Source organism: Syngnathus acus, chromosome 17, assembly GCF_901709675.1.
Source record: "Syngnathus acus chromosome 17, fSynAcu1.2, whole genome shotgun sequence".
Taxonomy (NCBI): domain Eukaryota; kingdom Metazoa; phylum Chordata; class Actinopteri; order Syngnathiformes; family Syngnathidae; genus Syngnathus; species Syngnathus acus.
This window is the reverse complement of record NC_051102.1, coordinates 9426295-9494741: the sequence shown is the minus strand read 5'-3', so window position 1 is coordinate 9494741 and position 68447 is coordinate 9426295. Positions and strand designations below refer to the sequence as shown.

At 43.2% G+C, this 68447-nt stretch overlaps 8 protein-coding genes across 10 annotated transcripts; 7 read left to right on the top strand and 1 right to left on the bottom strand.

Moving 5' to 3' along the window:
• Positions 1–20137: 20137 nt before the first annotated feature.
• Positions 20138–23249, top strand: rgs18 (regulator of G protein signaling 18). The gene is made up of 5 exons (XM_037276667.1): positions 20138–20384; positions 20545–20628; positions 20731–20792; positions 20991–21157; positions 22385–23249. Exons 1-5 carry the CDS (start codon positions 20269–20271, stop codon positions 22640–22642), a joined length of 687 nt encoding a protein of 228 aa, XP_037132562.1. The 5' UTR covers positions 20138–20268; the 3' UTR covers positions 22643–23249.
• A 3472-nt stretch (positions 23250–26721) lies between these two features.
• Positions 26722–27906, top strand: LOC119137019 (regulator of G-protein signaling 21-like). Its single transcript, XM_037275967.1, has 4 exons — positions 26722–26902; positions 27017–27101; positions 27166–27332; positions 27420–27906. The coding sequence occupies exons 1-4, from the start codon at positions 26873–26875 to the stop codon at positions 27594–27596; spliced, it is 459 nt and encodes a 152-aa protein (XP_037131862.1). The 5' UTR covers positions 26722–26872; the 3' UTR covers positions 27597–27906.
• A 328-nt stretch (positions 27907–28234) lies between these two features.
• On the top strand, positions 28235–29680 carry LOC119137437 (regulator of G-protein signaling 13-like). The gene is made up of 5 exons (XM_037276737.1): positions 28235–28480; positions 28565–28624; positions 28693–28754; positions 28825–28991; positions 29072–29680. The coding sequence occupies exons 1-5, from the start codon at positions 28380–28382 to the stop codon at positions 29237–29239; spliced, it is 558 nt and encodes a 185-aa protein (XP_037132632.1). The 5' UTR covers positions 28235–28379; the 3' UTR covers positions 29240–29680.
• An 862-nt stretch (positions 29681–30542) lies between these two features.
• Positions 30543–34660, top strand: ro60 (Ro60, Y RNA binding protein). 2 transcript variants are annotated; one of them, XM_037276638.1, is made up of 9 exons: positions 30543–30639; positions 31462–32064; positions 32135–32355; positions 32442–32588; positions 32663–32794; positions 32862–32978; positions 33053–33169; positions 33257–33403; positions 33477–34660. In XM_037276638.1, the coding sequence occupies exons 2-9, from the start codon at positions 31482–31484 to the stop codon at positions 33627–33629; spliced, it is 1617 nt and encodes a 538-aa protein (XP_037132533.1). In that variant the 5' UTR covers positions 30543–30639; positions 31462–31481; the 3' UTR covers positions 33630–34660. The 2 variants fall into 2 exon arrangements, with proteins under 2 accessions (XP_037132533.1, XP_037132532.1); XM_037276637.1 differs by having other exon boundaries at positions 32657–32794.
• A 255-nt stretch (positions 34661–34915) lies between these two features.
• cdc73 (cell division cycle 73, Paf1/RNA polymerase II complex component, homolog (S. cerevisiae)) lies at positions 34916–40924 on the top strand. Its single transcript, XM_037276277.1, has 17 exons — positions 34916–35072; positions 35849–35954; positions 36068–36137; positions 36260–36322; positions 36514–36566; positions 36652–36740; positions 36812–37025; positions 37110–37208; positions 37287–37365; positions 37445–37509; positions 39298–39355; positions 39493–39528; positions 39634–39721; positions 39802–39963; positions 40045–40145; positions 40220–40361; positions 40445–40924. Exons 1-17 carry the CDS (start codon positions 34942–34944, stop codon positions 40479–40481), a joined length of 1593 nt encoding a protein of 530 aa, XP_037132172.1. The 5' UTR covers positions 34916–34941; the 3' UTR covers positions 40482–40924.
• On the bottom strand, positions 37785–39004 carry LOC119137180 (beta-1,3-galactosyltransferase 2-like). The gene has a single exon (XM_037276281.1). It carries the CDS (start codon positions 38982–38984, stop codon positions 37863–37865), a length of 1122 nt encoding a protein of 373 aa, XP_037132176.1. The 5' UTR covers positions 38985–39004; the 3' UTR covers positions 37785–37862.
• A 1066-nt stretch (positions 40925–41990) lies between the features above and the next one.
• On the top strand, positions 41991–45302 carry LOC119137179 (complement factor H-like). 2 transcript variants are annotated; one of them, XM_037276280.1, is made up of 11 exons: positions 41991–42149; positions 42262–42456; positions 42971–43153; positions 43232–43420; positions 43488–43553; positions 43635–43727; positions 44233–44289; positions 44507–44668; positions 44796–44957; positions 45033–45058; positions 45181–45302. In XM_037276280.1, exons 1-11 carry the CDS (start codon positions 42092–42094, stop codon positions 45193–45195), a joined length of 1206 nt encoding a protein of 401 aa, XP_037132175.1. In that variant the 5' UTR covers positions 41991–42091; the 3' UTR covers positions 45196–45302. The 2 variants fall into 2 exon arrangements, with proteins under 2 accessions (XP_037132175.1, XP_037132174.1); XM_037276279.1 differs by having other exon boundaries at positions 43485–43553.
• Positions 45303–47894: 2592 nt separating this feature from the next.
• Positions 47895–51962, top strand: LOC119137434 (transmembrane protein 275). The gene is made up of 2 exons (XM_037276733.1): positions 47895–48262; positions 50039–51962. The coding sequence occupies exon 2, from the start codon at positions 50167–50169 to the stop codon at positions 50809–50811; it is 645 nt and encodes a 214-aa protein (XP_037132628.1). The 5' UTR covers positions 47895–48262; positions 50039–50166; the 3' UTR covers positions 50812–51962.
• The last annotated feature ends 16485 nt before the right edge of the window (positions 51963–68447 follow it).

Below are 68447 nucleotides of genomic sequence, written 5' to 3'. Positions count from 1 at the left end.
TTCATGGGAAATTCGCCATCAGAAAACACGCATAGATATAAAATCAATTTTCTTTTGCTAATAAGTGAGCTCAGATGGGGGATTTTCCCAAGTCTCCGATTGCAGCCTCACTGTTTTTGGTTTACCGTATTTTCCGGACTATAAGGCGCACCTAAAAACCTAAAATTTTCTCAAAAGCCGCCTTATAGTCCAGTGCGCCTAATATATGGACCAAATTCCTACATTTAAACTGGCCCGAAGCATTGTGTCATGAAATCAATCATAAGTGGCCCGCTGAAGACTATGAATCATGAATCAAAAAGACTATGGATCATTATTTTGTGATTATAAAGTAATTTGTTGCGTCTGAAGTTGAAAAAAAAAGAAAAAATGGAGAATGATTTGATTTGGATTAAAAATCTGACATGATGCATTAATGGTGCCCCTTATAGTCCGGTGCGCCTTATATAAGGACAAAGTTTCAAAATGGGCCATTCATTGAATGTGCGCCTTATAGTCCGGTGCGCCTTATAGTCCGGAAAATACGGTACTTATAATGTCAACTTCTCACACCCCTTTACATACATGATAGTTAAGAATATTAAACTATTACTTCGAAATAATTTGTAGCATTCATGAAGTTTTGATCATGTTTAATTAGAGCCTAAAACAAATTAGTTCACATTTTTATGTCTGAGAAGAATTAAAACAAATTGGAAGGTGAATAAATAGATTGTTGTCAAAATGTTCACGTATTTGCCACGTTGTCAAAATGAGCAGCACCTGCAATTCCAACTAGAAAAGCAAAAAAAAAAATCTCACCATAACAAAAGCTTCTAAATCTGCCAAATCCAAGCACACGTCCTGAGAATGAGGGGAGAACACATTCCAAACATAATTTAATTTGAAATGAGAAAAAAAAAAACACCCCAACAAATAAGGCAATGTGCTCCTGAGAGAATTGCGCCTCATTTTACACGGGAGATGAAAGATTTTGAAGATTTAATCAAGCAATGTGGGCATAGTCTGAAAATAAATCCTGTAAGAGATGACTGGATGTTCTATGTAAATTCTATGAGAATCTAAAAAAAAATACATCACTTAATAGAATGTGTAATTGCTAACATTTTGCATTTTTAAATCTTCTTTTCATGTTAGCGTCTGGATATTTTTATTTTTCCGTGACATGATTTATTTACGAATGGGTCCAGGACCAAAGAGCTTTCAGATCAATCTAAGCCTCTCTGATCAGATTTTTGTGCATATAACAAATTAAGTATAGGTACTTTTGTAGCATGTGAAAAAGCTGCAGACATTTTTCAGACTATCTCTATTCACCCCCTCCCTTTTTTTTTTGCTCTACGGCCGGGGAAGTGTAGGTGGAAGAGAGTCTAAGTGCATTCAGGAGGGGTGAATAACTATCATCGATCCCTCTCATCTCAATCCGTGGAGGTTGCGGCAAGGGGCCATCTGAGAGTGCACATATGTGAGTGTACATGGCTCACGGAGTGTTGGCCCCGCAGGGAGCGCCTTCATTTGCTGTGCTACAAAATAGACCTGTAATGGAAAGAAATCATCGGAAGGACGAGGAGGATTTTTTTCTCTCCATTGTGACACACACAACATGAAGAAAATCTATACTTCACATCCTCTTCACACCTAATGAGAGTTTTATTTTCAGATCTAAAATGAAAAGTCTTGTGACAAGTCTTTAAGCTCCCGATCCATTCCGGCGGAACCGTTTAGTGATTTCTCATTAGGACAAAGCCAAACATCAAGTTGCCAGCGTGAAACTCATCTGCATTCCGAATGTGCAATCCAAATGGGAGGATGACATGAATGAAGGAAGGCAGATGCAAGGCGTACGTCCCCGTGCTTGGCTAAGCTCAATTAAAGAAATGTTTTGTGTCTACAAACAATTGCACCCCCCCTGGACACGAAGCATACGGACTCTGGCAAGCTTCTTCTCTGCACAATAGAAAGGAAAGCATCAAATGATGCAAGCGGCTCCTTCGGTAAACAAAGACACAAAAGCTCAGACTGTCGTCGAGGTAAATACCGCCTTCAAATTTCCATTTATTGCTGCGCTGTGTATCATTAAAACATATAGCTCATTCGTTTGGGGCGAAATTTAATTGGGCTGCCAACAGTTTTATAAATATTTGATATTTTTTATTTTCTCCCGCCTGAATTTCACAAAAAGAGGATCTTTTTGTCTGCAGCTTCTCCTGACAGGAACAAATTTGCGTGCAAAAACATCGACAAAGATCTTCCGACGGATCGATGGCTTCCTGTAATGTTTGAAGAAGCAACCCAACTCGGCCATTGTGTCCCCTTGCATGCGCCGAGTAATTTCCTGTATTTATTTATCGAGTCTTTGATTTGACACTTGGCGGGATTCAAAGTGCAATTTGTCCATTAGGGAGCAATGGGGGAGGAATGCAATAATAACGCCACATGGAATTAGGTTCAAGCGCTTTCCATTAAACCAGACGGCAAATGTCGCCACGCACTGTTGCTTTTAAGATAGCATGCTAGCTCCTGTATGTTGTTGCCAAATACCGTATTTTCCAGACTATAAGGCGCACCTTCAATGAATGGCCCATTTTAAAACTTTGTCCATATATAAGGCGCACCGGATTATAAGGCGCACCTTCAATGAATGGCTCATTTTAAAACTTTGTCCATATATAAGATATATACATTTGGCCCGCGGGCCGGACTTTGGACACGCCTGCTGTAGTGGCTCAATATTGGTCCATATATAAGGCGCACCTGATTATAAGGCGCACTGTCGGCTTTTGAGAAAATTGGAGGTTTTTCGGTGCGCCTTATAGTGCGGAAAATACGGTATTTACCATGGCTTCTATTTGGGCTGACGTCACTGAAAAGTCACAAGAAATATTTGGTATATTTAGGGCAGACAAGCAGCTTTTAGCTCCGCACAGCCAAAGTACGAATTGCTTCAATGTTCTTTACATTGTGCAACGATAGGATATGGATGAATCGTGTAATTGGGGAGGATATTGAGTGACAATATTCTTCATCCAAAAGGAAAAAATAAAAAAATGGGACGCAGGTTGCAATCGAGGCCAACTAGCGTCGTTTGTGAAGCCTTCAAAAGTGGCCGACGTGGTGAATACAATCTCTCGCTGGGTCATTTTGCACCTTCTGTAAAGCGAAACATTTCTAAAGGTTTAATTAATGGCTGAGTTTTCTCGTTATGCCTGCACACTGGGATTAATCAATGTTTTTCGCAACGGGTAATGAAATTGCTTTGAGAAAATAACTCCCCGGGGTCAAGGTTCAATCCAAAGAGTTAACATTCCTTTTCCGTTGGAATTTGTTGTGTTTGTGTTCTTTGCAATGTGAAGACATATTTTGGCTAACTATTGGCAAATATTCATGATGGCTCAAATAGAGTATGGCTTTGCTCCAATTGTAATTATTTTGCCTTTCTGAGTTGGCTGATTACTGAAATAATTCCAAAATAAATAATTTGGGCAGTTTGGAAAATGAAACACGTCGCTTTCACACTAGGCGTAAGATGAGAAAATCATTATGGCTCCAATGCAGGAGTGGATAAAATCGATTCTCTTTGCATGATTTTAGATTAAAAACGATTAGATATTTCTCATACACGAGAGTCGAGCCTGGGTGTTCAAATGAAATCAGCCAAATGGTTATGAAATGCATCCGAAAATGTTTAAGCTCCCACTGCAGATGCTCTCCAGTCTTTTTGTGCTCGAACCCGAATGGTTATTGTCCGAGCCGCGGGGTTATATCCCACTTGTGTCCAATTATGGCTCACCAATGTGTTTGCGTGTCAGGAGGTCTAAGACCAACCGTGATCATTTTAATGGCGTTTTTTACTCCACTCATTAGAATCCCTCAAGGACAACTTCAATTTAAATTCTTTGTTGTGTACTTTGTTGAACAGCGCACGGCGAACCGGATTACATGCGAATGAGGTCAATTGGTTCAAGGGTGCCTCGGCAGAAAGCAACAAGCAGAAGGACAGTTGCCATTTATTCGCTCAAGGCCTTACATACGCGGATTGCCGCGTATGTAAAATGCAAGAGCCGTTTTCTCTCGGTACGTAGCAAACTGGATCAGACCATTGCGAATTGAAAAACATTTCGGAAAAGATCGGCTGAACCTAACATCTCCACCCAATTGCCATCTAGTTTTCGTTACTTGCGACGACACCCCAAGTTGTATTTAAATGCACGGGTGATCATTTTTCTTTTTCGGACTCACGCAAACCGCAAAGTCAATCAGGAAACATTAACACGTAGACCCCGGCAATTTTACTAGCATCTGCTACTTCATTTCATGGCAGCAGCAGCAGCAGCAGCAGCAGCAGCAAGCCTCATACATAAAAACATGTCCTCATCAGGTATGCCAAGCTGCCGGATTGTGTGTTAACGTTCTCGACCCTGAGGTGAATTCTACCTTTGCTGTTTGCGCTGCTGGGGCCACGTGCAGTGTATAGAGCTAATTTAGTTAGCGCGCCGAGTATTAGTTTCAGGGCTGCTCCCATTCGTCATGGCGGGGGGAGCCGAAACTGAGCTTAAAACGCTCTCATATGTTAAATCGGGTCCAGTGGCGCTCAAGTTTGCTTTCTTTGACCCACTTTCCCCCAGTCGTTACGCAATGGCTTTTGAATTATGACAGCAAAGTAATGAATGCAGCAATCACTCACAAACTGACACTCGTGTAACGGTGGCTGCGCGTTCCTCTGGAACTGCTCACACGGTTGCCGATTGTCAGGGTAAAATGAGGTGAGGGTTCACCCTTGTGTATGTGTGTTTGTGTTTAAGAGATGCTGAAGAGCATTGATGGATGGATAGGGGGAAAAAAAAAAAAAAAGAAAGGTTCGACGTGGAGTATCCACGCCAACATTGGCACGTTTTGATGCCCGTATTGTGACAGCGAAATCAGGCCATGAATGACAGATGACACAGTTGAAGGGCAAAACTGTCCCAAAAGTCGTTGTGCTAATTTATCAGCTTGACAATGACATTCATCATGGATACCTGAAATTTGTGTCCCTACAGTAAAAGACGCATTCATCGTCTCATGTCAGATGATTTTTTTGAAAAAGTGACTAATACATGCTCGTATTTTGCATGATGATAATATTCAGGTTGCGTAACCCCTTATGTACACTACCGTTCAAAAGTTTGGGGTCACAAAATTGTTTGGGTGACCCCAAACTTTTGAACGGTAGTGTAAATATTATTATAATAAAATATTATGAATTAAATATTATAAATTATATCTTATATTTGTATAAGATTATATATAATCTATGAATATAAGTATACATATACACTACCGTTCAAAAGTTTGGGGCCACAAAATTGTTTGGGTGACCCCAAACTTTTGAACGGTAGTGTAAATATTATTATAATAAAATATTATGAATTAAATATTATAAATTATATCTTATATTTGTATAAGATTATATATAATCTATGAATATAAGTATACATATATATTATAAGATTTTTTACACAGAAGATTATATATATAATCTATAAATAATTATCTAAATAAATATATACACTACCGTTCAAAAGTTTGGGGTCACCCAAACAATTTTGTGACCCCAAACTTTTGAACGGTAGTGTATATTATAAGATTTTTTACACAGAAGATTATATATATAATCTATAAATAATTATCTAAATAAATATATACACTACCGTTCAAAAGTTTGGGGTCACCCAAACAATTTTGTGACCCCAAACTTTTGAACGGTAGTGTATATCAAAGTAGGGATGAAGGCTGAATCTCAGTGCCATTATCAACTTCCACAAAAATAATTGACCTGATCATAGGAAAAATCATGTTGGAGCCATGGGGCGAAGGTGCTGTCATGGAAGTACGCCTGATTAAATTTGATCCCAAACATTGCAAAGTTGTCAAATGTTTCCACAATTAGGTCAATGCAAAACTCAAAGAATCGTAAAACCAGGACACCGTTGAGCCTTTCGCGGTTTTACGTGAATTTTGCATTTCCCGATTTTCTCTCTTTCAGTGATCCTGATTGAAAGAAGTACTACGCGTACGTTTCTCCCACACATGTCTTTCCATTTACAGCACAGCTGACATGGTCACAGTTGGTTGAAGGCAGAGCGCCATCATCCAGGCAAACATTTTTAATGAGACCAACTCAGCCTGCCGATGCATATATGCTGCGTTTTCTGTGGATTTTTGTGAAGAAAAAAAAAAAAAAGCTTATCGAGCCTACGCTTGACCACGTGCAGCGGCCTCAAACGCTGAAATTCAAAGGTAGTTTTAAAATCCATTCACGAGGGGAGAAGCATCCTCGTGAGACGCGCAAAGTGATAATTTGACGTGTGTGACATTTGCAAATAAATCTGGGGGGGTGGTGAGAAAACACATTTCCCTCGTTGGCAGATGAAAGCCAAGAGAAGGAGGCTGATTTTCTCCCAACACGCGTGAGAGTGAATTTCAGTCATTTTGCCACATTTCGCTCAACTTGACTGATTTGCGTCCAAACGAGAAGGATCGTCACCAACCTGCTTCTCCTCGTTCCACTTTTTTGTCTTACAAATGTTGCCGTCCGTTAAAATGACGTGAAGGCCTGAAAGTTCCGAACGGGGACATTAATGAATTCTCGCACGTGAAGCTTCGCCACATTGGGCGTAATAACGACAGCGGCGGGAACGCTTTGAAACGCCTCATCGGCCATGCATCAAATTCATGAGCTGAAAAATGACTGCGGTTATTACCAGCCTTGTAATATTTCATTTTACACGTCCGACTTAAGCATTCCCCAAACATCAGATTGGGTTCATTGCTTATTTGTTCTTTATTTGGACAAGCTCCGGCAATCTGTCAGCGCCGACAGAGAGCGTCCTCTCATCTTCCTTGCAGCGAGAAGTTCACACAAAGCTGCGGTCATGCGGGCCGGCCCCCGTACGGGTGGGTCGGCTGCCATCTGGAGATACTGTCACATCCAGACTGATGTCTGGGATTAGAGATAGATCAGTAGCCACAAAACCACATTTAGATTGACTATTTTCTTCTACATCATCCCAATGGAGTAAAAAGGCAATCTGCTGCTGGTTGCACAGCATTGCCTAGCTTGCTCTCGTCACCTTTTCTTTTTTTTTTTTTTTAAGCTATAGCCTGACAGAAAGTCTCCTGCAAAATGTATTTTTGGATCTGGAATGAGAAATGAGTGTACCATTGTGGTTTTGGAATTAGCTCATTCCACGATGTCAAATTAAAAAGATTGCACAAGAGCATCTTGTTCTTGTTCCTGTCATAAATGCGCCAGTCATTAAGAGTGAATTGCAAACGTCAAACTAAATTGATTGTGCTGCAATTTGCATTCCGTCTGAAAAGCTCGTTTGAACGTTCTTTTATTTTGGGTACGGTGGATATTTTTAACCATCTCGGTCGGCTTGTGCTGTCTGAGTGTCAACGTGTCCCGCTGCCACGGTGATTTTGCACCAATTCATCTCCGAGTGCGCCGACAGCAGCGCTAATGGTCATAAAAGAAGAGAAATGTGTCTTTATGGAGAGGAGGATGCAAATAAGGGAAGATGATTGGCATTCTATCATTTCTCTCGGCTTCATTTAATAGCCAGGCTGCCGCCGGAATGGACACGGCGGGAGGATCGGGTGTCTCGTGTAAAATTAGCGGCATATCATCGTTAAGCATGACAAAGCATTGTTGCCTTTTTTTCAAATTCCGCGTAAAAGCTACAATATGGACGTCTTGAAAAGAAGCGCGTGCAAATCTTTTTAATGGCACGTTAGGCAGGATTGCCTTGTTAAATTCTCAAGAATAAATTCGGCCGATTTATTCACCGTTGTTTGGGAGAAATTTGGCGAGACTTGAAGTGCTTTATAATCCAGTAAAAAAAACAAAAACAAACGGGCTAGCCCGCATTTATCTCAGTTAGTCGTTGATTGATTTTCCATCTTCTTATCTTTTTGACGGCGCTCGGTTTTTTTCGTGTTAGTTACTCGGTAGACGAGTTGCGAAACCCAATCCAGACCTCAAAGATGATGGTGATTCTTTTGTTTTGCACGTGAAACCTGTCTGCTCAATTGAATCATGCTTGAGTTGAGGTGTGATTTGAGAAGAATTTACAGTTCCACTATCAATACGCTTTATTGATCTGATTTTTTTAGCAATTTCAGTTTTTTATTTTATGATTATTATTATTAACGTCACAGTCAAGAATGCAACAGAACGAGACGGGCGCAACAGATTAGCTATATCGGTTGCCGTCATTTCCGTTTGATCAAAAAATTCGAGGTCAACCATCAGTTGCACATCTAAATGTCAACCTTACGACTACAAAAAAAATTACAACGCTACGCCGAGGCAGATGACGATAAAAATCACGCTCGTGCACACAGACTTTGGCTTTTTCGCCGGTTTTATGTTGTGGCTTTTATAGAAACGAAGCGGTTATATGAGGAAGGGATTTGAAGTCCTCTTAACAGTTGTTAGTTTTTATGAGTCAACAGGACTTAGCTTTAGGTGGCCATCTGCACTGTGAAAACGAGCCATTTGCTTAAAGGAGACATCATCCGGGTAAGAATAAATATTTGATGCATTTGTCTGCTTGTGAATATTAGGCCCTTTGAGTCAAAACAGCACAAATGTGTTTACCCCACAGAGGAAAGGGTCTATCAGAAGAGAGGGAGCCAAGCCTTCTGTTTATCATTTCCCCAGGCATAATCTCCCTGTCACTATGCCATTTGATTATAGCTTATCTATTCTGCACAACATAGCGGAAATCATATTGGATTGTGGCGGGCTTTATTGTTTGCGCGAGTCCACCTGCTACACAAACCAACAAGCGGATGATTTGGCACAGACATATGATCCCCTTTCCCCGCACGATTGAGAGAACATCTGAGCCCTCGTTTCTCTGCTGCCTTCCAGCAAGAAACATTTGCCACCATTGTTTTCACTCGCGGAAGAAAACACGCTCGCATCTGATTTCAACATTTGATCCTTTTGAAGAAAGTTCGTAGTAGGGAGGAGGACCGTCGCGAAATAGAATAACCGAGTCGGAATCGTGCGACTGGATTACAAATGGATATTGAGAGGGAATTCTTGTAAAGCAAAGTCTTGTTTGAATCAGTTGACATGACTTTTGTAAAGTTTTACACTGAAGGGAAAACAGTTGAATGATTCGCATACAATGACTCCATTAAGAGTCACGTGTGTGGAGGCACGTTGCTATGCTACGCTACGCTACGCTATGCTACGGGGAATGGTGCGGCTCAAGCAAGACAGGCCGGCCGCATTACTTTGACAGATAGTCGGGAGTTTACACTCCAGGCCATATGTGACTTCCCAGGGCTGGCAACTTGTTACCGTAAATAATCACGATACGGTTTGGAAAAATCGGAAATAGCCGGGAACAAAACACTGTAACCCTTACAGCATCTGTTTCAGTATCAATTAAAGTATAAAGAGAAGGAGCTATGATGTGTATTTATTGTTTTTGCCTATTGTTTTTGTAGAAATTCTCATTATTATAGTATTTTGTTTTTATTATTATTAGTGTTCCCTGCACGGGCCCTAAAAAAAAAAAAAACATTATTTGCTATGCACAATATCCAATCAGCGGCGCTGCTGTAATGACCGTGTAGACTTCATTCTCATTTGAATTGAAGATCCCAGTGGGACACTTTTTGTTGGTCCCAGCTACAAACAAAACAAAAGCAATCTAGGCCGGGGTTCTCTTTCCCAAGCCTTGTCTTAACTAAAGGCAGAATAACCGGTGCGATTGAGCCCGACAAGCGCTGGTGATCATGCAGAATGAGTTTCCGCTTAAATCAACAAAACATTTAACTGCGATTTAATCACGAGGTAAAAAAAGAAAAAAAAAATTGACAGCCTTAATTACGTTTTGGGCCTTGCCGTTGTAATTGTTGTGTCATGAAATCACTCAGTGTTTTGTCCTGAGGTTTGCGCGAGACTCGTCCACATGTTTACATTTGACAGCGGTCCAGTCCGCTCGAGACGATGATGTGCCGCCGCGGGCCGGCCATTTAACAAGATGACTTGTACTTTTGAACTCACCCGGAGCTGCCATCGCTCGCGACGGGCAAAGCGGCGACGCCTTATCCGATAATGGCGGTCGTGTAGCACTAGCGGCGCTTTTAATGGATTTATAATCTATGCTTTTATGTTATTGATGGCTGAGTGCACGGCATGGTCATATCCTGAACTATAAAGTCATTTTAGAGCAGAATGGGGAGGGGCATACAATTTGCGCCCGCCCGACGTACATTTTGATTCCGAAAAGAGGCCTGAGAGCTATTTGTGCCTCCACTCTCACCTCTCCATCTTGTTCCCGGTCCTAATTGGGTCATTGGAGGTCCATTAGAGGTTATTAAATTCCTCTCACCTTAAGAACAAGGTGACATGTTTTTGAAGCCAGGGATTCATATCGGGGCAAGAAGAAATGTAATCCAATAAAAAAAAGAACCCTAAACTCTAACCCCAATAAAACTCCCCCATCTCCCCCCCCTCCTCTCGCTTCTAAGACAAGGGAGGCTGTGTATTGAGGAATGGAGTTGTCTTTTGGGTTTTCTTTTTTAAAAGGATTTTTTTTTTTAATGAGCACAGATAAAAGGCAAAGGCAAATAAAGAGAAGAGGAGCTTTTTTTGGCTTCCTGGGGTTGCGGCACGGTGTACGGAGGCAGTCTAGAGAGACCTGCACGTGTTTTTTTATCCAGCTGAGACGATGTTAGTTGTTGTGTAGCAAATTTAAATCAAGCTTTGGTTGTAGTTCTTTACTTTTGCAATTACGGGATTGACAAAGGTTTAGTATTGTAAGATTTAGATTTGCCCGAGTGTGTTCTTTGCGAAGAGTGACGTAAATGTAGAATTTGAAAAAATAAATGATAAGAGACAGTTTGTATTGATGAAAAACAAAATCAGACCACCATTGTTGTATGGAAATACTTGACCTAAAAATCTTCACTTACGAGACGTCGGCTGTTTCGCTCGAGCGCTTTTGTGCTCGAGAAAATCCAAGGCGACAAAATAAAACTTTTTCCTCCTTCAAAGTGGAATTCTTTTGTCCACATTGGCAGATAAAAAAAAAAAAGAAAGCTGCGCGTCTTAGTTAGCATCCTTGTGTTACGATCAGCCGTCCGGGTTGCGTTCCCATTCCGCCAACAACTGAAATTTTGGAATCAACAAAGAAACTTTATGAGGTGAACTTCAGCCTGACTGCTGTCCTAGAATTTTTGCATAATGTCTGACTGCTCCACTCCCGATCGAAAGGCTCTTTCACATCCCCATCTGTTGTTGATCTCGCTCACTAAGTCAACTTTGAGGTGACTTTTAGGTGATCTGAAACTTCCCCCATTTTTTGTTGCTATCAGATTCTCAAAATGGTGTGCAAGCTTTTGAAACAATTGTTGGCCACACTTTGGAAGTAAAGTGAACAAATATATTTAAAAAGTCTATAATATATCGTGACGAGAAAGCTTACTTTTACCAATTATGACGGAAAAGTTCAAGGTAGGTTCACCAAATCCATTTTTGCACTCTTTTGGGAGACCTGATGTATTTTTTGTTGCATCGTCTTTGCGATTCAAAAACCTTCTTTGGTGTTTCACCCGAAGAACAGTGAGCTCTGATGTTTTTCATCTTTCGTTTTAATTGATGTGCTCACTTTCCAGTTTCTATATAAACATCATAAGCAGCGACAAACCGTTTTTTTTTCCCGATCACAAGTTTGTACTGCCTCGACGGACGGACGGACGGACGGACGGGCGGGTTGTTGAAATTCTCGCGACCCGAACCCGCCCAAGCTTGCGAATGTTTCTTTCAGTTGCACGACTTTTCGCATAACAAGGAGCAGTTGCATCATTTAACTTCATCACTTGGTGCCAAGAAGATGGCAGCACCAAGTGTGACAATGAGCCAGCGTAAAATGAAATTGGATTGCATTAACGGATGGGACGAGGCTTCCTTGATGGACGTGAGCGGCTGGAACCGTCATTATTGTCCTGGCCCACATTTTTCCCGTGACAGTTCTTTGAATCACCGCCATCTCACCTCCAGGCACCCAAGCGTCCGCCCGATGTTATCTACTTGCGATATTGTGTTCCAGCGTGAGGCGCTCAGCACGGTCCCGGTGGAAATCCTTTCTAGGCCGCACTCCCCTTCCAAGATCAAAAAGACTCCGGCAACCACTTGGCCCGATAGCAAACACGGCGAAAACTTTTCATTCGACTCTTCCCCTTGGAGGGGAAAAGCATCAAACGAACTGGGTCTGATTTTACCAGACGCCTTGGTGACGATTTGTTTTATATAGTTGCAGATGTCGTTAATTGAAGTGTACAGCTCACTTTTACTAGTTAGTGATGGAGACAATTGAAAAAGCACAAAGCACCTTCAGTTGGTAGACGTGTGACGTACATCGTAATTCCCAGCGCCCTCGCTTTTATTTGGGGAGTAGCAATTTCATGACAAAGTAGTCTCTGGAATAATCAAATGAATATTAGAGAGCTTTTTTTTGCCTGCTAATTATAGCAGAGATGTGTGAAAGCAAGTGTGTCCTTTATCATAGCCAGCGCTAATCCCCCTGAATATTTGAAGGTATTAAATTGATTTTTTTTAATTTATTTAAAAGACAATGAATGAATTACCTATTTCTTGCTTTTATTTTTCATTTTTGTGACATTTTCTCATAGAGAGCTAATCATGACACCACTCAAGTTCTCCCTCTCCAGATGGACAAAGGAAGCAAATGAAAAATGAAAAGCTGGCCTGGCTTGTGATGCTTAAGTTATTAATTCAGAAGTATATGCTGACCTGGTTCACCCTTTTAGGTTCAATTCAAGTTGGTAAACCATCCAGAGATTTGCAGTTTCACTCTTCTAACCCACACACAATAAAAAATTCAAAATGCATGTTAAGTCCCCAAAACTACCATCTGGGTGGAAGGATATTTATGGCTCAGATGCTTTCTATGTCTTTTTTTTTTTTTTTGGTAATACTGTGCTGAAAACTCTTGACATGCTTGTTCTTTTTCTCTGCCAGATGTGAACAGATGACTGGTTTGGAGGAAAGGAAAAAGTCCGCACAGCCTCAAATTGCTTGTGCTTCCTTATTAAGGGCTTGACGTAAGCTAGGGATGCTTGGAGATTTTCAAGCTCAGAGTAAAAATAAGAAAATTACAAGTGTGTCTCCAGTACACTGTCAAGGTGCCCTCGCCTAAGGTAACAGGCCCACCCAATCCGATTTTGCAGTCTGTAGAATCGAGTGGGAATCTAAATTGCATCTGTGAGTGTGTAGCATATGAAAATAAGGAGATCATCTCTCCTGTGGTGATTAAAGTTGAGTAAAAGTCAGGGAATGGCCTAACGCTATACTGTGGACGCATGAGCTGTCGTCTTTCATCATCTGTGTTTGTGGTTTGTTTTGATTATATTAGCCCCTATTTTCACCAAAACTGAATGTGCCAAGGAAATGCTAGTTTACCTTTTTGGCGGATTTGGCAGAGCGTGAGGCGCCCTGCTGGTCATTCAGGCGGATCAAGGGCGTTTTCGATTAAATACCCCTGGCGCACTTGACAGTTTGGTGTCACAAAGTCGACTTTACTTTAGACCTGATAAAGTAGGTCTAAGTTGTGGCGCAGGAGCTGTAACGTGGTGGACCAAAACTAAAAAATGCCGGATTTTCTTTCTTTATGTCTGTCACAGATGTAAAAATACAAATGGAAAAAAAGAACTTGAGTACCTGAGTCAAAAGGGCTTGTTGAAAATTAAACATCTTTGCATATTTTGAGGGATGGACTTTGTTAATTTAGTATGTTGATAAGTCCATGTGTCATGTTTTTTTTTTTGTGAATGCCAAAACCTGTGTACAACCTCTGGTTTGGTACAATAAAATTTCAGATTTTAATTTATGAAGCTTTAACTTTGGTTCATGAGCCATCAATCATTGGCCTTGCCCTCGCGGGCTCCCACCTTCAACGTAATGGAGTGTTATTAAGACACCATAAATGTTATTGATTTTCAAAGTTGTATTTTCTTATGACCTTGCAAGTCACACCTGTCTCTGATTGGTTGTCTTTCCTCAGGCATTGTAGTTGTTTTTTGCTATCAAACTGGGGGCCACAAGATGGCTGATTTTTCTATTTTGCAGCCCATATTTATCATGTACTACTGTAAAACCATCATATGATTGAGAAGATATGACATTGATTTTTTTTATTATTGTTGCAAGTCAGCACCTTTTTGCTGCTGGCTGTGAAAGGTTATTTTGGTGAGGCAAAGAAAAAAGATTTCTGTCTGTATTTATGTTCCTAAAAGCACATTTGGACCAATCTCTACCATCATTGAAAATGTAAGGAGAAGGGAGAGAGCCAAGCATATAGATTTGCATTTGGCACATCTGTAATCATACCGGATATTCACGTTAGCATTGCAAATGAATGTATACGACACCTCTTTTGTAAACGGAGCGTTTCGTAAGATTAAGTGCGAGACTGTATTGCCTGTGTACGCATCAATATTTATCGTGGTTGCTAGCCATTACCACGACAGCGTGAGCGCATCTTTGTTTGGCTTGCTCCAGGGGGGCTCCGAGCAAGAGTATGTTAAGATTTTATCATATTGTGCTTTAATAGCTTGAAAATCAAAACATACTTTTGCAGAGTGTTGGTTGACTGGACTTGAAAAGGAAAACTTTTCAAATTGTTGAAGTGCTTCTGCTTTACCTTTGTAAACTAATTTGAAGTTTGACTGTGAGCATACCAATGGAAAAGCAGCTTTTCTCTCAAACACACACGCTCATGACTCATTTGGACGTTATTTCCACGGAGTCAACACAATTCGTGTCGTATGAGCTGTAGAATAAAAACAAACTGTAAACAAGCCGTGTTTAGTCGAAATGTTTTTTAAAACTGCTTTGTCCGCGTTTCTCGTCATCAACAAAGATCAGCCTACGCTTTGATGGCAGGTTATTCTAATGATGTTGAAAATCATTACAGGGCAATTCTTGATCTCATTAACTCAGTGCCACATTCATTAAAAAGCCTTTAATGAGACTCCAATGTATTACGCTAACTGGAGCGAGCGTATTCTCTTCGAAGAAGGAATAACGGGGCAACTGTATCGTACATTTTGTCAACATTCACTTATGAAATGCGAGAGATCTCCTTTAACATTTAAAGCGCTTCCATTATAAATGGCAAATTCATCCCAGTCTCCATCCATCCATCCAGTTTCTGTACCGCAATGAAAATACATCTTCAACGCCGCGCTTTCTGATCTCGTTCCTCGTTTTCAGTCCTGGCTGAATAAATGCGGAAAATTTGTCAAAAATGAAAATCAGAAACATTAATATTGAGTATTTGTCCCTCATGTGTCATCTGCTTGTCGACATTAAGGAATTGTCAGATGGCGGTACAATCGACGCAATGTGTCTCATATCACCGTCAGCCAAATAATTCCCTCTAATTAGACTTGACCGAGCGGGAGAACTACTGAGCCATTGCGCCGGGCTGTTTGAGAAACAGGAATGGAATCCTCCGGGTGATGAGTTGTGCAAGATTCAGGTCGTCCTGTTATTACAGCCGACGAGCAGAAGGTCAAGGAGCAGATGCATGAACCCCGAGTAATTAGAGAGAGAAAAACACACAATCGGACTTTCTCCAGTGATGTAAGGGACCTTTTCAAAAACATCTCTCTCGAAAAAAAATGGGTAGCAACAAATTAGCCCGTGTTCGATGTACCTTCATGTAAGTCACATTAGCACCACATGACAACCAGCTTTACGCTGGCATGGCCATTTCAGAGCGCATCATCACATTGTGGAAAAGTCCTGCCACGACCCGCTGGGTGAGATTCCAGCCGACAAAGGCTTGTAGCCGATTTATTTTTACGGCTCAAATGTGTAATTGTGCCTTCTCCGTGTTTCCATTGTCTTTTACTGGGTGGCAAAAAATGAGGTATAATTAACCTGTGCATCTGGAGGAATTGTTGTCAATCACACAACGGAATAGTCGCTTTGTGCAAAATAAACAGACGCTAATTCGATAAATTCGAGAGGATGTAGATTGATATGAGGTCATCAAGGCTAATAGTGGAACACAATCAATTAGTTCCCAAGCTCACCGACATGATTTTTCTAATTAAAATAGAATTACTCGGTTAGAGCGCTGGAAGGAAATGATTGACTTTGGTTTCTTTTACATAGCCCAACTAACACTGACCAGCACGCTTGTTTTTTATTTATCCACAAGAAACTTTCCATTGTTTGTGTTTTTCATTTTGAATATGATCCATGCCAGAGTTTAGCAGGCATTTTTTCGTGTTTGTTACGGAGAAAACAAAATATATCAAAATTACGACGCAGAATTTGGATGTTTTCTCATCCGGCCTCATCAGCTCTTTGATTAAAATTGTCTTGTCTGCACTATTATTCTGGCAGCCGCGCATGACTGTGTGTCTCGGCCTCCATTCGGGAGGTTTGAGTATCTGATTTCACGACTTGCCTGCTCTGGTATGAGATTGGATGAAATGCAAGTGCTGCCAGGTTTTGGAAAGCACATCTAACAAGCCTGAGAGTCAACCCCAACTCTGGGCTGATTCTTTAAACAAAAGATTCCAGAATAGTTGGGGAGGACAAAAACAGAAAGTTGAGTCAGTCTAAGCTCAATTAACTCAGAGAATATAACACATATAGGAAATTGTCATCAGTAGAAAGCAGATAACGAGGTTCATCACAGCGACTGTGGAGAACAAGGTCCTCCCCCGCCTCCTAGTAAATTATTTATAAATGGATGTGCAGGTAATGAGCATATATTTTAGAATCCAAGTCATCAAGTAGAACCACGAGCGAGTGTAAAAATGCTAGCTGGCAGCTACTGCAAATTCAATCTAAAAAAAAAAAAAAAGATGTTTTCTATCCATTTAAAGCATAGAAAGTGCATTGTAGCCGTCCATCCACAGTTGCATGTTAATGCTGCTGAGATGTTCCTTGCTCATCTTTATTCACCAAAGGAACCTGAGGAAATGGAAATGGGCTCTTTTGAAGAGAAATTGCGCAACAACACGAGACGCTCGAATGAAAAATATAAATCGAACACAGTTGTCGGAAAAGGGGGGGGGGGGGCATCCAAGTGTTTAGTTGGATCGGAATTTGTGAGAGGATTTGAATGCTTCACTATGCAGACATCACCGTTTGTGTCATGTGCAGCTGAAGCACAAACAGTTGAGAAAACAGCAGTGACTTAAGAAAGCAACCGATTCACTAAGCTGCTTTCACAAACACCAAGCAAAATATTTCCCTCATGGATGGAAAACACATTCGCTAGTATAAAACATAAATTGATAAAGATCTAATTATTGGTCGTTGAACAAAAGAAGTCAGACTACAGATACATTCCACTAGGTGGCAGCACTATGAAGGAGGTAGCAAATACCAGAGGCAGAGAGTGAAAATAAAATCTTCTAAAATTGTCACTGCTCGATCAGGCGGGTTAGCTGAGCTTAAGTTTGACAGGAAACGTGCAAGCCGCTGCATGCAACTGTTTGTTTTTAGCTGTTTTGTTTCTAAATGTGCTGCTTTTTGGTTGGCTGACACGCAAGCTAAAAGTGTACAACTAAAACGTTTTTTTCAAGAGGTTCACATTTGGTGCTAATATGAAACGTGTATTGATAAAAAAAAAAACGTCTTGAGCATAATAATTTGCTTTTGTGTGGGTGTTGTCGGGTCATGTGTAGCTTGCCCAATGGAATCCATCACTATCGGCATGTGGACCTGATTACCGGAGTGTCTCAAAGAGCCATGATAAAGAATTCTGCCCAGGCCTCTTAACGAGAACATCACTGGCGTTCGCGTCACCGTGGCTCAATGCTGCGGCTGAGATACCAACGTCTGAAAGCTTTGAGATTAAACTTGTTTGGAAGAAGCTTCGCTAGCACGGCCGAATGCGATAACAATAGCAGATAGGGTGCTTTGTTTTGATTTGAAATATTATTCCGGCAGCAAAGGCAAATAAAATGTGAAAAATTACCTTTCCTGCAACGGCTATGGTAATCAAGAATCCGTTAGCATTTTGCAGCAGTAGGCAGAAAAGCCCAAAAGCCGTGACTCAAGGAGCAAGTAGACGCAAACAAAAGATCCATCCTATTTACAGTCTTGTCATCAAAGGCAAAATAATGCAATTCTTCAAGGCTAAATTACAATTTCACATTTTCATCAAAGGCAGCATCATGCACTTAGGTGGACCAAGTGCATGTTTTGTCTCCTCGCTGGAGGTAATGAGCCTAAGAAGATATGTCGGGACGCGAGCGAGGCAAATTTTAAAGTGATAAAGTGCGTTTTCTTGCCACTTTTGTCTTCCTTATTTGCTATGTGTGCACACAGCAACTCAAACGGGCGCTGCTTTTCGCTTTAGCTTTCTTAGGGGCTAAACCTCGGAATGTTCTGTGTCGCGTTCACGAAGTGGAGGGCAATTGATCCATACAATAATGCGGAGAAAGCAGGGATAACTCAAATACCAGGAAAAAAAATGTGAAAATTAAATATTTTCCCCCGCCGCATTCTTTCCATGTGTTTGTGGGTTTATGTCTTCTGCGCGTGACAAAATGCAAAAGGCCAAGAGTTAAGCGACAGTCTGGACACCCCAGACAGGAAGCCCCCGCCCCTCCCTTCCTGCTTCGGTTTCACTTCCATCACTTCCCCTTTCTGCTTAATGCTCACTCATCGACTTGCCTTTGTTTGCCCTTTGCTGGGTTTCATTCTATGGGTGAGCAAGTGCAAAAACAACAGCGTCGGTGAAATAGTGACTGAATTAAAAGTGCAATTGGGAATATTTTTTTTTTTTTGCAGAATGATAAAAGGGAACATCCGTAATCTTTGCACCCAGCCGGTGGGCGCTCGCTCGCTCGCACCTTGGGGGCAAAGCTGCACGTATTGATTCTGTTGCTTTTCTCATCTGCCATGTTGACAGCAGGCAAATACATACAGCTAAAGCAAATGACTGCTATTCAATTTGCTTTTAGTGATTCAGCTGTCTGTTGTTTACCTGAAGGGAAAGGAGAGCGCACTTTCACTTTAGTGGATCATTGGGCCGAAGCCGCATACATTTACAGCGCAGCGCGTGTGTAATCAATGTGTTGCTTTTAATGTGACTTTGAGAGAGATTTTGATTAGGCCTCAAGTCACACAGGTGTCTTTTGCGGCCCCCGTACAAATGTTTGCACTCCGAGGCTTTATATTCCTGACGCCATAAATGGAAATTTGCTTGGCTCTACCCTGCAATTTCGGGAATTTGAAATCAATCTATTGTCAAGACGACATTCGCGCCTCATTTCCTGCTCCAGGTGCGTGCAGATAACAAGAAAGAAGGCTTCAGTAATGACACCATAGGATCGGTGTTCTCCCATCAAACAAGAGAGAGAGGGGAAAAGTGTCTTTGACCTTTTTGGAGTGGAAATAATGCATTCGTGTCAATCAAATTCTGATTTTACAAATATTTTGACCAGTGTCAATTTGGGTTATTTTGATCTAATTGAACATTACTTTATTTGACGACAAATCAAACTACCGTATTTTCCCGACTGTAAGGCGCACCGGACTATAAGGCGCACCTTCACTGAATGGCCCATTTTAAAACGTTGTCCTTATATAAGGCGCACCGGACTATAAGGCGCACCATTAATGCATCATGTCAGATTTTTAATCCAAATCAAATCATTCTCCATTTTATCTTTTTTATTTCAACTTCACACGCAACAGATTACTTTATAGTCACAAAATGCTGATGCATAGTCTTTTTGATTCATGATTCATAGTCTTCAGCGGGCCACTTATGATTGATTTCATGACACAATGCTTCGGGCCAGTTTAAATTTAGGAATTTGGTCCGTACCGGACTATAAGGCACACATTTGAGAAAATTTTAGGTTTTTAGGTGCGCCTTATAGTCCGGAAAATACGGTAGCTATTTCTAGCTCTGCAACCAATTCTGGTTATTCAAGTACTACAATATACCATTTCTGGGCAAAATGTACTGAAACACATGAAAGAAAACACCGGACATTTTTTGAAATTGCCTCGCATACAAACTCTCAACAGGACGCCAAAGACAAATGGGGGGGAGGGGGTCTCTAACGAGACGAGAGCCATGTAAGTGTTGACAGGAAGTCTCGGGCCGAGAAATGAAATGCAAACGTGGTTTACAGAGCGACGGCGATGGGTTCGACTATTGTCTCGGAGCTATTTGTGGCAGATGAAGATAGAACAGCATGGAAACGCTTGTTTTCTTATTTCCTCAATTTAACTTGATGGCCAAGAAGGAGGAAGCGTATTTCAAAGGGCCACAACACGGGCGAGAATCAACAATGAAGGCTGACAGCAGCAGGTTGGTGGATGATTTTTAAACTATTCTTTTCAACAAAAAAAAAATCCAATGAATTGTGCAGTCATAGCAGACAAATATACCAGAGAGGAGCCATTCCGATTTTGGGGACACAGCTGGCTGCAAGTTGGGTTTTTTTTTTTATTCTGTTTTTTGTACGCAGACAGCAAGACAAAGAGAAGAAAAGTCTCACCAGATTTGGCTCTCAAGAAAATGTCAATTGCCAGAGAAAGACGACGTCCAGCAAGTGAGGCCAATATTTAAAAAAACATTATTCCCGTTTGACCTCGCTGCAAAATCACGCAAGGCGCCGAAACTTTGCTAAAACGGCCATCTCGTCTTTTCTCAGCATCGCAGCAGCGACGGCGCTGCGATGGAGTGACTCGTTTGAAGAGCTGATGGAGAACGCAGGTCAGAGTTCTACTCGTGAGACGATACTAAGGAAATCTTACAATAAGGGGCCGATTACAATCAAAAGTCATGAATGCATAAGATATTGTTGAGTACATATTAGCGACCTTTAAATGAAGAAGTTGTGGAATGTTTCTTCTTCCCCATTCTCACATGCTTCCACCTATCTCCAACTGTTGTTTGTTTCCTCCACCTCAGATGGCGTGGAAACTTTCTTTCAGTTCCTCCGCACAGAGTTCAGCGAGGAAAATTTAGAGTTCTGGCAGGCGTGTGAAGAATTCAAGACTTATGACTCTGAGAAGAAGCTTCTGTCCAAGGCCAAGAATATTTATGCTGTTTTTATCGGGTCGGATGCGCCCAAAGAGGTATTTTATGTTCATTTACCCATAGAAACAAATATGTTTTTCTTTGGCCTGTCACCGAGTGAGCGCTGCTGGAGGTTGAGAATATTCATGATATGCTGATAAAAGCATGCCGGATGAATTCTGAAACATTATGGGGTCAAGAGCGAGTGGACCTTTGTGGCGGAAGCGCAGGTTGGTTCCGCATCTCAACATAGCACAACGAGTGCAAAGAAGCCGGCGCCGAGAGCCGCGCTTTATACGATTTCCGTTTTGCGGCCTGGATGAGGATTTGACCGCATCTGAGCGTAAAGTGCAGGCGGGCGCTTTGTGCCTGTGACTCTGTCTGTGCAAAAAGTGAAGAGAGCAGAACCCACCCACACACTTTGTGTAGATGATTCTTAGCCTAAATATTTATTGATGCCGCTTCTGCTTGCACTCGCTTGAACGGTTTCGACCGGAGATGAATGCGACTGCAATACTCAACAAGGTTGCTATAGTAATATTTCTCATTACAAAATACTTTTTAGAGAATTTTTTTTTAACAATTGCAAACAATAAGACATATATGTAATAAGTGTCGTCATATACGTAGATGTGTTTGTGTGTATATGTGTATATATGTACATGTAGTATGTAAATGTGTAGTATGTATATGTTTATATAGTATGTATCTATTTGTGTATGTGTATATATGTATATTCTATGTAGTATGTGTATATATGAGTATACATGTATATATGTGTATACGTGTATGTATCTGTACATATGTATTTGTGTATATATGTATATTCTATGTAGTATGTGTATAAGTGTATATATGCATATACATGTATATATGTGTATACGTGTTTGTGTGTGTATACGTGTGTACGTGTGTGTATACGTGTGTATACATGTGTGTATATGTGTGTATACGTATATACATGTGTATACGTGTGTATATGTGTAGACAAGTATATGCATATATACGTACATGTATATCTTATAGGAATATATACGTATGTATATGAATATGTCAATATTAGTAGAGTTGTTAGTTGACTAAGTTGGAAGGCCAAGTGTATATTTATTTATTAGTGTATTATATCTTATAGGAATATATACGTATGTACATGAATATGTCAATATTAGTAGAGTTGTTAGTTGACTAAGTTGGAAGGCCAAGTGTCTTTTTTTTTTAATCACGTGATATGTGAGGAAATGCACTTGCAGCAGTTGCAGTTCCACCTCTGTTTTTATGTTTCTCAGGTCAATATTGACTACGGCACCAAGATGGCCATCCAGACCAATATAGCACGTCCCACAAGGAGCTGTTTCGATGCGGCCCAAATGAAAGTCTACAGCCTGATGAAAAAAGACTCCTATCCCAGATTCCTGCACTCCGACCTTTATTTGCGCCTGGCCAGGCGGAGAGGGCCAGGAGCCTTGATGTCTCGCAGAAGGTCACGCTCCTGCGTGTTCGACGAGCGAGGCGGCGGCGGCTCGGACGAGCCCTCGCCCCGGTAGCTGTAACATTTCAGACGCGCTCGCTCGCTCGCTCGTAAAAACGACGGTGATAATCGGTGGCGAGCTGTGGAATTTTAATTGTGTAATTTGTGTCGGAGATTGTATGTATGTGTGCGCGAAATGAATCATTTTCTTTTACAATCGCACTGGATTATTCGAGCTATCTCGGAGCCTGGCGACAAGCCCCGGAGACACACAAATAGGAGAGATTTGGAGGAATCTGCCATTTTAATTAGGTCCTAAGACTATGCATTTGTGTATTCATGTGGCTCCAGCCCTTCCCTCATCTACTCAGCAAATTAATCCCCACCAAGAACATCGCTGGATGATAGTTCACCTCCTGAATGCAAGTGGGATCATTTGTGCTCATTTTGGGAAGCCGGCTGCTGTGCAGAACCCAAACATTTCCACGAGTGCCAGGATATGTACACTTAATTAGCTCAAGCAATTATCTGCTTGATTGAAGACAAATACGAGCACTCGAGTCCATTCGTCAATAACTTCTAAAGTTGGGGTGTCAAACTCCTTTTTTGGCGGGCCGCTTCTTTCGGACGGCCATTCTGACTGTCAACCCAAATAAATGTATGAGCACCTCATATTATATACAGTCAAAGCTACAAAACAAACTGACAAATAACTCGTTTTCAAATCAGACGAGTAAAAACTGGTCAAACATTTAAAAAATTATATATTAAGAGTGAAGACAATTTGCAATTCTAGTAATGACACACGAATTTGATGCACAATTTGTCTTCGCGGGCCACATAAAATGATGTGGCGGCCCTGGGGCCTTGAGTTTGACACCTGTGTTCTAAAGTTTCGGGATATTGTTGAAATGACATATTTGTGTCAATGCAGAATTGTTTTGGTAAGAAAATGTCAGAAAATTATTTAGCCATCATTATTATACCAGACAAGTTAATCACTCCCTTTCAATAAAAGATACCAAATTGTGGAATGAGCCAATATCATCCTCACTAAAAACGCCAATATTTATTTATTTATTTATTTATTTATTTATCTGTCCATCTGTTCGTCTCTTCTGCAGCATTGCTAGTGATTTGTTTTCTGCTGGCAATCGCGCCTTATGCAACTTTAATACACTTGATATGAGTTACAAGCTCATTTGACCGTCCGTGTCTTAATCATAATCATTTAAAATGAAAAGGATGAATTATTTTCTCCCTCCCGGTATCCAACCATCTACAAAACTAACCTGAAGTGAGAAGTCTGCATATATGGGAAGCTCCTAACGAGACTTAGCTGAATTGACAGCTCATCACTCACAGATTGTGTCTGGTGTCTCATACTAATTTACTTTTTGTTTTTCTATTTGGACCCGGCCCATTTATGACAATGCTTTGCGGAAGGTAAGACGCTCTCAATTAAAAGCAGCTTTAATGAGGCGCGTCTGCGATCTTAATCGTTCCAATGACCAAATTGAAAGGAGACGCTGTCCACGTGATAGCGAGTAAACTTGTAGTAGCTCCCTTTTTTCCACATCGCTGAAAAATTAATAGACCTTATCAACTCGCAGCACAAGCGCGGAATAATTGATGTCGGTGTATCGCCGCGCTTTTTCTCCGAGACAAATACGTCGTGGTTCCAAACTATCCGCGAGCCAATCGGATTCTCCATCCAGCCTCGTGAATATGCATATTTGGAGAATATATGTACAACACGTGTCTGGATTCAGAACACAAGACCGGCGCACACCCACACGCGCAGCTCATTAACTGGAGAAGCTCAAGGATCCTACGGGGCCCATCTCAACTTAAGTTCTGTGTGGTATACCTCGCAGTTCCGATTAATTATGCATCAATTGAGACGTTACAGGCGTGCCGATACTGCACTTCTTAGCTTGTTAGTTTTCTCTGAAGTCTGAGAACAAGGGGGGAAATAATAAATGATACGGGAACAAAGGTGGGGGGCTCCGCTGGTGTGCCAAATTCATCACCGCTTAAGATTAGTTGCCTGCTGAGACGTTCCGAGAAGATTTCTCTTTTCTTCTCCTCGTTTTTTCCCCCCAGTCGGTGACTCACGCCGCACGGCAACCCTTGGAAATCATCCTCAAATTGTGAGGAGAAACAAACGAACCTCACAAATCTACATGGAAAAGCTTCGAGCGGATCCGAGTGTATCGGCAAGCACAGCTTGCGTATAGGATTGCAATCGGTATTTCTTATCAAAGAGATTAGTAATGATGTTGTCATGGCAACAGTTTTGTCAGAAGTGGATGACGGGAGCTAAGTAAGCGTTGCGTCGTGCGTGCCCTCACGCAAACCTCTTCGTGACCTTCCTTCTGCCTTGTTTCACGATTAGCGGAAACAAGAGAAAGACAAGAAAAAGCGTTTGAGGTATTTTACGACTCATGACGTACCCCAAATTCAAGAGCGGTCGGGGCGGTATTCATGTGAGACCCCCCCCCACAAAAAAAATAGGTGGTGGGTTCAATCCCCAAGCCTGGTGATCATGTCCAAGGGTCCTTGAGCAAGACACTGAAGTTTGGTTTTCTCCCTGTAGCAGCAAATTTGAATACCCCCACCCCCCCCAAACAAAGTTACAGGGTGTACTAATTCTAACAGCAGCTCTATTAGACTAAGTCAACCCTGGAGAATAACTCCCTCCCCTCCCGAGGAGGCCAAATTTGGCTTTGTTCCTCAATGCAAGCAAACTCGAGTACCCAAGCTGCAGATGCTGCCTCCTGCTACCCAGGGTTAAAAAAAAAAAAAGGCAGAATTTGACGAGAAAAGATGAGGGCAGGGTAATGAGCCATGGCCACCACCTGCAAAATCAGCCCACGAGAGGCTTTTCCTTGTTCTTTCTTTTCATGATCTCATGTCCTCCTGTCTCCTGCCTGTCCCATTTGCACACAACAGCATGTGCTTTGATTCACACCATTAATGCTCGCAAACTGGACAGGTTGATCTGTTTGTCTTATTTTTGGGAGCCGAGCAGGTTCACTCCTCTAAGCGTTCATTTGATTGCTCCTTAATGGCCGCATCGGACGGAACATTTGTCCAAACGGTTGACGGCTTTTACGAGAGCCGGCCGCTGTCTTTCATGAGATGAACTCACTTTTGTTTGCCAGCCCCTTCAGCAAATTCACATTTTAGGAACCAATCGTTGATCCAGATGTCCGTGAGGTGGTGCTGACTCACAGCCCGGGCGTGACGCTTGACCCAAACAAATATATTTGCACGATTTCGGTATCTACAATCCGTGAAATTTGTTACACCGCCCTGTGGGCTTTATGATTGGGCTGAGGGCTTTAAATCCACAATGCTCTCAAGGTTGATGTTGTTCCCAGAGAGAAAACTTTCAGGAAAATGGCCACAGCTGAGGAACTTAATCAATAAATATGTCAGGATATTGCCGCAAGCTCCAAGCAAAACAAAACTCGACTTGCTTGGACAAGCCAGCCTGACTTCTGACGTCACATTGTTTACTAATTCCTTCTTGGACATGAAATGGAAGTGAATGTCATCGGGGTGACTCGCTGTCAAGGATTTCAACTATCCGAGCGCTCTACTTGTGACCCCACAAGGTGGACAACCGTGGAAAAACAAACAAAAAGGATACAGCAAGCAGATAAAGAGAGAAATGGTTCGGGAGTTGGAGAGAACCACACTGCCTCCTTGCGTGGGCTTCGTGAATTGCAGCCTGTTTATGCAGTTAGACAACAATGCTTTGCATATGTAAGAAAACAAAAATCCCGATTAATGAATTAATCGTTTCTTTCTCTTCATTGCTGCAGCCGTCATGTTTGCAGGCTGGGCCTTTTTTGAAAATCAAATTCCCTGACCCGGTGAGTGTACGTACGGCCATGCAAATAAGAGCCGTTGTGGTGTTTTTCCATCACCTCTTCAGGTTTTCATCCTTGGTCATGGAAAATGATGGAGTTTGTCTTGGACTGTGACAGGAGGGTCACCTGCCAATTAATTGCAATGTGGCCGTGTATGACTTACACACCCAAAAAGTTAGCAGAAATGGCATTTCTGAGGTACCATTTGGAGCTCCTGCGTCCATTGAGCCCAATCGTCCTCGAAGAGCAGCAGACAAGGAGGGAGAACCCGTCGTCACCAACCAAAACTTTGCATAGGCATTTGCATACCTTCCATTCATGCTGCCAAGGAGAATTTGGGCTTTGCTCAACCACCTGTCTCGACATTGTCCAGACAATCACAGGTGGATGGCCATTAAGTGACTGTCCCCACGTTTACGGCGGCCATGTGGAAAACGAGACGCATTTCACTCCCCGTAAGTGTTCTTTTTTTAAAAAATAAAAAGGCACAAGCGGAGCGTTTACGGGAACATTTGCAGTGTGACTATCGGTCAGAAGAATTGTTCGATAACCGGGCTGCTCTTTTCAAGGGTGGATTATGTTGCTTTCTCAAGGACCCGCTGGAGGACGTGGATTCTTGGAGCGAGTCGGTGGACAATGTCCTCACTTGTAAAAGTGAGTGCCTCTCTCCGTTCTAGATGAAGGCCTTCTCCCGCTCATTTAGGTTCTCCCTTTCCAGCCGCTCTGTTAGCTTTCCGAGAGTTCTTACGCTCAGAACACAGCGAGGAGAACATCTTGTTCTGGATGGCGTGTGAGGAGTATAAAAAAATTAAGAACGTGCCAGAGATGATCTCCTCGGCCAACAGGATCTACTCGGAGTTTGTTCAAACGGAAGCACCTAAGCAGGTACCCAGCGTGGAATCATGCGAGATGTCTCCCGCTTCACGAGAAGAACCCAAAGCGTGGCTTTAAGATGCCTCGCTCCAATTTCAGATCAACATCGACGGCGGGACCCGGGAAAAAATCACATCCAACATCTCGCAACCCACGTTGACTTCATTCGACTCGGCCCAGAAGCTCATCTACTCGCTGATGGCCAGAGATTGCTACCCACGCTTCCTCAAGTCGGACATCTATCGAGGACTCCAAAGGAGAGCTGACATAAGGTGACCGCTTTCGAGCAAAAATGGCCTTCTTCTCGCTGTGGATGTCTGAAATGTTCCTGAGGTTCTCTTCCTGTAGACGGTTTTCAGCTTGCATAACACACACCGAATTCTTTGTTACATAACACGGAGGAAGGAATTTTACCTCCTCTCGGATCGACAAGGTAATTTGTTGATACCACAAAGGGGAACTTTTATTTTACAGCCACTTCTGCTTTCTCTTTTTTCTTTTGATGAGTCCAATAAGAAAAATAGGACAATGCATATGAAGGCCATATTTGATTTCAACGACTGTACAAGTCAAAGTCTTAGCATGAACAAGTGTGACAATCAGCAAATACAAATAAAGACGCCTGAAAGCTTTTGCCGTGCATGTGATTCGTCCGCCGCTTGTCTGAAAAGAACGTCACCGTCGAGACGTGTTGTCGCTTTATCTCCACCTGTTGAATCTGATTCCTTCTCGTTTCATTTTCAAGACGTGAGACGAGTCATGTGACCTCAATTAGACATTTTCCAAAACAGGCCCATCAAATATGCTCTCTGTGCAGCAAACATTTGCCTATCTGGTTTCCACCGCCAGATTTGCATCTCCAGACGTGACATCAAACATCTCAGTCACTACGTAGCGTCCCAGTTGCATTTGCGTAATTCTCAACTTCCTCTTTTACTTGCGGTTGGCGCAAAATGACACCGTGACGCTCGCAGCTGACTTCTGCTGCCCGTATAAAAAGTGGACAGATGAACGAAACGGTGTGAAACTTATTTGGAGCTGCTCGACGCCGGCCCGTACATGCGTTCCTCATCAATTACATGCCACATGTCGAGTCCGGTCACCTCATCGACGAGAGTGCACAGCATGGACACGGACAAAAAAAAACAAGCAGCTAAGAAGTGAGTTGACTTTTTTGATGTGTTAGCGACATTAGCATTTAGCATGAGCTTCAGTCAAATAAGCGCTGATGTTTGCACGGACAGGGAAGAAAGCCTCAAGTCTCGACTGCAGCGCAAATCATTTCAAAGATCAAGCACTCGAGGGTAAGCCTGCAAAAAGTCATCTGAGAACTAAAACTAAAGGTAACGAGTCACTTCCTCTCCATTTGAAGGCTGTGCTTCGAAGAACTGACCCAGTGGTCGCACTCCCTCGACAAACTGATGGCGTCCAAATGTAAGTTCATCCTTTGGTTCCGCCGCCTCTCTCCGCTGTTCTTCAACTGCTGACATTTCTCTCGGGTTAGACGGAACCAAAATATTCCAGGCCTTCCTCAAGTCCGAGTTCAGCGACGAAAACTTGGAATTCTGGTTGGTGTGCGAGGAATATAAGAAGATCAAGTCCTCTTTCAGGATGATGTGCAAGGCCCAAAAGATCTTCAAACATTACATCCAGGCTGAGGCCCCGAAAGAGGTGCGAGAACCTTTGGCGCCGCGTAACACCGGCGCTGACTGACGTTGACACGTTTCACACGTGGTGTGTTCCTCCTCCAGATTAACATCGATCACAAGACCAGAGACCTGATCAGGCGAAACATGAAGACGGGCGGCGCCGGGTGCTTTGATGAGGCCCAGGGGATCGTCTTCAGGCTGATGGAGAGAGATTCATACCCTCGCTTCCTCAGGTCTGACATCTATCGGGCTTTTCTGGACTCCATCTGAAGCTGTGAAGATGCTTGACTACCGACGTGGAGGTGAGCATCCTCGCCATGGCAACGCCAGACAGTGACGCTTCTGAAACCAAAACCAAACGTGACGCTTGGTGCCTTAAGTTGTGTTGAGAATACTTCCAGGACGGCACATCCATAGTCTTCGTGAGATAAATGTGATGTGCAACTGACTTAATGGCGTTAATTTTGGCATCAACCACTAAGTTATTTTATTTTGTTCCATTCAGCTTGTCATTTTACTCAATTCATCGTGCTGTATGCTAATTTGGTTGCACTGACCGTTTGCTGAATGACATTAAGGCCAGTCTATATTTCACTACTTAAATGACTTGGTCGTTTGTTTGTTTGAAATTGTAAAAAATGTACTTTCGCTTTCTTAAATTTGTCTTCTGTAATTGTTATTGTTTTTCAATAAACCGAATACTGGCTGTAAGATGTCTTCCTCGTATGCTAAACTTCAAAAGCCCAAATGAGGACAACAAGGTCTCTTTTGAATCCATAAATACACACGAGTGTGTAAACAAAGTGCACGTGAGCAAGCCTTTCACCATGCGTGAAATGTTGAGAATATGCGCGACTCATCGAGCCTTTTCCACCATGTCATTGGACCTTCATGGCGTTAAAAATGTTTCAAAAGCTTCTTACATCAAGGTTCGGAATTTACTGTTTTAATTGCAGCTCATCTGACAAGAATTTGTATCGTGAAAAAGTGTGAAAAGAAAAGATCATCCTCTAACAGATATGAGGAGGAAGTGCGAAGGCCCACATCCGCATTTCATATCACTTGTCATCCTTGTGACATGCACATGCACATATGTCTGTTTTATGGAGAGCAAAATGAAACGAGAATCAGTCAACATCCTTTGAGGACCATTCTGAGGACATGAATCTGACAACTGCCTTGCTTAATTCATGTGAATTTATCACTTGATGCTGTTTATCCATCTGACCTATGACCCCAATGATTAGATTTTGACACTAAAGACGTCATCATGCAAAATCTCCACCAGCCAGCTCCAAACAAAATCTCCCACTGTCTCATGGAAAACGGATTCTTCCGGTATATTTCAATTTAAAAAATGAAATTTAAATTCTATACACATTCATTAAGTATATTGCCACATTGCTTAAGATTGTCAATTTTGGATTTTCGTACAATCAACACAATTATAAACAAGAAATGATGTTTCTTGCCGTTCTACTCCAGTCCGCTAAGTGGCGGTACTGCACCATGTTGTTCTTTCTTTCTTTCTTTTTTTTTTTAAATCTCCGATTGAACTCCATTTCCCATCGTGCAGTGCGGCCCAGCCTCCAGTTCTCGCTCACTTAGAAACAGGGGGAGGCCTCTTGGTACATAATTACACAAGTTCAACCCAGTGCTCATAAATTGCGGTAAGTTCGTAATTTGTGTCATGTCATTTTACGGGCGATGTCACGAGCGTGACTTGTAGACGGGTTATTTTATTGTCAAGTCAACCGAACGCAAGTCGAGCTTGTTTAGCTTGCAGCTTTGACTGGCTCGGCGGGCGTCCAGATAAGAAAAGTTCGGACCTGGGATTTTCATCTGTGGTTGAATTCCTTCGCTTGATCGACATTTTGAACATCGATCCATAGTGGTGTTCCTTCCGAGAGCTAACTTTGCTCGAATGAATTAAACCGCTGCTGTCGTGAACTGGTTACTAAATTTAAGATTAAAAAAAAAAAAAAAACATAGCGTCATGATGAGCAATAAATAAAGGGTCACATTAGTTAGGTTTACTGTCTGTTAGTTGTTGTCGCGTCGTTTTTTGTTGTTGTTGTTTTTTGTGGTGTGTCATCATCACGTCTGCTAATCGGCTTTCATCTATTTTTGTCAATGCATGGATGGAGGCAATCTGTTGATGTTGACGTTCAAGTCTGGACGCATCAGATTCGAGCAAGGCTTGCAGGATCCTCCGCTGGGATGCTCCTCCGTTATCCCCCCTTTTGATATAATATAAATTTCATGTCAAGATAATTAGAAAAAACTATCAATTTGTATTGATTTAATATGTCCACTTTTTGATTTCCCGCTTTAATCCACTTTATTAATACCACCACTCGCAATCACAAAAGTGAATAGCAACCAAAACCTCCAATACAGCATCACTCAAATTTGCATTTTATATTATCGGCCCACATGACCGAATCTGCTGTTTGTCCATTGATTCACTTTATTTCATTCACTTTTTTCAGGGTTGTCCTCCTGGGTGGCAATGGAACCATCGGGATGCTCTCCGTCTTGTCCGAGCGATCATTCGTCGAAGGCAGCAGGTGATAATTGTCTCTGGGAGGTCAGCGACAAGGTCAGACTGCGTCGCCTTCTGTGCTACGGCTTCGAGGGAGACGTATACACCGCCGCAAAAGAGGCTCGTCTGAGCACAGCGCAAGCGGGATCCCTGATTTCCATGCTGCGAGAGGGCCGAGGTGTTGAAGCGGTGAACGAAATCAAAAGCTTCGCTCGAGACGGTCGAGCTGTCACACGTGACCCCGTCGTATTCGCGTTGGCCCTTTGCTCCCAACACTCTGAAGTGACGACCAAACGGGCGGCGTTTAAAGCCGTCAAGGACGTTTGTCAAGATCCTGCCCATCTCTTTTCTTTTCTCCAATATAAAAAAGAGTTGAAGGAGGACATGAAGTGTGGAATTTGGGGACGTGGCCTGAGGAAAGCCGTGTCCGACTGGTACAACGGGCAGGACGCCCTGAGTCTAGCTGCACTTGTGACCGGATGTAAACAGAGAGAGGGATGGTCACACAAGGATGTACTCAGGCTATCTCACACCAAACCAACCGATGAAGGTAAAGTCGCGCAAAATATACCATGACAGGCAGCGCATACATTTACGGGTTCTTTCCGTGTCTCTTCCAGCAATTGCCTTGATCAGCAAATACGTGGCAAAAGGATGGAAAGAGGTCCAAGTTGCCTATGCCGATAAAGAGAACCCGGAGGAAGTTGTCAAAGTGCTTTCATATCTCGACGTGGTGGAGAAAGTCAAGCACAGTTGTGATGAAACGGAGGTCATCAATTTGATTGAGGAGCACAAATTGGAGAGGGAGCAGCTGCTGACCGCCCACCTCAAATCCAAATTTGTGAGTGGAAGGACCAATTATTTGGAGTAATATCTGCATCTTTGGGTGCGGCTTTGCTGCATTGTTCATCCTCCCTTCCTTTGAAGGTTTGGAGGGCTCTCTTGAAGGAAATGCCGCTTGAGTCAGTTGTACGGATTTTAGGAAAGATGACAGCCAAAAAGGTTCTTCAACCCGGGGCGTCTGAAACCCAAGCACTGTGTGAGAGAATCCAGAGTGAGGCGGCTCTAAAGAAGGTCGGAGGAACTACGCAGCTCCTCTCATACGCGACTTTGTCGTTTCTCAAGTGCTTTGTTTGCTTCAGGCCAAGATGCACCCTTTCAGTATACTCTGGGCTTCGGAACGCTACAAACAAGGTCAAGGCTATCGGGGTAAAACCAAATGGGCAACAGATGGCAGCATCCTCAAAGCGCTGGACGTTGCCTTTTATAAGAGTTTCCTGGTAGGGCCAAGGAATCATCAGCAACGTCCGTCAGCTCGCAATAAATCGTTTTGTTGTTGTTTTCCAGAATGTCCAGCCGGTCGGTAAAAGCTTTGTTGTGGCTGTGGATGTGAGTACGTCACTGAGCAGTGTCGTCCCGGGAACAGCAATCAGCGATGCAGTGGCTGCTGCACTCATTACTATGGTAGGATAGTGATTTCTTTTTTTTTTTTTTTTTGAAAGAGCAAGTCAACTTGAACCTTTTGGTGTCCATCACAGGTGTTTGCAAGAACAGAGCCGGACACCCATGTCTTGGCCTACTCCGAAGGCGCTTTGGTGCCTTGCTCCATATCTGCTGACATGACTCTTGCGCAAACAACCGATGAACTCGTCAAGGTAACGTCACAGGGAAGACACAACAGTTGGTCGCAAAGTCACGCAGCAGCTAATCTTTTGAGCTTTGCGCTTCATTATATGTCGCAGATCCCCGGAGGAAGCACAGACTGCACTCTTCCCATCGCGTGGGCCACGGAGAATGGGAAAGCTGTTGATGTGTTTGTCATTTTAACCAACAACCCATTGTGGACTTTGACTGCAAGCCCGTTGGCGTCACTTAAGAAACACAGACAAGTAGGCATTGGCTGCATATACGTACATGTCATTGTTATTTCTTTCTCTTATTTCATTTGCATTGTCTGGACAGAAAACAGGAAGCCCTTCCAAGTTGGTGATGTGCGGGTTGACCTCTATTGGACACACCACGGCGGACAGCGAGGACCGAGGTGTCCTGAGTATCTGCGGCTTTGACCTCGGAGCTTTTTGCGTCATTCGTAATTTGGCGCAGGACCTCATATGAACGTGCTCAGCTTCTGACTGTAACATGGAGGAACACGGTCACACAAAATGTGGTCATTTTTTTTTACAATGTGTATTTTTTCTGCTGACAAGTGTCCAGCAGGCTGGACAGCAATGTTTCATTCTAATATTCATTTGTTTGTCTTCCCTGAAAAGGACTCGATTGCATATTGTGCTGTAAAACTGTAAAGCACCGACACTCATCCGTTTGTTTGCTGTAAATATTCGATGGCTGTCCGCACGGAGACAGACGATAGTTTGCGGGCATCTCGTGCAACTCAATGGCTTTTGATTGGCTGTTAGAAGCGTCGTTTGTACTGAGTGCACAACGTTTCCATCATTGTGTCTTAACCTTGATGAAAATTTCACGCTGCTACCATTCTCCCTTTCTTTCATTTTGTGTAGCAAAATATTTCTGTTTAAGACGGTTTCATTGGTGGAATGAAAAGGGACATGCTATCACAATGTCAAAATTATTGTTAATATTTGTTCGACATGAATATTATCGGTGCTCTTAAGTGCACTGATGCATTTTGAAGAATGGTTTTCCATGCGCCATATTTGTATGTCTGAATATGTTTGATGCAACTCAGATGTACGATTTGCGTCGTATTTGTGGTTGAATTGTAATTTATCCAGCAAAAGCAAATGGTAGTTATTTAACACTGCTTTATCTCTGTGTAACCTGTTACAATGTGCAAGAAGATGCTAACATAATATGCATATATAAGGAAGGAAAAAATGAACTGAATGTACTTTAATACAAGTTAACTGAATATTAAGGCATTTTTTTCCCGTAATACTGCGCTTTGATAAGTGACATGACAAAAAGATGTCACCTTTGCCACATCTACATTATGTTTTGATCATAAACATCCTGCCAAGTTTTCATCCAACACTTTTAATTCGCCATTGTGTTTCATGGAATTGTCACAAAATGTTCATGTTATATAAACGTTGAAGGTGAGTATTTGAAATAACTAGCTGTCAATGACTGATATTAAACACTATTTTTACTATTGTATGAGCTCATTTTCCTAATGTGTACATTTGAATAGTATTTGACTGGTGCCAATGTACAAGCCTAATAAATCTTCGTATTCTAAAAGCTCTATTTATGTAGTACCTTATTATATCTCGTTTGAACTACACAAAGTTTACGCAAACATCTTTATACAACACACGAAGTGCTTTACAAAATATAAACAAATTAACGCGTGCACTTTTTTTTTTTTCATTCAGGCATGCTGCGAGGACACCTGATGTTGATAACTGGGGGCCTTCCAAACACACTTCTACACTTACGAGTGAAGATGGCGGATGTGTTGAGTGTTCTTCGTCAGTATAATATCCAGAAAAAGGAAATCGTCGCAAAGGGAGATGAAGTTATATTTGGAGAGTTCTCCTGGCCGAAAAATGTCAAGACCAACTATATTATCTGGGGGTACGCCAGCGTTTGTTTGCTTTCTGGATATGTTTTACAGGCCCGCAGCTTATGCATCGTTTGTGCTATGTGGAAGGTAGCCACAGATGCTAAGCTAACTCTTAAAGTCCTCTACTTCATACATTTTGTGATAAGTTAATTGCTTTGTGTTGTATGAGTGCGCGATACCCAAACGGCTTGTGCGCGTGTATATGTAGAGCGCACAAGCTTGTCAAGCGAGATCTAAACTTGGCGGCGTGTTGTCAAATATTGTGGCAGGTATTTGTGTTCATGTGGGGACATGTTTTAAAAGCTGTAGATCAGCCAAGTGTTTATGTAGGGAAGCCTAACTAGCCAAAGGTTTGTCGATTACCCAGCAGTCGCTTGTAATTGTAGATCACTGGTGTCAAACTCAAGGCCCGGGGGCCAGATACGGCCCGCCACATCATTTTATGTGGCCCGCGAAGACAAATTGTGCATCAAATTCGTGTCATTACTAGAATTACAAATTGTCTTCACTTTTAATAGTATCTTTTTTTTTTTTTTTTTTAATATTTGACCAGTTTTTACTCGTCTGATTTGAAAACGAGTTATTTGTCAGTTTGTTTTGTAGCTTTTACTATGTATAATATAAGGTGCTCATACATTTATTTGGGTTGACAGTCATAATGGCCCTCCAAAAGAAGCTTTGACTACAATGCGGCCCGCAAAAAACATGTTTGACACCCTTGATGTAGATTAAAGTTGTACCGATCTTGCGTTGCGTACTGAACCACGTCTGTGTTGTATCCCTTCAGAACTGGTAAAGAGGGCCAGCCCAAAGAATATTATACATTGGACTCTATTTTGTTCCTGCTCAACAATGTACACCTGCCACATCCGTCCTATGTGCGAAGAGCTGCAGTAAGTATTTAAGAACACTGATGGTTTGGGATTACGTGTTAAAGTAGCATCCCATCTATAGATGCTAATCCTGTTGGTTGTTAATGTTTTTTTTCCTGTCCTTGCTCTCATAGACTGAGAACATCCCTGTTGTTCGAAGGCCTGATCGAAAGGGCTTGCTTTCTTACCTTAATGGCGAGAGTTGTAAGTAGCACCTGGGAAACGACTTGTCGAACTTGTTTCACACCGCCACAAATATCAACTCACTTTAATATATTCTGTTGGAAGAAATGTTAATCGAGTGTTTCAATTTTGTCTGTTCACAGCGACATCGACCAGTATAGACAGAAGTGCACCTATAGAAATTGGCCTTCAAAGGCCAACTCAAGGTACTTTTAAAATGGGCCATTCATTGGAAGGGCACCTTATAGTCCGTAAAATACGGTACTTTCTATTTCTAGCGCTTGGCTCAGTGCTTGATTGTCAAAAAGCAATGTTGTTCAAGTGTGTGCTTTCAAATCCTACTTTGTGCAGAACCAACTGCAAAGAGCCAAATTGATATTGTTTTGATTTGTCTCAGTGAAAAGAGCTGCCGATGAGGTATCTTCAGAAGCCAAAAAACCTCGGGTTGAGGTGACTATTTTTCACTCATCCGTCATCCAGACGATTCAGCTTGCACGGCACACTTTAATTTGTGTAACGGTGCTCTCACTTTCAGGATGAAGAGCGGGTGCGTCTGGACAAGGAGCGTTTGGCTGCTCGTTTGGAGGGCCACAAGGAGGGCATCGTGCAGACTGACCAGATCAGGTACCGAGCAACCAACCGTGCTTACGCGCTCCGCAGAGCCAACGACAAACCGCTTTGTGCTCCTCCCGCAGATCGCTGTCTGAGGCCATGTCGGTGGAGAAGATCGCAGCCATCAAAGCTAAGATTATGGCCAAAAAGCGCTCCACCATCAAGACGGACCTGGATGACGACATCACGGTGAAGCAGAGAAGTTTTGTGGATGCCGAAGTGGATGTCACTCGAGACATCGTCAGCAGGGAGAGGGTGTGGAGGACACGGACGACCATCCTCCAGAGCACCGGAAAGGTTGACAGCATTGAGTCAATTTGACGCTCCTGTCCTTCTCTTTTTGCGCTTTGTCGAAAACATGCCGCCGCTCCTCTTTTGCAGAACTTCTCCAAGAACATCTTTGCCATTCTTCAGTCGGTGAAAGCCAGAGAAGAAGGGCGAGCCCCAGAGCAACGGCCGGCGCAAAACACAACTCAAGTGGTGAGAATGATCTTCTCAACAAAGATGTTTAGACAGCAGCTCAGAGTCATTTTTCTTAATATGTGTGGACTTTTCCAGGACCCTTCGCTCAGGACCAAGCAGCCTGTGCCGGCAGCCTACAATCGATACGATCAGGAGCGATTCAAAGGAAAAGAGGGTGAGTTGGCCCTTGTGCTCATTTCATTTCTCTAAAAGAGCGCCCGGCCAGTGACGCCGTTTGGAATGGTTTGTTGCAGAAACGGAGGGTTTCAAGATCGATACCATGGGCACCTACCACGGAATGACTCTGAAATCAGTGACGGTAAGACGATATAAAGACCGCTTTGAGAAGAGGCGAGCAAATATTGCCCTCATCGGGTTGGCAGATGACACCGTGCTCGATTGATGGCGTGTTCGGTTTGAAGGGAGAAAGCGCTCAGTCGGACGATGCGGCTTTGTTGACATTTTATCCGCATCCCTGCGAACGTGGCTTTCAAATCGACAACTCGAGTCTCGACTTTATGCATTTTTGCCACACGCACGCCCTTTTTGATTTGAGCCGTCAAAAATGGCGCAAAATAGTCTTGCCCTCTCAAGTCATCATAAGCAACTTTTTTATTCTTTGCACACAAAAAGATCTGCCAAGTGACATGACGAGGTTCTTCCTGGATTTGATCAGAACCCCATGGTCGTACATTTTGCCTTGTTCCTCTGCTGCATCCTCCAGTACTGTACAATTTCGTTGGGCTTGAAGCCGTGAGACGTGATCAGTCGGTTGTACTCGCATCTTCGGGCGGACACGCGCAATATGTTGAACAGAAAGATATTGGGCGGGTCGCTGGGCTCCAAGCCCAGCTTGGCCAAGCACAGCGCCACGTGCACGTCCTCTAGGTGCATCAGGCGCATGCTCCGGGACGTCTCGTAGATTTTGCCAGCCAAGTCTCCAGAGAACACGTAGCCCGTCCCGGAGCAGAAGGGAGGATAGGTCCGTTCTGGGTACTCCTCCGTGGAAATGTACCACTTGCTGCTATTGTCGCGAAAAGGCGACGAATCGCGGAGGACTTTTCCCGTGAAGTAGTTCATCCTGGGCTCTCGCTCCGGTCTCAGCAGCTTCCAAACGAGGTTCTCCGTGTTGATGAACATGTCGCAGTCGGTCTTCATGACGTAGCTGGCCCCTGAGCAGTAGCGGGCAACCCAGTGCAGGCCCATCAAGGTCTTAAGGGTCAGGTTGTTGTAGGAATCCAGAAAGTCCTGCTGGATCAGGTCGTGATATTTTTGACTCTCCCACCGGAGCAGCCTTTGCAGGCGGGTCGCCATCTGGCCCTCGCCCGGTCTTCCCAGCAAGAAGAGGCGAACCACCGACACGCCCGGGATCAAAGTCTCATTGGCCCACGTCAGTCGGATGGCCTCCCTCGCGTACACCTGCCAAGCTTCCGTCGTGATTAGAAACACGAGAAACGGAGCGGCGAGGCGCTCTCGACATTTGTCCGCTTGGTTGATGATGTAAGGGAAAAGAGTTTGGATGGCGGTGTCGTCGCAGTCCTCTGCCGCACCGTGAGCTAGCTTGGAATTTTCCAAACCGCTGGGGCTCCGAATAGACGAGTGGTTTTGCGTCCCACCACAGGTGCCCGTGGAAATGTTTGTGCTCACTCTTGTTTTGTCGCTACCGAAGCGTCCAAGTAGGAAGATCAGCAGCGCAGCCGCCAGGCAGAGGCCAAGGGCCAATTTGGCCGACCGCACGCAACAGTGGCGTCTTTTCATCTGCATGCTTTTGCCCAAATTCCTCCCGAAAAACATCAGTTTGTTTTGGATTGAGACAGACCTCCGGCAACCGACGCGCTGTTTGCAAATCCCGAAGAAGTGCTGGGGAACCTAGGAAACAAACCAGAGCGTGAGAATGGACTATATCGAAGCATTTTGCTTCCACGGAAAGTCTAATCATACGTTGTTGGGTGTTCTTTACTGAGGAAGAATACAAATTGTTTTGAGAAAATTGGGGGGGGGTATTTATTTTATTTTCCTGCAAGGTACATTTGGATTCAATTTCCAATCGCCCAATCGATGAGGCGACCAATTACACCTATGGACTTTTTTTGCTGTTGTTTTTCAGGAAGGGGCGTCGGCTCGCAAGGCCCAGACCCCTGCGCTCCAGCCCGTCCCGCGCCCAGGTCAGTTCAACCGTGCGGAGCCATTAGTTGACAGCGCAGAATTTGAAAAGTCAACACGTGTTGAGAAGTGTCGACTTTCAGCATGAATTGAGGTTTCATCAAAAATATGAACATTGGGTTCTGCGTTTGCCTTCCAGTTTCACAAGCCAGACCGCCTCCGAATCAGAAAAAAGGTAAGACTTCGCTCGCCATTATCAATGCGCGACTGTCATCTACTCGTCCAATTTTCTCTCCGTTTTGTTTTCACGTTGACTAAAACAATGCCATTGCGCCCACAGGGTCGCGCACGCCCATCATCATCATCCCGGCCGCCACCACCTCGCTCATCACAATGCTGAATGCCAAGGATCTAATGCAGGACCTCAAGTAGGTTTGGCGCTCACATTGGCAGCTCACGGAGGAGCAGCAGCCGGGAATCAGTCGGATGTCGGCCTCCCGCCCGCCAGGTTTGTCACGTCTGACGAGAAGAAGAAGCAAGGCATCCCGCGCGACAACGAGGTTCTTCTTCAGCGGCGCAAAGACCAGATCCAACCCGGAGGCAGCACGCTCTCCGTCACCGTCCCCTACAGAGTCATCGACCAGCCGCTCAAACTCGCACCGCAGGACTGGTAAGATGTTGAGGACCCCCACCCTTGAAAAAGTTTGCCAAGTAGCTGACGTCGCGTCCTTTTGACCTCCACGAACGACAGGGACCGAGTGGTGGCCGTGTTTGTGCAGGGTCCCGCCTGGCAGTTTAAGGGCTGGCCTTGGCTATTGCCCGACGGCTCCCCCGTCGACATCTTCGCCAAGAGTAAGTGATTGGCCGTCTCACTCGCGGCGAGCTTACGAAAGCCGCCCGTCCTCAAACCACCGTCTCGACTTCAGTTCGAGCCTTTCACCTCAAGTACGACGAGGCCAAAACGGATCCCAACGTGCAGAAGTGGGACGTGACGGTCCTGGAACTCAGCCGCCACCGGCGCCATTTGGACCGGCCCGTCTTCCTGCGCTTTTGGGAAACTCTGGACAGGTATGCTAACAAGATTTATGATTTTGGGATCCTACAAACGCTTGTCGACAGTAACCCGGAGACATTTTTCTTTTGTCCTCCAGATACATGGTGAAACACAAATCTCATCTCAGGTTTTGAACTCGGATCGCAACAAACTTCTGGACCTGTTACTCGACTTGGCTCGACTCCTCTCCCCATCTTGGGCCCTACTTTATGCCAATCGCATAGGATTCCCTGACGATTCCCTTGACATGCAAATCAAAGAAGGGGGCTCTGTTGGAATTCTTTATTTTTTGATGTTCCAAATAACTCTTCTATCAAAAAGAGGACATTAAAAAAATCACAATTCCCATGGCGTTAATGAGTTTAATGTAAATACATGCTAAAATTTCACCGAGCCGCCAAACCAGAGATGGACTGATTTGCTATTTACCCAGACTTTTGGGCTCTTGTGGCTTTTGAGATACACGGGCCATATAATGACCCTTTTCCAAGCTTCAGTTTCTTTTGTTGATGTCGTCAGAGCTCCAAATGAAATATGCTTTCTGACGTAGAAAGACAATAAAAGCCTTTCAAATGAACCTGTGTGACGTTTTTTTTCTCTCTAAGATGGCGCCGTAGTGGCAGTCATCTCAAAGAGCTCTGTTTTTATTTAATTTGTGGGGGGGGTTTTGTTACGTGGTGTGTGTTGTTTTTTTGTTGTTTTTTTTTGTTTTTATCCTTTGTGGACTTTTTCCAACGTTTCAGCCGTGACATTCATTCTTCGAAGGAGCAAGATGCGTGCAGTTGGCGACTTCTTGGCCGCAGACGTGTGGCAGCGCTAATTTTCATGGAGGGAATTTTCATGTTTTTTTTGCGCTTGTTATTGCCAGCATTTTTCCACGGCTCAGTTCTATTTAGCGGACATATTAGCGTTGTCGGAAAGTCTAGATTAGTTCGTGTGCCTCGACGCTTGTTTGTCAATGCTAATTGTTTACTTTTAGCTATTGTGACGTCATTCACGCTGTGCTCATACTCTCCTCTGAGACCATTTCTCGGGCATATGTCGAAAAAGTCGTTTGTAACATAGTGTATGTGCCGTGTTCCAGCTGTTTCCTAAACATGGTTTGTTGGTTAGTTGATGACTAATTTTGTGGGTTGCAACAGTGCGGACTGGCCCAAAGGAACCAAACAAACAGCCCACACTTGTTTTGTTATCAGGTCAAGGTTGCCAAAGTACGGGAATCATGGCCAGGCAAGAGAAAAAAACGCTTGGCAGGATTGTCATTTATACCTCAGAATTCTGACTTTAAAGTGAGAATTTTGAGATTTCTGGCCACGAGCAGAAATGCAGTATTTCCCCTCTCTATCGCAAGTTCCAGGTTTGTGTTATTTTTACACAATTTTGTTCAGCTGCCTGTTTATTTTGAGTGTAGATCCACTGTTGACCACTAGATGGTGGTATACTATTTTGTGTGTGACTGTAAATTTGAAAGAAGAATGAAAACACCAAATTGTACCACTTGTTGGTCGTTCATCTTCGGAGCGTCTACAGTATGTTAAGATAAATTAAAAGTTGAAATGAAATGTTGAAAGGTGACCTTTACACTTGGCACCCTGGCTTTATTTTCAAAGCAAACATGAAGATGGGGAGGTTTGTATTTGCCTTTTGAGTGAGTGATGGCGCAACTGAACAATTATTAACCGCTCCTGATCTGATCGAGAGGATTTGCTCAACTTTGTCAGATAATATTACATTTCCGAACAAAATGTTTCTCAGGTGTCTTGGATTCATCCTCGTCTTGTCTTATCCTGGACAACTTCATGGTTTGTCAAGTTCATTGTGATGCTTTTTTTGCTGAAAAATGGTCACGACCGCCAGCCTGCCTCTGTCTTGCTTTTTCTGTCTGACTTTTGAGGGTTTGTTTTTGTTTTTCAGCCCAAAGCCCAGCAGAGTCATGTGCTGCTCCCCTTCTTGCGGGAGGTTTTTTAGTGCCTGAACTCAGAAACTATTCGCATGGAAGCACTCTGGCGTACGCTTGCAGCGCTGGACACAAACCAGCAGTGAAGGAGTGTTGGTGGGCTACCAGTGTCTGCCTCAATGGTTTGTGGTCACAGAAACCACAATGCATTGGTGAGTAGAATCTAGACAGTAATTTAGCATCAACCACTTTGATCTCTGCGAGCAGTGTTGGCATTTTCATCATAAGAACAATCGGTAGCAATTCTTGCATTGAATTTTGGCTTACCAGTTAGCGGTCTTCTTTACAATCCAAACCTCAGCATGGAATCAAAAAGTGACGAGGGCAACCACTTGTATTAGCAGAAACCTTATCTCATAGGACACCGTATTGATGACATCAAATTTTGTGGCGGGGAGGAGAGGGGATTACAATACAGTAAAATACAGGCACATTATGATTCATATAAAGCTTTTACAACAGCTTTCCGCAACATTAAATAACAATACAACAGAACACGTCACGCGAGTGTGCCGTATATTGCCAATACTGGATTTGACCGTGTGTTGTGATTTATAGCTATGACATTTAACAATTATTATCCTTCCTGTTGATGAAAAAGATCTGTTCTTTGTACACTTATAACTTATTGATCGATTCACCCATGACCTTTTTGCTTTGGTTCAGATAAAAACACCTGCTTCACACCAGATATTCCAAATGCAAAATACGATAAAAGTCCCGACGGCTTGTGGTACAAAGAAGGATCTGTCATTTGGGTCAAATGCGCCGAAGGATATAAACACAAAGCCGTGGGAGCAACAGCCACCTGTAGAGAGGGAGTTTGGTCAGCTTTGCCGCGTTGTGAGCGTACGTCCCGTGGGATTCGCATTTAAGTAGGTCCATTCACACCTGATTGGCTAATTTTTCATTGACTTGTCTTGATAGGAAGTGACACATCTTGTAATGAGCCGCCTCGCATCCCGCACGCCGTTATCCTTGACAAATACCGGGACGTATTTGCTGCCGACGTTGAAGTTCGCTATGAATGTGAAGACGAATACAGTGTTGAGGTTGCAACCACCAAGAAGTCCATCTTTTGTGTTGCTGGGGCTTGGACACAAGCTGCAAGCTGCAGTAAGTTTGAAAACAAAACACACCAATAATCTTCAAGATTTCCCAACTTTTTATTTTTTTGAAGCAATGCTCAAACCAGGTCCTGGAGATGATGGAGACACATCTGGTGGCAGTACGAAACCTGTTGATGGAAGTCGGTTCTTGACACTATAATCAATATAGGCATCAAATTTTATTTCTAGAATGAAAAGAAATGTTTTTTCTTTCCTGTCAGACATAGGAAGGGGACGGGGTGGTGGTGCTACTGGTCCCGATACTGGTGATTCTACTGATGCCAGAACTGATGGATCCTCAGCGACCGGAACACGTGGGCAACCCAAAACATTCTCCAGCATCAAATCTCTCTGGCCCATTCAATTGAACCCTGCTATTATTTAGGTTGTTTGAATGGCAACAGGTGGATACACAAGTTGATTTTACTGATGGCCAATGACCGCAAGAATTTTAAGAGCCGGTCAGGTGAATTCAGAGATTAAAATTATTACAGGTTAAAAAGCACTGGGCCTAAAATCGAACCCTGGGGCACACCACATGTTATTTTATGGGCCTTAGAGATTGGTCGATGTGTTTGGTTAGTTAGTCCACTTCAATTTATTCGGGCTATAGTCATTTATTCTTTACAAGTCAAGCAAAATCCATCTACCATACAGCGTCATTGTTGAAAGTTGTCCAAAATACCCACATACACGTATCTGGTCATGTTCGTTGAAAGATGATCTTCCAAGCTATATGTTGGCCCACGAGATTGAGAAGAAAAATAGAGCCATTGGAATATTAACTGCATGCCACATTTTCTTTTTTCTCTGATGCAGGTCCTGTAACCACTCCTGACAAGACTGGGACCCCCAGCTCACCCCTGCTCACAGATGGTAAATCATTGACAGATAATTTGGCGTCTCTATCAAGACATAGTCATTATTCAACATAGACTCTTCATTTAGAAACACATCTCTGAATTCAGTACAAACGTTGCCAGTCAGTATTTTATGTTGATTTTGCTTTAACCATTATAGTCGGAGGGGAATTATTTTATCTTTGAGACAACTTAAATGTTCTTAATAAAATATTTGTTTCCTATTATTTCAGTTGACAACTGTGGATCATACCCAAAAGTTCCAAATGGTGATGTTGTGCGGAAAAGAGAAACGTTGTTAAGATATGCGTGTAATGGTTTTTACAAAAGGGTCGGTCCACAGGACGTGGTGTGCTACGCTAATGGCACTTGGTCGCAACCACCTACATGCAAAGGTAAGCCAACCAACATCTAGGTCCTACTAAAAAGTAAAAAAATACAACCACAAACCTGTTCCCAATTACTACTTGTCCTGGTTTGAATAAATTCAACTGATATGATGTCTGTGTTTACCTTGTTTAGAAGCATTTTGTCAAATAAACTTGGATGAGTACACCAGCTACAACTTCCAAGAATCTGGAACGCTAATTGTAAAGGAACGAGAAACCAAGAGCGTTCAGTGCATCTGGTCTGATTACACCAGCCAAATTACGTGCAAACAAGGACAAATTCGAGTCACCCCGTGTGAGTAGACAGTACACACAATGTCCCTTCATTGGCGTACGTCACAATTCTCATGTGTATTTTCTTATTGCTTAGGCTGCCATTACACGGACCACTATAACGTAAGTGTCGTTCTCAGACTTTTCATTATTTTTTCATCATTAATTATTAACTGATGCCAAGCATATTTCCATCAATGAGATGCATCTGTTAACTTATTTTCTATATTACATGTTGGAAACAGCAAAGGTGCAACTAACTCATGGTCATCCCTTGGCAAACTGCCTCCACGTGATGACAACAACAGTAGTTTTACATGATTATGTCATTAAAAAAATAGGAACATTTCCTTTCGATTGTCTGCAAGCGTTTGTTCAATATATATATATTTTTTTAAATTAATAAAACCAATATAGGCAATTTCAGTACCTGAGAAATGCTCATCTCAGTCACTGTGGGGTTGTAGTGCTTAGCCTCTTGTCTGCTCTGTTGCCGTGGATACGCTATTCCTATGGCAACTTTGATGGCTCAAGTGGCATTGTAAAAATTCATCAAGAGTAAGTGCTTTTTTCTACTGCAGCTATTTTAGGCGATTTTTATTTTGGAAGAAAAAAATGAATCCAAAAATATGAAATTACAACAATTACAAATAAACCATTTGGATTAAATTTTCAACACATTGGTATAATTTAAAACAAATGCTTTTTTTAACAGTAAATACCATGTGGCATAATGGAAAGAATTTTTGTATTTTTACTCCACATTGCCAGCTTTCCGTATGATTTAAGTGTTTTGCAGTCCATTTAAATTTCCTTCACACCTCCGGCTATCTCCTCAAAAGCATTCTATTTCATAATTGAGTCACTTGTGTATAAATAATTTTGCCAAAATGTCAGATTAAGAAAAGGATCATCTGTGACCTCCTCTTTTGGTGGTACATTAAAAAAAAACACCATGTGATCCCTTGATAAGACTAACAGGAGCCATCTGACGGCATAAAGAAGTCCGTTCACGGCTTGACTGGAGCGTCACTTGTGGTTTTCCGTCTCATCCTCATGAGACGACTTTGAATGCTTAATTTATCTACATTTCAATGCGGCACATGATGGCCGATTGAAAAAGCGGTTTTGTGACAAGACGCTAATGTCATCGCTTAATGATGTGTTTTTTGGGCCTTGGTGCGTTACGCCGCCGCCGCCGCCGTCCGACACACAAGCTGACTAATGAGCATGAACGGAGTGTTCTTGGCAGAATCGTTTCGCTCCTTCACTACTTTCATGACATTGTGAACAGACGCAAGCTTCGCAGCCAGGACCTGCCAGGGTTTAGCGCCAGCTCGCAAGGAGGAATCAATAAGTGTTAAATCGGAGGAAAGTGCCACTGAGAGGGCCAAGGGCCCTACGCTTCCGCCATTTTGTTCTGCTCCGACTTGATTGAAGAGAAGGGAACCGGTATTGGAGCGTGTCACGCAGGCACCACTTGTGTGACCTGAGTGGAAAAAACAATAAATGGCTGTAGAACAGTAACATATGTTACCCTCCATCTGCACACGTAACGTCTGAGAAGATGGCTCGCTCCATTGTGTGCAGGATTCAAACAACAAAACCACATTACCACTTACATTCATATTTTGCACTCTGTTGTTTTTTTCATTGTCCGTCTCTATGAAATTTCGCGTCGTTGATAATAGGTTGAATTATTACGCCACAAGGTAACGACCGGCACAACAGCGTTTTTGTTGCTTGCCCCAACCCAATTAGAGTAGAAATGGGGACTTTTTCAATCAGGTACAATGGACGATCTCGTTGAATGTTGTCGCCATGGTAACCCCGGATTTAGGCACTAGTGTGAAACATCCGTTGTACGTCACTCTTTAAACAAACATATTGAGTGGTTACAAAGACGTCTTTCGGTGTCAGTCAGTCGACATTTTATAGCTTTAGTAGCTTTATAGTGTTGATGCACCTTTGTCATGCATCATTTTTTTCCCTCCTGATTTTGGCAAATAGCCTCATATCTATGTCATTTCATAAACATATCCTGAATTGAACTCAAGCTCTCGTGTCAAATTAAGATTCCTAGTGCAGTGCCTCTCGACTTCCTGACACTGATTAAAACAAATTAAACCCAGAGGTTCCATTTCTATGCAGCTCATCTCATCACATTGTGTTCTCATCCCGCAATTAAGGACCCATTTAGGTTATTATACGAAGAAGAGCTCAGTTCATGATGCAATATATTTACATGGCCTGGTTCATGTTTGATACGCACACACCGGCTGCATGCTGTACAGACACAAGCGGCACAAGTAAAAAAAGTGACATCCATTGTATGCACCCTGCAGAGAAATATAATACAATTGATATTCAGGACATGACATCCAGATAAACGGCATATTGTGGCCTGACAAAAATGGTGGCACGCTGAGCCAATAATCAACGCCTGGTCACTCTGGTAGTGTCACTGGTGTGCGTTGTGCTCTGGAGCAGGACCTGCACTTTTCATTGTCAGCCCTTACACAATGACCATCCTCCAACAATGGAACAAAACAAAGGGTCAGATTTGCACTGCATGGTTCAAGTGACCTAACTGAATCTTGGGGCTGAGTTGGAACAACTTGAAAACATTTTTTTCTCTTTAATGCTTTTCAGTATACGACAACCAAGTAAGCATAAACGCCCTTATTTGATTTGCCCATCATTGATAGGATGGATGGATGGATGGATGGATGGATGGATGGCAAAAATGTCACAGCAAAAACTAACATTTTAGAGTACTGTTGGAACTGCAAAAAAAAAAAAAAAAAAAGCTTCAATCACACACTACACATTCGAATGACATCTTTTGCAAAGACAGAACGCGGGCAAATTTCCTATTTGTGGAAGTCGGCGGCGGATGAATATACCGTTCAATTTCCGGGTTCGTACCTCTTTAACAGGGGGGGGGGGGGGGGGGGGTGCACGTCATTCACACGCACTTCCACACATCCAGAGGTTGACAGAAGGAGGAAATATGTCGTGCATGTTCCGTATTACTTAATGAGGAGCCCTTTTTTTGGGGAAGGAGGTCCATATTTGTGCGAGGTGCTCCAGTGATCGGGTTGCATGTTGCGCATCACTTGCCGGTCCTGGCTCGCCTCATGGCCGCTGATTGAACGCGTGTCATGACTTGCGCCCTCGGGGACGGCACACTTGCAAGCAAAAGACAGCAGCACTCGGAACCAAAACCTATTTTTGCTTTTATTTTGGTTTTACCCCCCCTCCCCTCCGACATTGTGTGAGGAGAACCCCCCTCACTTAAGAATGGAACCTCAATGGACATAAAAGGTAAGCAGATGTTTGCTCTGATGTTCAAACCTAGGCAGCAAAGAAAGAAAAAAAAATTACAAATATGTCACTATTGGATACTTTCTAATCTACAGCATGTATGTTTACTTTGCCATGTGTAATTGAAGGGCTGGTTTGACATAAAGAAAATATTGAATGTAAAAAGAACAAGCCACTGCAGATACAATTATGGAGTGGAGAAGAAAAAGCAGCAGCGTTTTTTGTGTCTAATGACGCTTGTCCACATTTCAAAAACAGGCATTTGTTCAGTTACATCAATTTGACTACAAAATTCAAATTCACTTGCTGTATATAAGTATATAGTTTATATACCATAGTATAGTACAGTGTTTCCCAACCAGTGTGCCGTGAGAGATGTTCAGCTGTGCCGTGGGAAATTGTCCAACATTAATTACGGAGCGCATTGTAAACAGGTTGGCCAAACCACTGGTCAGTTAGCACAAGGCCTGGTCAGCCACTTGCTAATTGTGCATGCGGGGCCAATCGGAGAATCTTGAGGTTTCATGTTGTGGCATCGGCACATACTCAGTTTATGTGTGTGTTGCTGTGTGCTTTTACTAACAGTGACACTATGACGGCTGTGGTGCGTTTTTGGTCCGATGGAAATCAGAGTAGGTAGTTCAATGGGAGAACCTGGATTGTTCATTTTTCACCAACATAAAATACACAGTCAAGTCGAGACACCTCGACTGTGATAGCCACTCAGCCGCTGTCAGAACAGCAGAGCGTCTTTAAAAGTGACTTTGTTCTTAATGTCGCAATATTTATAGAGCTAGTCTAAAACAGTAAACAAAGTCATATTGATTCTTTTGGATTTTGATCACAATCACTTTCAATAATTTATTCCTTATGCTGTCTAAAACCTTTTTTCAAAAACTGTCACTTTTATTTACAAAAGAAATACAATTTAAAGAATATTTAGTATTTATTTTTCTTCAATTAGTCGACTCTCCATACATATATAGGAATAGAACTTTACGTCTTTTGTTGTAATATAACTGATTTTAATATAGAAGCTGGTGTAACACTTAACAGATTTTTGTTGGTGGTGTGCCTCGAGATTTTTTCCAATGAAAAGGTGTGCCGTGAATGAAAAAAGGTTGGGAAACACTGGTATAGTATATAAGTATCTGTAGTAAGGTCATAGAATACTACTTAAATCACACTGCCCCCCCCCCCCCCCCGCCAATGTTTTATGACACTATGTGCCATAAAGGTTGCTTCAAGAAAGCAAAGGGTTCTTAGAAAAAGATCCATTTAAATGACCACAAAATGGGATTTTTGCATTTGATACAGTAGATATTTTTAGTTTTTCCTTGCCCTCCCGGGAGATAGGATCTGGTGATGTCGTTAATATTTGCCAACTGTGGGCATGTGCTTAAGGGTTATAATTTTATTTTATTTTTTAAAGTAGATAATGACATACAATTGAACAGGTTGGAAACGTGAGTAGGAACAGTCCTAAAATGATTCAGGTCCTACTTGGGGGAAGTTTTGAATCTGATCGATTGGCCATGACATTTGGCGTCCCTCAGGGGTCAATCATTGGACCCCTTCCATTTAGTCTGTATATACTTACCCTTACCCTTCAGACAAATTCTTCAGGACGCCAATGTCGGCTATCAAGGCTTTGCAGATGACATGCAGCTATTTGCCAACATCCTCAAATGACAGTTTGATGAAGGTGTCGTGTCACTACATGAAGCAAAACACATGAGCCAATATTTGATCCTCGTCATGTATTGTCATTTTCAGACAAAGGTGTTTCTGCACCCTGAACTGGACTCGCTCAGAGTATATTTGTTTGTGAAAGAGGATAATGGTGAAGATATTTCTGTGAAGGGCCGAGTGCAAGCCCAGAGGTAATAGCCAGAGGTGCCAGCATGGTAATCGCCGATGGAAACGCAGGCAGCGCCATGTCCAAGAAGGAGCCAGCCAAGCAAAAAAAGCGGCGAGCGTCTCGTCCCCACAGCCTGCCCTCCCCGGCCCTATGCTGCGCCTGCGGCCTGTGCATCATGCTGGCCGGACTCAACATCACCTTGGTGGGCGTGTTCGCTTTCCGGACCCTGATGCCTTCTGCCAACCCTTCCATCGTCATCGGACCCATCCTGCTGCTCGTGGCCGTCTGCTTTTTCGGGGCCTGTTGCGTGTGCAGTCGCCTCCCTCCTCCTCACAGCTCGCGGGGGGGCAAGACGGGCGGGCGGGGCATCAACCTGATGGGGAACGGCGGGCTGGCAGGCGGGGCGGCCTTTGAGATAGAGACCAGCGAGCACACGCTGCAGGACACCACGGCCGTGCAGCTCAGCCCCACATCCTCGCCCGCGTCGTCCCGAGGATCCAGCCCCGACAAAGAGGCTCCGGATGCGTCCCTGCCTGGCACCTGCAAGCTCTTCACCATGGACACCGACGCTTCGTCCGGTTCTCTCGGCGCTGTCTACTCAGCATCCACCGCCTCTGGGGAACAGGTGAGGCTCAACCTGCCAAGAGAAGAAGCGGCCACCTTGCAAGATTTCCAGCAGTCTACTTAACCTTCTTGTACTGAGTGAGACCGACCTCGGCACGGTTTACGAACGTGACCGTTTTTGACCAATTTTTAAAAAGAAATGTACATTTTGGACCAATTTTAAAAAAACAACCCGTACGAGGGAAATCAAATGGGCAAGTGTGTTCTAACTGCTCTTATCGTAATCCCAAATGGGCCTCGGACCGGTACAAAATGGCTACCGGGCTGCGTTTTGTTTGAAAGGGGTGCTCAACATGTGTCTGTGTTGCTGCAAATGTCAAAGATTGTAAGTCAAAGGTTGGGAGTGAGCTCATTGACTTGATGATGTGCATCCGCAGTGATATTTGCCATTTGAGTACCATAAAATTGATATTATAGTCTCAGAAATGGATTGTAATTATTTGAAGGGCACACGGTATATTGTGCAATGTTGCCGTCCTGTGTCTTTTGATCTTATCTGTGGTAAGCCCGCTGAATTTTTATTCCTTGCTTCTATTTTTCAAAAAAGATCTTATGAGGACTCGCCTTAATACCGACTGCATTAAATTTTGGAGCTGATTTGATGATCTCAGACTTTTCGAGCTTCAGTAAGCCAAACGATGTTGGCCTTGCTTAGGCGTGGGATGTCTTGTCACTGCCCAGAGACTTTGCAAAACCCGAATTGCTGTGAAAGCGACGTTGCCTTAGAATGAACTACGAACGAAAGAGGGCTACATTACAGCAAAAGGGCACGCTGACCATTTTGTTTCAGAAAGTCTTTGCTTGCACGCCATGAAGTTTGCCCTCATGTACATAAATATGGTAATTGAGCATCATTCGTCATTTTTGCTAGGATTGTGCAAGTGTGCCTAATCAAATTTCCAGTGGGTGCAGCTGCAGTCCCAGCCTTGTACATAGCAGCATTCCCACATTTATGAACCACTATTAGTGATTCTAATTAAAAGCTGCTGCCAGTGGTAACTAATGTTCTTGCATGTTCACCCAAGCAGCCTGTTTTTGTGATCTATACTTGCTGTTTGTATTGTACTGTGTGTCTTTCAATTTTGGAAACTCCTAATAACAAGCTATGTGTTTCAGTGGTTGTACGTTTGTAAATAAAAAAATATCTGAAGGCATACAGCCTTCATGAAAACGGATTAATTACATGTTAAATAAAACTATTATTGAATATCTAAATCTGTCCTCAAATCTGCTTTGTTGATGAAAACATTTCATCTGGTAGGATTCATCTCTACCACCAGTGGGCGCCAGAGCTGCATCTATAACGCTCAAATACGGATGCTATTTTAGGTCAGACCGCTAGATGTCAGCAGACAAACATTGCCCTTGTGGGAATGTCAGTTTAATAGCGTATTGCGTGAAAAAAAAAAACGCACACACAAATACATCTGTCATAGATTATGTGAAGCATGAGGCTGAAAGAAAATGTGCTTTATTGAAGAGTTTCACCTCAAATATTCCAGATGACGCCTGTCTCTTTTGTTTTGGATTTTTGTCATTCTTTTTCTCGAGGTCCCGGCATCAAATCTCAGTATGGGGCCTTCCTGTGTAGACTGCATGCTCACCCTGAGCTTGTTTGGGTTACGTTCCATTGTTTTCGGACCTCAATCATCACATTAGGTTGGCCATGTGTGAATGTGTCTGTTTTGTGTGTGCGTGTGTGTGGCCGTTGAGAGTCTTTTAAGGACAAGCTCAATAGAAAATGAATGGGTGGATCATGTTACAGAGCTATTTAGTAACAGTTGGGCGAGTACCAATAGCAGGTATCCGTATGGAGTGATAATCCGCCTAATTTCAAGGTATTGGGTACTCATGAAGACTGCCGATACCAACCATATCGTTGGGGTTCCGTATCAGAGAAATATCACTATTTAGCATCACAGTGACCTACTGGAAATCAGATATGTTGTCATAAACACAAGATAAGCCAAACTAGTTGGATGGAGCAGATGGTCGCTTGAGGCTGCTGACTGGCTTAGCCATGTTGGACAACTCGGCCAATATTTTGTCACATAGCAGCGGAATATAATTGGATTGAGCATCAGAGGAACAATGCAGATTAAAACAACGACAACACCAACATAACTCCTCCCAGTGCCCCTCTCCATGCACTACATCATCACCCTCCATGCTGATCTGGATGGCCTTGACCGAACCATAAAAAAACTCATAAAGGATATTAAATGTTTAGTCAGCTGCAAGCCCCCAGAAAAGATTTACTGCCTTTTGATGAGCTGGTTAGTAGGTAAGGTGAGGTGTATATTTATGATGACATGTTGATTGTTCTGCTGATTAAAGTGGAATGACAGAGAGGTCAGCATGTTCCACTGTGGTTTTGGAACAAAAAATAAGATCAAACAGCGCCCAGCTGTTGACCTTTGAACCACGCGTGTCACTGCCTTGCTTTGAAAGTGCATTTTTGCATCCATTTGATGTGAGGCTTCAATGTTGTGTCATCTTTACTGTCTCATCAGTCACTCTTGCAAAAAAAAAACCTGATTGCCATGATGTCATAAAACCAGCGCTGGAAAGTATCTGGGTCGACATGACACACTAAGGTAGTAATTATTGACACCTTTATATGCTTCTTATGTAATCACTGATGCATTCTGGTGATTTGGGTCACCCCTCCCAAAAAACGCAACTGATAAGAACGAGGTGCCACCAAGTATCCATCTCTGACTCGTCTTCAAGCGAAATCGAAAGATACAACGTGAACAGCTCAGCTTTGATGTATCCGCTCCACATTGGTCACGACAAGTCACTGAACTCACACCTGCCCTATCGCGAGACCCCGCCCCCAAAGCAACCAGCATCGCCATCCGCTCCGAACTGGATCCTCGGTCCCTGTGTGGTGCTCGCCGGATTGTTCCTGTGTGTGAGAACACGCGAGGGGCGGAGGGATGGCGAGTGTAATCAAGCTGAAAAGATTAGGGGAAGACGAGTGACTGAGGGTCTTTTATGAGACCGCTTACATAAGACTAACCCAGTTCACGCCGCTTCTGCAGCCAGACTGAGCGGGAAGGAGCTGGTGAATCCAAGAATATCGTATAGACCAAATTATGAAGTGCGCATCTTCCGAATGTAAATTCATCCTTACTCAATGAGACAAAAGCTTTTTGGTTTTTCTGATTTGAGCACTTTGTTTCGGAGTCAGCCAGTCTTCCCTCAAGAGTCCAAAATGCTGCAGCTCACCTCTTAACTGGAGCTCGTAGGAGGGAGCCGGTAAAATCCAATTCTGGCCTCCAGTCGAAGCTTCGATTAATCGCACGCATTTATTCGGATGAAAATCCTGAGAGGGATGGAAATGCTTGATGTCCACACGCCAGTCGGAATATTCTGATCGGACCGATCAAGATTTTATTCCGAGCTGTCTTGACCTCTGCACATATCTGTGACGTCGGTTTAGGCATTTCCGTTATTCCCATAACAAAGCGTTTGAGCACTCGCGATGGCTCAGTTCATGGAGAGTCGCCCGGATCGATGAGCATTGACGAGCATTTATCAAATCAATGCTTTCCACGGATAGACAACTGCGCACGCTTCTCTGTAGCCTGCGTCAATGCCTTTGACCCGTTCTTTGAGTGCTCCCGGCCATCATATTTGTGTCGGGCCTGTTTATCCAATCGACACGCAGACCTCATTATAAATAGCTCTTATATATAAAGATCAGCCCAAGTTGTGTAACTTCTGGGGAGTGTAAACATTTGTGGAACATGTTTTGCACATCGCGATATAAATTACAAAACAGAACAGAACAAGCCCTCTGAATTCTGTATTGGCCCCCTCATGGTGTTGATGGCTTGGTAAACAACAAGTTGTACCGGTAATCACCAGCAGAGGGCTCTGCTTTGTCATAGATTCATAGAAGCTCCATTTGACAATGAATGACTGCAAAGCCCCATCTATCTCTGCAGACTGCTTCAGACTGGTTCCCTGCTCCACATCGAGGTGGTCATATGCTGCAAGAATGCGTTTGGAGGGAGTATTCCGTCATGACGATGCAGCTCAAATGGGTCACTTCTGCTCTCTGTAGGTGGCCTTTCATGCCATCTGAGTTATTTTGTTTCGACGGTGCACCATCTAGTGTCGTGGTCCTCTAACCTGGGTCCAGAGAAACAATGACATTTTTATGGCTGGCTAATTTGGAATATATATTGATTTCAAAATGCAACTCTGAATCCATTTCTATGTAAAGAATGTTTTTGTTGTATGAATTGAATTTGGTTTCGCTTCATGCTTTTCGTGCGTTCCGTGTTCCTCAGCCCTGTTCCTTGTGTCAGCTACATCAGCCACCCATGTCTTGTCCAGGTGTTCCCCGTTGCTTGTCTTCAGCTCTTTGGCTTGTTTCAAACGTTCTCCGTTTTTTGTTGCTGTCACTTGTCACGTACCCTTGTCATGTTCCCGGTATTTGAATCTTTGAGTCTTTTGTGGACTTATTTCATTTGGTATTTTTCTTACTTTTGGGTTCTGTGTTCATAGTAGCTACCGTAATTTCTGGACTATAAGCCGCACCGGAGTATACGCCGCACCAGCTAAAAATCGGGGGGGGGGGGGGGGGGATCCTGTTTTGTTCAGACATAAGTCGCACTGGACTATAAGCCGTAGGTGTGTTAATGTTTCATTTCCATAATTTAAGAGAATATGCACAAATTATACAATATTATGAAAATAATAGGTAAGCCGCAGGGTTCAAAGCTTGTGCATAAAGTAGCGGCTAATAGTCCGGTACTTTTGCCACGGTTATGTGAGGTGCCTCGGCAACATGAATTGAAAAAGAGAGTCTCGCCCAACGCTTGGCTTCTTTCTCCTCCTGGACATAGAGCACCTGTAGAAACGAGGAAACATCGTGCCGCCGACCATCTCGGAGTTGGTTTTGTCACTCTGACACTTTGCCGTGGCAACGGCTACCGGCATTTAGCATCCATTGCCTTCCCGGATGCCTCTTTCCAGGACTCCCATCGAAATAAATAAAAGGAACCAGGCTATACATTTTAATGACTTTCCCACAGTGGCCCGCCAATGCCGCAGCGCCATTTTAAAATGCTGAGACTCCAGGAGAGTCCCTGCTGCTCAACAGAAGACAGGAAAGACTGCAAGTATTCTCTGTCCACTCTGCCAGGCCAGGGCAGGCCAGGCCAGCCAACAGGAGAGACAAAGAGCGGGGATAGGAAGAAAGGAGGGGGGGATAATCAGGTCTTTATGTGGCATGGGGCCGACGGGGGGACAGCCTGAGCATTGTCCCCTGGGCCCCCTTCTCCCTCACGCTGCTTTGATTGTTCCTGTGTAGCCAGTAGATTGTGACAAAAACCAACCCATGGGTTGTGCATCTGCTTCCACCGACAACTACGGGTGCCCATGTTTGCTTCTCCCAAGGTTCGTCAATGTCCAACTAATACACGTAAGAGGTAAGTAAAGTGTGAGTCGACCAAAGGGTTCTCAAGAAGCGGTTGGTTACATCACCTGCTTTTTATTGACTGTTAGGTAAAAGTTTGAACCCGTTCGCACACCAAATAAGGAAGTGATCCAGAACATGAACACAATTAGCATACTATGGACTGATGACTAAAACCTGAAAGAGTTTTACTTGCGTCATAGCATATCTTACGTTAATATTATACATAAGCTCATCCAAAACTGGTGAGGCGGTAGTTTTCCAAGGCTCTTTTCCAAATCTTCCCAGACGGTCAGGTAGCTCAAGGCTCATTTGGATTTTCTGCTGTTCATTGTAACATCCTGTTATTCAATAGCTCCTGGCCTTTATAAAGGGCTCTAAATTCAATTCCTCTTTTCTCTCTGATCTGATTCCAAGTGTTCCGTTGTTTCGGTGCTTGGAGACTAATAGAAAGCAGCAAGGCTGGCATGAAACCGGAGACAAGGACAGAAACAATCACATATTGTGATAGGGTCTGCCATTGAGTAGTCCAATAAATAAATAAATAAAAATCTGCCAAACCACATTTACGAATATAAAAACCTTTTCCAGTACGTACCTTGGCTTTAAGTCAAGGCTCAGTTCGCATCCATTCCAGTAAAGAAACAAATCATTATTGCTTTGGCTCCTTCTGGATAGCAAAAGAGAACAGGTTCTGAAGCTGTCATTGGATCTGATTGGGTCTCTTCTAAATCATGCCGTACCTACCTACCGTTGAGGTCATGAGGGTCAGGGTACAGGTCGTTTTACAACTGAGTTTACTATAGGCGTCGAGACTGAAGGAAACATCTGTTTCCTCCACTATGGCTGACACATGAAATGGCTGCAGCTGACTCTTAAGAAACAAGTCTGCATCCCTCGCATTAAATGCTCGCTCACTACAAAGTCATGGAGACGCTCGAGGATGGCGCTTTTGTCACGTCATCATCGTAGAATCACAGAGCAGGCAACTTTGAGTTTGCAGTTTCTACTGTTGCTTTTAAATGTGGGAGTTATGAGGAAGCAAACATTGCAAAGCAGAAACTGCAAGGCGTAGTCCTTTGGGGCTCAATAAAAATTGCCCTGCTCGGACAAAGGTTGGCCCTATAATGCACCAGGAAATGCTGCTAAAAAGAAAATTGTATTTATACAAATTGGATTTGGAATTTAATCATTACATTTTTTAAAGACCCATTCTAAAATAATTGCATGCCACTATTTGTTTTGTTGAGTCTGTGCTTTTGTTATTCAGACGATATTTAGTTTTGTTTAATTTGTTTTGTGTGGCGTTCCATGTTCATGTCCTGGCTTAGTCACCCGCGCACAAATTCCTCCTTTATCTGCACGATCGTTTGCCAAATATTTGTCACGTGATTCCACCAGCCCAGAGATCGGTGTCGGCGGCGCTCATGGTGTGACGGACCCGTGGTGAGCCGTGTGACCCGGCCAGTGGGACCGTTACATCAGCTTAATCAAGAAGCCATCAAAAGACACTCCATTCAAAACAGGACACAATCAAACACTCTTCCTCTCTCGAGCGCCATTCATTTTGTCATGACACTGCTTATTGTGTTTGTGGTGAGAGACAAGTATTCGCACTCATATTCAATTATTTTCCATCCATGAATCGTCCATACTGCCTATCCAAGATGACTTTGAGGAGCCTGGGGAGAACATGCTGAGATTAGAATTTGGGAGCTCTGTAATTTGAGGAAGATTATTGGAGCCTGGCGGGAGCATTTTGATTTAGCAACAGCATGATTCTGCATTCAGATGATTGTTTTAATTGTTCAATTTGAGGTGATATAAGAAAATCAAACATTGTTGAATGAACCAGAGAAGGTGTATGTGTAGCCGCAAGATTGCTAAACTTAATTCTAGTGTTAAACATGCTAGCTGAGTCAATGATGGGTTATTTTAGCAATTAGCACAGCCTTAGTCAGAATGATGCATGTCAGGAATGTATCTTATTCACCACCACGGAGGCGATGATTACTGACTTGGGAGCAACTCTGCGACATGTTTAGCCGCAGCAGTAGCCCGGCCGAAGCTAGTTGCTAGCTAGCTGCTACATGACGGCGAAGCCCTTGAAATCTTTTTGTCACGTCTGAGTCTCCGTTTTGCTATTTGTGTTTTAAGCCAGGACTGTTTAGAGCAGGAGTCCCCGGTCCGTGGGTCACTTGGTACCGGGCCGCCAAGCCGCACAGAAAAAAAACATTATTATTATTATTTTTTTTTAAATCGACGATCAATTAATACACGTTTCCCCAGTCGAGCCCGCAAAGCTAGCAAAAATGAATAAAAATTTATTTAGAAAAATGTAAAAAAAAATTACATCGTCGGCTCAGATCAAGACGCTCGTCTCGGTCACGTGACATGCACGTCATCGAGCCCGCGAAGCAAGCAAATATGAGCAAGAAACAGAAATGTTTGGAAAGGATCTTCGGAAAGGGAAAAAGCCCAATGAGGAGACGGAAGAAGAAGATGCTACGATTTCTAAGAAAAGGTAAGCTGCCTTTAAAAGAAAATTTCTGGAGTCCTACTTAAAATATGGATTTATCGCCTCAGGTGTCCACTTAGCATAATATGTGGCGACAGGCTAGCTAACGAGGCAATGAAGCCTTCAAAACTGCTTCGGGACATGGAGACCAAGCATCCTGCATTAAAAGACAACCTTAATCACTTCGGGTGTCATTGTCTTCGATTACGCCGAGATGGGAGAAACAAGCTCAAGAAAGAAACAAGCTCAACGTAATGGTAAGTTTTATTTTTATGTCGTTTATACTTGTTTTTATGCCAGTCGTATCATTTTGTTTCATCGTATTCATATGTTTATTATAAATGTATTATTTGTTTATATAAATGTATTATTTACTTATATAAAGGCCGGTCCGCGAAAATATTTCTGACACGTTAACCTGTAGATGTCAAACTCAAGTCCCGGGGGCCAGATACGGCCCGCCACATCATTTTATGCGGCCCGCGAAGACAAATTGTGCATCAAAATCGTGTGTCATTACTAGAATTGCAAATTGTCTTCACTCTTAATAATATCTGTTTTTGAAATATTTGACCAGTTTTTACTCATCTGATTTGAAAACGAGTTATTTGTCAGTTTGTTTTGTAGCTTTTACTGTATATGAGGTTCTCATACATTTATTTGGGTTGACAGTCATAATGGCCCTCCGAAAGAAGCTATGACTACAATGCTGCCCGTGAAAAAAATGAGTTTGACACCCCTGAGTATTATTTATTTATTTAAAGGCCGGTCTGCGAAAATATTTCTGACACGTTAACCGGTCCGTGGCGCAAAAAAGGTTGGGGACCACTGGTTTAGAGCAGCACAAAAGAGGAGGATTTAAACACGTAACATTTCTGCTCGGCCCGTCCGAGCTCTACCTGGCCCGGTTCTGAGCGAACATGTCAAAGAGGCTTAAAGCTATCCGCTCATAATGAGGCTTTGCACCCTCGGTACAATAAGCTAGCTCTGTGTTCTTTACACTAAAATGCAACCGAGCTCGGTCGGCTGCTCTTTGAACGGGTCAGCTGGAATGGAAGAACTTTGACGTTGATTCAAATGTCGATGAAACATGTTATTATAGAATGCACGCTGAGCCAGGTGCTCACCAGAAAGAGCAAATTGCGTAACAGAGCGACAGAGTCAGAACCTCACACACTGATGCCCACTTTGCTGCATATACTGCGATTCCGTGCCAATTTTTCTTTTCCGAGCTCACCATGCAGCAACGCCGTGGACACGGAGTGGGAGGTGTCTTACGTTTGAAGTTTGAAAGAGGCTTTCAAGCACTGGCGCAATAATGGAGCCATTGAGATCCGAAGCGGGCTTTGGCGCAAAGCAAACTCGCTATGAATAAACAAGTCCCTCTTACATAAACGGCATGCGAGCTCGCCTCTAATTATCCTACGGCCACTAACAATGGGCTTCCGACTTGAATTTCATGGTGTCAGAATTGGTTTGGACTTTGCCTTATGATGGGCCCGGATGTCACTCGGCCTTTCACCGCAGCATGAAAGGCTGCAGCAGCTACAGTTGACTTCCCCTCCCATTTACTGTACTCAGTTCGGCCATGACGGTGCACTTCAAAGTTTATAGGAAGGTGAATCAACGGCTAAACTTGACCTTTTGGACTCAGACTCAAATGACGACAGTTGAAAATTATTTTGCAGAAGTAATGTGGTTGGAACAGTGACGCATAAGAAACACCTTCTTCCTTGTCAGGTTGGTTTAAGAATAAGATGTCAGATTAAGGTACCCGGTGAGGAACAATCAGATGAAACAATTGGTTATACTCTGGTAGAGGTCAAAGCGGGTTCTGTTACACGAAGAGGCTGGCTGTGAATGCCAGCTTACTGAATTGATTCTGTACCGAGAGACAATTGTGCTGTTATTCCCCTGGGATTAGCCCAGGAAACCGTTCCTATGGTGTGACGGGCCTGCCGGCCACCTGGGACACGATAGAAGACAGGACCGCTGTGTTTACCTGTACACTGTGTTCTCAAGTACTGTACAGTCTGTTGATGGAAACAACAGCTTTTCTGTGGCTGCCATTGTGATGAAGAGAACGTCTTCTTTTTCACGTTTCCAGTTTCGCTTTAACTCTTTAACAACCACTCTTTCCGAACACTGAGTGTTCCATTGTATTCCAAAAGTTGCATTAAGAATCGCATGTGAGTCCATGACTTTGCTTCTTGAGACAAACTGAGTGTTCACTTTGCATGTCCTTTTACTTTTACTGTAATAGTTAGCTGAAGCGGTGTGCAATGCTAATGCTAGCCCAGATAGCGGCAAGCGGTTGGTTGCATTTCTGTGGCATTTACTAACTAAAACTAAACTAATCCAGATGTTGTTGTAGTTGGTATTTGTCATTTTCTTTGGCTTCTATTTGCTCGGACCAGAAAGTGCCCCTGCCGATTCCCTAACATCTTAAGGTCATGCTTTGACAAGGTACACTCTCTTCTGGCCACTGGAGGGCAATCCCTAGCTTCAAAATTTTCTACGGACTCTCTCCCCCAATTGACACCAGTCTTCAACTTGGCTTTGCTCAATGGCAGCATGTTGTTGTTTTTTGAAATGTGAATGAATATCGATGAAAACATTGGCAAGTGTTTGCTTTCAGCTTTTCCAACAACAAATCACGGCACACACTCACGCAACAGTATCTCCTATCTCAATTATGAGTGTCCTCCCCCACACCTGATGTATGTTGTAGTACCAAGACTGACCTGTGTTTTGCAGCATGGTGCCATGGATTATGCAGACTTTCCTTTTCCGTGTGCTTAATGGCGTGCGAGACATTTACAATTGCCCGTTGCTGTCACTTTAAAAAACGGTTAAGCCGTTACAAAATAGGTTCGTGCATAGCCAAGCCTGGTTCTTGAGGTGTAACCTTTTCCAAAACAAAATTGGACCCGGCTTGTCTTATTGGCTCTAAGGCCCATCCGGCCACCAAATGTGGAACATTTTCAAAGGTGTAATGGTGAGACGTCAACAAAGTAATAGGTGCACAAATAAAAGAATAAAGAACTCGACAATCTAACCTTTTGGCGTTAAGTACAAACACCATATGCAAATGACACTGGGGAATAGATCCTTATGAAACCGATAAAACTATGGCCTGGATTTGCATGTTGTGTTTGTTTGGCTCACAGCGTGAGCGACTGTGGGAAAGATGGTCTCGCTGACGTGTCTCGCCTTGCGGAGACAGCTGCGACGTCTGCTTTCTCACAGTGTGGTACGCGCTTTATTTACTTTACACACAATTTGAAAGGTCCCAACAAAGTTTCAAGGTTGGAACTTCGCTCCAAGAGAGAGATAGAGTTGTTTGTTTTGGGGCTTAAGAGTTGAGAAGACCTGAGGACATTGTTTGGATACGTGGAAGAACATGAACGTACTTCTCCAAGTTCGACTGTTTTGGGTACGGCTCAGAAGCTTGAAAATTAATATTTGACCAAAAGAACATTTACAGTATTGGACAGAAACAATATGATGAGCCAACTACATTGTTCAGTCAAACAGCATGTGTCGAAATTATTCCAAAGCGAAAAAAATGGAACGATACAATAAAGTATTTGACTTTAAACTTTCAAACTTGGCAAGCAATCTGTTGGGACGGCCAACTTGTACCGTACCCGTAAGCTAAAAGCAGTGTCACTATGTTTAGGACGCAGCCCGAGTCAGAGGAGCGGTTATCTCCCGAGTTAAATTGAGGCCTCTTTATGACCTACGTCCCGTCCCGTCTTAGTCACCACATGGCATGCGAAGAATAAATATGCCATTAATTTGACACAGCACAGAGAAGAGTGTTGATAACAATCTTGCTAAATTGGATTGATGAAATGGATCGCCAAAATCAGGTCAGCCCTGGAATGTCCACGCTGAAACTGACGCTGGTCAGCTGTCAATCTCATAGCACAACATCTGGAATATTTCTTGTCCTCACACACATTTGAGCGACAAAAATATATTTGCTTAAAGCTTCCAGTCGTTGGATGATATCCGACCAAGTTGCCATGGGGCTTTCTGTTCCCAGAGTAGAAGTGTTCACCGCTGGCTAGCTCGCTAGCTAATAGGCTATCGTGGCTTCACGGATCTCTCGACATATTCGTTTTGCCTTTGAAGGGCACTCAACTGTCCAAACAACGGCGTCGCGGGGGCCTGCCGGACCCCGACCGCGTCCCGACCTTTGCCCTGCGCCAGCAGTGGTCCCACTTTGCAGACGGACAAGAAGAAGGCAGCCTGATGGTCGATTGCGTCATTGCTGCTCTCGGTTCACGGCAGTCATTAGTGGTGGCGGATTAGACGGGAATTGACAACGCGGCGGTTTTTTTCCTCGTGTTTCCCGCGACATCGCTCGTGGAAGCCGCTCCCCGTTGTGCCTCGTTCAAAGCTCAAGTGTTGAATGCTCCAAGGAAAATAAAGGATTTGTCAGGATTAGGCCTGGCGAACAGACTGCTCGTCGAAGGCACCTCACCCGAGCAATGTCACATATACGTTCAGCTTTTAATCTGGCAAGAGCTGACGGGTGTGCGTGTGTTTTCTTGTAATCGGTTCTAAATCCGAAATGTTTTGTCGAGTGACTTATCAGTTGTCTGGCGTCATCATTGCATTTCCACAGAACAATGACGTCGGTGACTAAACTAATCACTTGACAATGCGAGAATCGGGCTTAATACGCAAAGTCGCACCACTGCATCAATGTGTGAGCTTTTGTCTGTCCGAGATGGCGCTCTCATTCTGACCTGCGTTTTTAGAAAAGTCATCTCTCGTGTCATTTCAATCCGGTCTGCATTTATAATGTCTTATCCTCTCAGGCGGGTGAGCTGATGCTTATCGGAGCTGGTTTTTGGCCAATCGTAGACAAGTAAGCATCTCACAATCACATCTACAGACAAAAAAAGCAGAGTATCTACAGTAAAACACACAAACTCCACTCAGGACAATAAGCTGCGATTCAATTACGCTCACCACGCAACCAACGTGCCGCTCACATGCATGCACGAGATTGGAAACTCCAAATTACGACCTACACAAAATAATTTGCGTCTCACGTAACCTTTAAAAGAATCTGCGCAAAGTCCGATGGTTGTGCATATAAAAAAAGTATTGTGCGTGGCTAACTGTGCGTAAAATGTTCTCATGACACACACGAACAGATCTATTACGTAATCTTTGTGTGGGATTTACACTCTCGCCCAGCATTGTCCAGTTGTTAGATTCTAAACACCAACAAGTTGTGTGTGAATGCAAACAGAGAGCTGTGAACATGAGTGGTTAACTGACTGACTTGCGTAAGTATCGAATTTGACAGACCTGGGCGGGCCACACAGCACAATATGATTCAACCCAGAATGGGACTGTGGCGCTTGTTATATGAAAAGGGCGCAGTCGCTTACAATGCACGTTGATATCGTTCTTATTCATCAATGATTTACCGAGTACTAGAGAAGAGAGAATAAAATTTATTTAAGCCACCCAGAGGAAGGAATAAAAAACATTACTGTTTTAACTATGAAGCATAATTTGTTGTTGACCAAATTGGCATAAAAGCTAATACAGCTAGCATGTACCTTTGCACAAAAATTTGATCACTCCATAAAAAGTGTACCATTGAGGGTTAAGCTGAACGAATCCAATGATATAAACTCATTTTTCTCATGAGACCCAAATTGTCGTCCAATTCTGAACTAACCCACAGAATAATTATCACATGGCCTGTATCAAAGTAGCAATATCGGTTTAGCTTAGCGTGTGCTTTAGCTATGTGCTGCTCGGTGATGGGGATTTTATTTTAGGCTGATTCAAATATTTGGCAGAGTAAAATTCTGGAACGATTAATTGGCCAAATTCAACTAAAATCTGCCATTTTTGAATGTTTGAACATCATTAAGTTTGTCTTTTATGTATGCTTAAAGAGAAATTCAAAACAGCTATATCAGCCAATGAAATTAGCCAGCCAATAGCTAATCGCTCGCCGGTCAGGCCTTAGCTTAAACCACAACTATTCTGCGTTGTTAGCCGTTAGACTCTATATTAATGATGGTTCTGCGTTGCCAGCTAGCTCCAGTGCAAGTCAGCTACTGTAGGTGTGTTTATGCACGCCGGGTTGAAGTTAGGTGAAGAACAGACCAATGACACGGATGCTGGAAAAATAAGCAAGCTCTTTGTTCCACCTTTGGACAATGGGCGTTGTCCAAGGGACAATTGACTAACAGGCTTCGCCTGTCTTACTGGTCACCACTAGAAGCACATGGATGCCGAAACAAAGAAAGAGCAGTTGTGCTTTTATTGTCTTTCCACCCCTGACATTCTCTAGGCCTTAGGACCAGGCATGTTTACCTTTTCAAATCTTTCTTGAAACCTTGGATGGCTGGCTGGCTGGCTGGCCAATCGCCAACAGTCGCTAAACTAGGCTCCTCGGAAACTTGCGTTTGCGTGCTTGCCAACATCCATAAAAGCTATATCTTGATGATGGAAGGAGGCGAGTGCAGGTTATCAGATGATCGCTATCAGTCTGAATACACGTCTACTTACTTTACTCACTCGGAATCCCACTGCAGCATGTCGTGCTCGACTTGGGGACCTAAACTTGACCCACATTGGGCCAAGCAATAAGGAAGTTGTGCCAATAATTGTCATCATCCATTTACACGTTTTGAAAATTTATTTCAGCACAAAACCGTCAAAAGTAAAGTGAAATGAAGCCCAAAATAATGTCAAAAAATCAATGTTGATTGTTGCAGGAACTCCACGAAGGGAGGTCAACGTTCATTGTTACTCCCTGGATTTGATCAATTTGTTTTCATTTCCCTTCCCTCTAATTTGTTTGCAGCTCGTCTAAGTGTTAAAACAAAACCTGCGGGCCAACTTGGGAGTGGACTTTTATCCGTTGCTATACAAACATTAAGTGTGTGCCGAGTGCGTCTTTGCTTCCTTGACGTCATACAAACTTGACTTTCTGAAAGGGCGTGTGCGGCGCCGCGACTTGTGCAACAAGTGTGGTTCCGGATGCTGAGTCATCCGGTGGCGGTGTCACCCTCTAACAAGAATCATATGGGCAGAAGCAAAATTCATCTGCTTTCAGTGTTAATTTTGAAAATCATCATTTGCTTGAGTCACTTATTTGTGACAGTGACAATTCTTTTGGTTTCATAACATGTTCAGTAATCAAGTTTAATTTATGAGAGGCTTATTGATACAGAGATGTACATACCAAACCAGTGTGTGCTGGGTCGATGTCACGGGTCAAAGTTTACGAGGAGGAAAGCATGTCACAGTTATGTCTTCAAAACACCCAAGTTGGACTTGTGAGCGTGTGACAGTGTGCAGAGGCTCCGTCAGCTAAAGGTTGGGGAGGGGGAAGGGGTTGGTCGCCGCCTGTTTGAGATTCACCAGCTGCCCTTTGACCCCACCGCCGTTTTTCTCCGAGTCAAATTTGAACTTTGCTGAAGTTGACCAGGAGGCCTTGTGACCTCATCAGCACGCAGCCCAAGTTCCATGTGAATCAATTGCTTGCCTTTTTTTTTCCCCCTCAAGGAGTCCACAACATAACATGACTAAGTCAAACCATTTAGTAGAATAAACAGGCGGAGCGTGACTGTGAAGGTACCCGGCTTGTGGCAGACATTTATCAAAATACACAGAGGATGAATAATTTACAGCACGTAACGTCCACTTTGGACATTCACATTTTGGTTCAAATCGCTCCGATTTGTGGAGTGCTTCACCATGATGACCGGGGTGGAGCTTGGGCTTTGTTACAAAGTAAGGCCGTCTTAGTAGCTATATTTAGCCACTTTTTCATTCTTGGAAGTAAGTTGTTTTTAGACTAACATGAGAACAGCTTTCAGAACATATCCCTGAAATAACTCAACATAAAACATAAGGCAAACAAATTTGTCTTAGCAGGCGCAAAGCCATGTTATCTATTTTTGTACTGCAACTTATCATATTAGTGTTAAACATTGCCAAAAAATACTCCCACTAAAACGTCAGCGTGTACGCGATCACTATGGAGGAAATGCGCCTTGAGTGTTTCATTTGTATCCACTCTGTTAAAATAACATTTGCTCATGCAAAAGAATCCCGCACTATTTAGCAAAACCAACGGGCAACAATGATCTGATGCAAACGTTATTTAAATATCTGATATTTTCCTAATTGTTTATGAATCCCATTGAGCACCCAGTGAACCCAGTTCAGCTGACTTGCTTCCTTGTAAATTGAAATCTCTCACTTAGCAAACGTTTACTGACTCTCGGCTAACGGCCGGAAAACCAGCAAAACTATTCTGGGCGCATCTCAATGCTGCAAAAAAGTGTGTCACTGTGTCATATATTAACCTCCGCGGTCACGTCCCGTACACGTGCGTGTAAAAATTCACGTGTGCTTAGTGCTCTCGTGACTGTATGCATGTGCGAGCAGGAATAGGACAGTCGAGTCACGGTTAAGCACAGCTGCAAAAGTATTTGGACACTGTAATGCGATAACGATCACATTTTCAGTGTCTGTGCCAGAATAGAACATTTTGTTCTTGTTAGTCTGTAGATTCCGGATGTAGCAAAGCAGCCCCAGAACATAAACGAGGTGCAGTGTATTTCTGTCCCAACGTGGAAAATTGCTGCCAAATGTGTATTGGTTCCTTAATAAGAAACATTTTGTTGAATCAATAGCAGTGCGGTTGGATTAGTCTCATGTTTTTTCAGACAAGATGTTTTATCTGCCACAAATGTTTCCCTCCATCTCTGGTTTCTCTTGACACGCCAGTTCAGAAAACTGTATGGCGAGCAAGACTGGTTAGAACCAGTGGGAGGTGTTACACAACAACGCACTCGACTGCAAATGCAGCAACGCTTCAAACTCTGTTTTGAATCTCTTGTCAAATGCTAAATAAGCTGACACATTTCATGAAACGCACACACGTGAGCAACGTTTCACCTTGCGTGTTCATGCTAGCTTATTAGCATGGTCACCATTGTTTGACCAGAGGGGCTGCTGTGCCGCTTCCATTTGTGAGACCCCGTTTTTTTTTCCTCCCCTCGCTCCTTACATAACATGGATCCCCCCCTCCTTTCTTCCCTCCCACCATCAGGATCAAGCCTGTACATTCTGGTGGTCGTCATAGCAACAGAGCAGCATCCCTCTTCATCCTTTATGCAGCGTCTCTCCGTCGCTTTCCCAGGCCGGCCGTGGTGTCGATTCTGCATACAAATGGAAAGAGCTGGCAAGACGCGTGGTGTGCTCATGTACTTTAGATAACGGAAAATTTCCATCTAAATTTCAATTCATGTCCAAGATGTGTAGAATGTTTTTCATGTCGTTAATATACAGGCCATGTAAACAAAAAACCTAAAGTAAAGAATCAAGCCAATCCTGTTTTATGATTTTACAATTTTCTTTTTTTCTTGTATTTAATTTTTTTTTAAAGCAATTTAACCCACAACAAAACAGGAGATTTAGTCATAAGGCTGCGATGCGCTTCCAGATGTGCAGCATCTGTTTGTGCACTTCTCGAGAGACTTAAATATATCAAGTGTAAAAAAAATATGGAAGTTATATAATAATATACAAGATTTCTTTCCAGGAAATGAAAACTGTACAGTAAATTCAAACCATTTGCTTACTCCCTTCTCTTCCAAACCTATAATTTAATGACACGGGGTCTGTGGGTTTACGTTCCGATATTTGCGGGTGTCCCACTTTGCGTCCGACTGTGGAGGCGTAGGCCGGA

What these genes read in the sequence shown, in the direction of transcription:
- LOC119137019 (XM_037275967.1), top strand. Translation starts at nt 26,873, where the DNA reads ATGTGGAAAACGAGACGCATTTCACTCCCC. An exon ending in CGAGACGCATTTCACTCCCC is followed by an intron (nt 26,903 to 27,016) that starts GTAAGTGTTCTT and finishes GCTCTTTTCAAG; the next exon opens with GGTGGATTATGTTGCTTTCT. An exon ending in AAACGGAAGCACCTAAGCAG is followed by an intron (nt 27,333 to 27,419) that starts GTACCCAGCGTG and finishes CTCCAATTTCAG; the next exon opens with ATCAACATCGACGGCGGGAC.
- LOC119137434 (XM_037276733.1), top strand. Translation starts at nt 50,167, where the DNA reads ATGGTAATCGCCGATGGAAACGCAGGCAGCGCCATGTCCAAGAAGGAG.
- ro60 (XM_037276637.1), top strand. Translation starts at nt 31,482, where the DNA reads ATGGAACCATCGGGATGCTCTCCGTCTTGTCCGAGCGATCATTCGTCG. An exon ending in CCTTTTATAAGAGTTTCCTG is followed by an intron (nt 32,795 to 32,861) that starts GTAGGGCCAAGG and finishes GTTGTTTTCCAG; the next exon opens with AATGTCCAGCCGGTCGGTAA. An exon ending in CTGCTGCACTCATTACTATG is followed by an intron (nt 32,979 to 33,052) that starts GTAGGATAGTGA and finishes TGTCCATCACAG; the next exon opens with GTGTTTGCAAGAACAGAGCC.
- cdc73 (XM_037276277.1), top strand. Translation starts at nt 34,942, where the DNA reads ATGGCGGATGTGTTGAGTGTTCTTCGTCAGTATAATATCCAGAAAAAG. An exon ending in GCCTCCGAATCAGAAAAAAG is followed by an intron (nt 39,529 to 39,633) that starts GTAAGACTTCGC and finishes TTGCGCCCACAG; the next exon opens with GGTCGCGCACGCCCATCATC. An exon ending in TTTTGGGAAACTCTGGACAG is followed by an intron (nt 40,362 to 40,444) that starts GTATGCTAACAA and finishes TTTGTCCTCCAG; the next exon opens with ATACATGGTGAAACACAAAT.
- rgs18 (XM_037276667.1), top strand. Translation starts at nt 20,269, where the DNA reads ATGGAAACGCTTGTTTTCTTATTTCCTCAATTTAACTTGATGGCCAAG. An exon ending in ATGAAGGCTGACAGCAGCAG is followed by an intron (nt 20,385 to 20,544) that starts GTTGGTGGATGA and finishes TTTTGTACGCAG; the next exon opens with ACAGCAAGACAAAGAGAAGA. An exon ending in AGAGCTGATGGAGAACGCAG is followed by an intron (nt 20,793 to 20,990) that starts GTCAGAGTTCTA and finishes CCTCCACCTCAG; the next exon opens with ATGGCGTGGAAACTTTCTTT.
- LOC119137179 (XM_037276279.1), top strand. Translation starts at nt 42,092, where the DNA reads ATGTTTCTCAGGTGTCTTGGATTCATCCTCGTCTTGTCTTATCCTGGA. An exon ending in TTATCCTGGACAACTTCATG is followed by an intron (nt 42,150 to 42,261) that starts GTTTGTCAAGTT and finishes TTTGTTTTTCAG; the next exon opens with CCCAAAGCCCAGCAGAGTCA. An exon ending in CTCACCCCTGCTCACAGATG is followed by an intron (nt 44,290 to 44,506) that starts GTAAATCATTGA and finishes CTATTATTTCAG; the next exon opens with TTGACAACTGTGGATCATAC.
- LOC119137180 (XM_037276281.1), bottom strand. Translation starts at nt 38,984, where the DNA reads ATGTTTTTCGGGAGGAATTTGGGCAAAAGCATGCAGATGAAAAGACGC.
- LOC119137437 (XM_037276737.1), top strand. Translation starts at nt 28,380, where the DNA reads ATGCGTTCCTCATCAATTACATGCCACATGTCGAGTCCGGTCACCTCA. An exon ending in AAAAAACAAGCAGCTAAGAA is followed by an intron (nt 28,481 to 28,564) that starts GTGAGTTGACTT and finishes TTGCACGGACAG; the next exon opens with GGAAGAAAGCCTCAAGTCTC. An exon ending in CAAACTGATGGCGTCCAAAT is followed by an intron (nt 28,755 to 28,824) that starts GTAAGTTCATCC and finishes CTCTCGGGTTAG; the next exon opens with ACGGAACCAAAATATTCCAG.